This window comes from Stegostoma tigrinum, chromosome X, assembly GCF_030684315.1.
Source record: "Stegostoma tigrinum isolate sSteTig4 chromosome X, sSteTig4.hap1, whole genome shotgun sequence".
NCBI lineage: Eukaryota > Metazoa > Chordata > Chondrichthyes > Orectolobiformes > Stegostomatidae > Stegostoma > Stegostoma tigrinum.
Window position 1 is genome coordinate 13734561 of NC_081404.1, and position 69124 is coordinate 13803684.

At 48.5% G+C, this 69124-nt stretch overlaps 6 protein-coding genes across 6 annotated transcripts in view; all 6 read left to right on the forward strand.

Moving 5' to 3' along the window:
- The first annotated feature begins 3207 nt into the window (after positions 1–3207).
- On the forward strand, positions 3208–7195 carry LOC132207530 (keratin, type II cytoskeletal 8-like). Its single transcript, XM_059643422.1, has 9 exons — positions 3208–3768; positions 3892–4100; positions 4469–4529; positions 4620–4715; positions 4850–5014; positions 5103–5228; positions 5558–5778; positions 6186–6235; positions 6735–7195. Exons 1-9 carry the CDS (start codon positions 3307–3309, stop codon positions 6890–6892), a joined length of 1548 nt encoding a protein of 515 aa, XP_059499405.1. The 5' UTR covers positions 3208–3306; the 3' UTR covers positions 6893–7195.
- Positions 7196–19088: 11893 nt separating this feature from the next.
- On the forward strand, positions 19089–23420 carry LOC132207531 (keratin, type II cytoskeletal 8-like). Its single transcript, XM_059643433.1, has 9 exons — positions 19089–19910; positions 20034–20242; positions 20611–20671; positions 20762–20857; positions 20992–21156; positions 21245–21370; positions 21700–21920; positions 22328–22377; positions 22879–23420. Exons 1-9 carry the CDS (start codon positions 19104–19106, stop codon positions 23034–23036), a joined length of 1893 nt encoding a protein of 630 aa, XP_059499416.1. The 5' UTR covers positions 19089–19103; the 3' UTR covers positions 23037–23420.
- A 10935-nt stretch (positions 23421–34355) lies between these two features.
- On the forward strand, positions 34356–38350 carry LOC132207523 (keratin, type II cytoskeletal 8-like). The gene is made up of 9 exons (XM_059643406.1): positions 34356–34920; positions 35044–35252; positions 35621–35681; positions 35772–35867; positions 36002–36166; positions 36255–36380; positions 36710–36930; positions 37338–37387; positions 37890–38350. Exons 1-9 carry the CDS (start codon positions 34456–34458, stop codon positions 38045–38047), a joined length of 1551 nt encoding a protein of 516 aa, XP_059499389.1. The 5' UTR covers positions 34356–34455; the 3' UTR covers positions 38048–38350.
- Positions 38351–45081: 6731 nt separating this feature from the next.
- On the forward strand, positions 45082–49155 carry LOC132207525 (keratin, type II cytoskeletal 8-like). Its single transcript, XM_059643408.1, has 9 exons — positions 45082–45647; positions 45771–45979; positions 46348–46408; positions 46499–46594; positions 46729–46893; positions 46982–47107; positions 47437–47657; positions 48065–48114; positions 48614–49155. The coding sequence occupies exons 1-9, from the start codon at positions 45183–45185 to the stop codon at positions 48769–48771; spliced, it is 1551 nt and encodes a 516-aa protein (XP_059499391.1). The 5' UTR covers positions 45082–45182; the 3' UTR covers positions 48772–49155.
- Positions 49156–55582: 6427 nt separating this feature from the next.
- On the forward strand, positions 55583–59793 carry LOC132207522 (keratin, type II cytoskeletal 8-like). Its single transcript, XM_059643395.1, has 9 exons — positions 55583–56366; positions 56490–56698; positions 57067–57127; positions 57218–57313; positions 57448–57612; positions 57701–57826; positions 58156–58376; positions 58784–58833; positions 59333–59793. The coding sequence occupies exons 1-9, from the start codon at positions 55902–55904 to the stop codon at positions 59488–59490; spliced, it is 1551 nt and encodes a 516-aa protein (XP_059499378.1). The 5' UTR covers positions 55583–55901; the 3' UTR covers positions 59491–59793.
- A 6720-nt stretch (positions 59794–66513) lies between these two features.
- LOC125448325 (keratin, type II cytoskeletal 8-like) overlaps positions 66514–69124 on the forward strand; it is a 4226-nt gene continuing 1615 nt past the window's right edge. The window contains exons 1-7 of the mRNA XM_059643378.1: positions 66514–67079; positions 67203–67411; positions 67780–67840; positions 67931–68026; positions 68161–68325; positions 68414–68539; positions 68869–69089. Of these exons, the coding sequence (XP_059499361.1) occupies positions 66615–67079; positions 67203–67411; positions 67780–67840; positions 67931–68026; positions 68161–68325; positions 68414–68539; positions 68869–69089 (1343 nt within the window). The 5' untranslated portion in view covers positions 66514–66614. The remainder of the gene's footprint in view (positions 67080–67202; positions 67412–67779; positions 67841–67930; positions 68027–68160; positions 68326–68413; positions 68540–68868; positions 69090–69124) is intronic.

Genomic DNA, 69124 nt, shown 5'->3' on the forward strand with positions numbered 1-69124 from the left:
AGACTGTGTCGAGGCACAGAAGCAAACATGTTGGTGCTGATAACACACATCCATATCCCGACATGATGTTGCATGGTGTGCATTGAGGAAGTGCTGCACCATGAGCAGACAAACGGAAGTCGCTGCTGCATGCAATATTCACAGATCTGCTGCACAGACATTAGTTTTGCGTCACAAGGATTTTTAGGGCTCCCGTTCCGTCTTTCGTGACATGGTCAAGGTGCTTCCGCTAAGTCGTTGGTTTGCGCTCAGTGGACAGATGGCCACCGGGTCAAAGCAGGATGAGTTTGCAGCTGCATGACACCTTCACTTTCTGGCTGTGTGTATAATGCTGTTCCCTTTTGAACAGTCTCACGTTGCCGCGATACGCAGCACCCTCCCTGACATGACCCAGCACCAACGGCAGCTGCTTTGGGCCTGGCCTCAAACATTTCCATTCCCATTGAGCACTTGTGCTTTTCAGCAAAATGGAAGCTACAAATGGCAGCTCTTTCAGACGTGCGTTCTGTGTGTCTAACTGAGTCTGCACCTGCCCACTTATCCCCCGAGCTGCAAGGATATCTGGTCAATAGGTCAGCATTTCCGGGGAACCGACACTTTCCCATTCACATCCAGCCTTCCGCGGATTATCGTCTCCCCACTGATATATTCAGCTGTCCCCCAGGGCCTTTTCACTTTTCTCATCACCATTATGTTCGTAGCCCTTTTCCCGCAGCACTGGCAACCGAATACCCGCCACCTAACCCTGACTTTCTGTGGATGGACACCTCACATTGACCGTGGTGCACCACTTCAGCTGCTTCGCTGTGCAGCCCTGATCAATGAGTGACCAGAACCCTGACTGATACTTCTGCAGCTCTGCTACTCTGTTCCTGTGTCTCGCTGGACTGATTGCAATGGATCCACGCGGCTGACCAGAGCCAACTCTCCAGGCTGCACTGCTATGGGCCACCGAACCGTCAGCACTCTAAGCGCCTCACACCTTGCCCAAGCCCCTGGACTGATATCATAGACAGCCCAGAACTTTACAAATCCCAAAGGCGTTATTCATGTCGCCAGATTGCACACCTTCCAATTATACCGTTTTGGTACTGCAACGCATTCTTTGCCTTGCATCACAGCGGCATCCACTAGCTCCCTCAGGCTTCATTCTGCCTTATTTATTTACTTTTATTGTAAATAATCAACACTGCTCTTCCCGATAAGCTCATTATAACACTGTAGTGAAGTTTTCTAATATTCACGAAGCCTTACAATCCCTGAAACATCTGTTCAATTTAAACAGTGGTGAACAAAATACTCAACGTCCCCATTTGACTGGAATGTCGCCATTTATTTAACCGTGTGTTTGGGGGTTTGGTGGTTGTACAATGTGGGTGGGTGTAATGGTGCACAGCGCTCAATTCCCATGGGCTCTCTGCCCGCTCTCACGCAATCTTCCATTGCTAATTTTCATGAGACTGCCCAAGTCAGAAAAGCAGCTCGTCGCTCTCTCCAAACTCCGTCATTCACCAAATTCCAAGGTCCAGATCGTGTTGCAAGTTGCACTCAGTGACCAGCTGCCTTCCAATCTCATTGATTTCCAGAAACTGCGACGAAGATCATTCGTCGGTGGGAGCCTGAGACTTGCTTGCTGGTCTGGCCATATCCAAGATTCAGACGCGACCAGAAAAGCTGCAAACTGATCATACAACATAAAACATAGAACATTACAGCACAGTACAGGCCCTTCGGACCTCGATGTTGTGCAGACCTGTCATACCGATCTTAAGCCCATCTAACCGACACTATTCCATGTACGTCCATATGCTTGTCCAATGACGACTTAAATGTACCTAAAGTTGGCGAATCTACTGCCGTTGCAGGCAAAGCCTTCCTTTCCCTTACTATTCTCTGAGTAAAGAAACTACCTCTGACATCTGTCCCATATCTTTCACCCCTCAATTTCAAGCTATGCCCCCTCGTGCTCGCCGTCACCATCCTAGGAAAAAGGCTCTCCCTATCCACCCTATCTAACTCTCTGATTAGTTTATATGTTTGAATTAAGTCACCTCTCAACCGTCTTCTCTCTGATGAAAACAGCCTCAAGTCCCTCAGCCTTACCTCGTAAGACCTTCCCTCCATACCAGGCAACATCCTAGTAAATCTCCTCTGCACCCTTTCCAGAGCTTCCACCTCCTTCTTACAATGCGGTGACCAGGACTGTTCACAAACTGCACTGTAAAGTTCGTTGTGTATATTCAGACGCTGTGACACGACTGTGCAGCAAGTAGGACTGCAACTCAGGCCTCCTTACTCAGAGCTAGGGACATTCCCACCACATCACCAAAGCGCTGAACTTTCCATTTGATGCTGCTTGTGGAAGAGAAGGCGCTGGAGATCCTGTGAATTCACCCGTTTCACCAGTTGGTGGAGCCTCTGGAACACAGTCCTCGGGAACTGCGCGACTGTGCAAAGGGGATCGTTCCAAGCGCCTCTCACACACTTCTTGCTCGCTGCATCCTGTCACCCGCACCCCCCAACAAGCACCAAACCAACTCAGCGCTCGAACGCTGTCAGCAAGGCACTTAACAACTTCGAATCATACGTTCAACATCAGAAACACGATCCAAGAGGCAGATTTTTATGTTCAAAATGTATTCGAAGAAAGGCACGCACTATTTGGGAGGAGACAGTGGCGAATGTGCAAAGAGGGCAGAGGTGGAGGAATGCCCAGAATGTCTGAGGGTTGGAGGGAGCCCAAACAGGGAGAAAGAAAAGTGGGTTCGGGACCAGAAGGAGTGTCCGAACATGGAGGGGTGCGCGGGTCGACCGGGATTTGCGAAATCCCGGCTATGAAGTGAATGGGGAAAGCTGGATGTGGGTAATGGGTTGGCAAAGGGGTGACCATTCAGGAGAAGATGCGGTTGAAGCAGGGACTGCCCAGTTGAGAAAAGGCCTGAAACAGCTGACGATGTAAAATGGGGTGGTGGTTAGGAGGAGTGGGCGGTGTTGGAGAACCTTGGACTGATTGCAAGTGGCGAGCTAAGCAAAGAATCAGGTGTTGGCGCTCGGCAAAGGTGCAGGTCCCACCTCTCCTCCCCGGCCCAGGGGCACAGGGCGGCGGCTGGTTCCTCCCCTCTCCGGCTTGCTCCATTCTGGGCGGTTCCTTGTCAACAGACAGCCCCTTGGCCAACCCAGACTCACACGGACATAAAAGCAGCCGAGTCCGTCCTCAGCTCCACCGAGCCGTTCACGTTCTGACTGTGCTCTCTCTCTCTCTCTCTGTCTCTGCGAGTCTGTGTCTACGTCGTGAAAAACCTCGAAATGACATCGAAAATCATCAGCAGCACCACCAGCACCTCCCGCAGCAGCAGGAGCCGAGGGGGAGGCCCAATTGGCGGAGCAGCCGGGTTTTCCACTGGACTGATCCTGTCGGGAAGCGGAGGGGGTGTTCGGGGACCCAGGAGCTCCCAAAGTGTCATCCTGAGACCGACACAGTCCGTTTCAAGCGCCCGAATCTCCCGAGGCTCGGTGTTGGGCTCCAGCAGATATGGTGGCGGCGGTGGATCGAGCTTCAGCCGAATAAGTGTCGGTGCGGCTGGTTTAGGCTCAATGGGCTACCGGGGATATGGGGGAGGTATGTCTCAAGGGCTGATCCAGAGAACCGCTGCCCTGGACCTGAGCACCCCTTTGCCTCAAATCGATACCACCCAGCGGGCTATCCGAGTGGAGGAGAGCAAGCAGCTTCAGGGACTCAATAACCAGTTCGCGGACTTCGTTGGCAAGGTAATGTTCAGTGCTGTCCAGGCGGGTGGGTTTGTCAAATACGTCCTCCGTGTCGTTTTCTCTCGTGCCTTGTGGTGTCCGTCGCAACGTCTAACTATCTGTCTCTCCATCTCACCCCGCCAGGTTCGGTATTTGGAAAGGATCAATACTGAGCTGAATATCAAACTGAAACTTCTGCAGGATCAAGGCGAATACAAATCCAACATCGAGAGCATGTTCCAGGTCTACATTGACAATCTGAAGAAACAACTGGAGGCACTTGGCCAGGAGAAGCTGAGGTTCGAGGCAGACCTGGTCCAAATGCAAGCTCTGGTCGAGGACTATAAGGGCAAGTAAGTGAGCTGCAGCTGAGTTTAGTCACGGGTTGCTTCGGAGGCGGGTTCGTGTCCGAACCAAACAGAAATACCAGGGACAGAATGAGTTCGCTTTGCCAAACCGGTAGAATGACAGCTGACGGAATTGTCCGCAGCATTGCCATGTAGACCGAACCGAACTGCACAGGGCTGTGCCGCTTCTCGTCTGCGCGCTCGTTTGATTGAAGTGGGAGCACGGCTGATGCTTCCGACAACATCGTCTGACAGTGTGTGTCTTGTGTCGGAACCGAAAGGTAACGACTAGCGGAGACAGAGACAAAACAGGGACGGTGATAGGGATCAGGCTGAAAGACTGAGCATCGGTAAAACAATCTCTTTCGTTCCAGGTACGAAGATGAAATCAACAAGCGGACAGAAATGGAAAATGAGTTTGTCCTGGTCAAGAAGGTGACTTTTATAACGATGCGCGGTACAGATCCCCGTTTGCGGCGACTCTTGCTCACTTTTATCAATGCATTTCCTCCCTCTGCTCTTTAGGATGTTGATGACTCGTACATGAGCAAAGTGGAGCTGGAAGCTAAACTGGAAGGTCTGACAGATGAAATCGATTTCCTGCGGTCTATCTATGAAGAGGTAAACACGTGGCAATGCTCGGGCTGTTATCGTTTTCTGATCTGCTTTCCATTCGAGTCTCATGCAATGTAGCCCGAATGGTTTTCAATCACCTTGCAATCTTCATCCGCCTCCCCGCCCCCGCCCACATGTAGGAAATCCGGGAGCTGCAAGCCCAGATACAGAACACATGTGTCAATGTGCAATTGGAGGGCGGTCCGAAATTCGATGTCGAGGAGCTCCTCGCCAATGCCAGGAGGCAGTACGAAGCCTGCGCCCAGCAGAGCCGCGAGGAAGCGGAAACTTGGAAACAAACCAAGGTGAAGATTACGTGTCGCTGTCGCGTTCTTCTCCAGCGGGCTGCAAAGTGAACTGTGCGACTAACGTGTTCCCAATGTCTGTTTGCAGATGCAGGAACTGGCCATGGCGTCTGGACAATGTGGCGATGATCTCAATATGCTGAAGTCAGAGATTAAACAGTCGACAGATCAAATCCGGAAACTGAAAGCATCCATCGATGCCCTGAAAAAGGAGGTAGGCAAAGGTGTGAAAGCGAACAGGGTATGGGAAACGGTTGTAAATATCTGTACGTCTCTTTTACTCTCTCTGTCTTACCTCTCTGTCCGACATTATTATCGGGAAGGCAATAAGGGGATAGGATCAGCTCGGCTGGGTTCTTTTCTGACAACGTGGGGGGTCTGACTGCTGTCCTTTCCGATTGGAATCAGTGGCTGGCCAGTCACGCCGCCCTCCGCAAATCATTGCGCGGGGCGGGAGCGTTTTGCCTCGGTGTCGTTCTGAACACTGAGCTGACCCCAGTAAATACTGAAGAAACTGGCCGAATGAATATTTATGTTCCTCAGCGTCTGAAACTGGAAGATGCAATCCGAGAAGCAGAGGAACGCGGCGAGAATTCTCTGAAAGACTCTCGGATGAGGATTAGCGAACTGGAAGAGGCCATCTTGAGAGCCGGGCAAGAGCTTTCCAAACAAGCCAGGGAGTACGAACAGCTGGTGGGCATCAAGCTTGCACTGGACATTGAAATTGGGACCTACAAGAAAATGCTGGAGGGAGAGGAGGCAAGGTAAGATCAGGGCCAGTCGCTAATCGCAGCCATCACATTGAGTCCCGTGCTGGCAAATTGCAGTCCGTCCTTGCAGTTGACTGGGAGCTCTGGTCTCTGAGAATGGAATGGACTGCAGGCACTGGGAGTGACAATCACTTCATTATCTACATGTCCCGGGTAAAGGTCAGCTGTCCCGTTCCTCACGCTCCCATGGCCTGCTGGCCCCTGCTGCCTGTGACAGCAGCACCTAAAGACTGGGCACTTTGCCTGAGGCGAAGGAAGCTGACAGTGCCCTTTCAGAAGTGCATCCCAGCAGATGTCAGAGTCTCTGGGTGAGGGAGGAACTTGGGAAAACGGAGTGAAAGGGTGACTGTGATTTCCTGCAATTTCCTGCTGCGATCTGAGTGTGTTTCATTTCTCAACAGGATGGCAAGTGGGGTTAAAACCCTCAACATCCAGCAAGTACAGAGCCAAGGTAAGAGAATTTGCGGTCCAAGTGAAGTGTGATGATTCTTTCTGGTCAGGTTCTGCTCAGCTTCATTCCAATCAGCCATCATCATTTCCCACCTTCAACATCAGATGCTTGTATCATTTGGCCTTGTCAAATGATCGGTAATCACCAGCCCTTGCCAGCCTACTTCACATCCCTGATTGACATCACCCAACCAGCTTTCAGTTCATGAGGCTCCAATTCTAAGAATTCCGTCTGTCAGCATTTCCTTCATTCTCCTTCCCAGTCGCCTCCTTCAAGGGCTAGATTTTCCGCATGCTTTTTCTCATCGTCCTGATGGATTTATAGGGTTTCAAATTGTTTCTTGGAGAAAGCGGCTGCAAAACATCTAGGGCTGTCGTACTTTGCGAAAGATACAACACAAATTGAGTTACTTTATCATTTTGCAATTATACTTTCAATTGTAGCACCAAGATGACAAGAAAAGTTTTTTTTTCTCTCTCTCTCTGTGCCCCTTTGACAGGTGGTTTGCAACAAGGCTTGGGTTGGGGAGCTGGATCATCTTCCTATGAGACCTCACTGAGTTCAAGTGGCTCGTACGCGAGCAACAGAGCGACGGTGGGTGGACGAACCACGTATGAGGTGTCGAGCACAGGACTCAGTCAACAAGGGATCATTTGAAACCATCAGTGCCTCCCAGCCGTTCATTGTCAGAGGTTATACTTTCCCTCAGTACTGTTTTTAGAGCGGTGGTTGACATCTTTATATTCACTTCATGTCTGCTACTCGGAATGACTGCATTAACCTGTTCACGTTTCATACTTAAATGACATGAAGTCTACAGCGACATCTTCATCAGTTGACAAAATAAAGTAAACTTTGTGAAAGTTTGGGTTTGTGGGAAATGCAGTCAGGACGTTCACACTGTATTTGTTGGTATCTTTAAAATGGGAATTAAAGCAAAGCTTTCGCTGTTGAACTCTGTTTCACTTTGATGTGTAATTTTGTTCGTTGATTTACCTTATGGCATTGCTGTCCGGCTGAATAAACGTGTAAACTGCACAACTCGATTGCTTTTTGAGCAGCACAATGTTAAATGAATGAAAAGGACAATGCTCATCCATTGTTGTGTAATTCAAGAAGTGCCCACTCCAATATCGTTACATTTCGACAAGTATGATGACACGTAGAAAGACGTCTTTGTAGTTAGCATGTCGGCACAAATACCCCAACACTGAAAATAAGCTGTCAGCCTGAATGAAACTATTCAGTCCAACATCAGTGAAACCACTGTTGTGAATCTGACCAGATTCCCTCAAAATATTTTACCAACTTATCTAGACCTTCACTCGTTCTGATCAGAAATGTAAATATAATGTGTGTGTCCCAAATGAACTACGACTCATCAAACCACATGATGTTAAGCTCTACTTAAAATACAACCAAGGAAGGAAGCATTTGGAATAACAACTGTATTGGAAATCTTCATAGAAGAATAAATACAGTAATTATTACTTACTTCCTTATAGAGATTTATAAAATCATGAGGGGCATGGATCGGGTGAATACCCAAAGTTTTTTCCCTAGGGTGGGGGAAGTTCAAAACTTTAAGGTGAAAGGGGAAAGATATTGAAGGGGCCTCAGGGGAACGTCTTCACGCAGAGGGTGATGCGTGTTATGGAATGAGCTACCGGAAGAGGTGGTGGTGGCTGGAACAATTGCAACATTTAAAAGGCATTTGGATGGATATATGAATGAGGGGTGCTGGCAAATGGGACTAGATTAATTTAGCATATCTGGGCAGCATGCACATAGGGAAGGGGCCAAATCAAAATATGGAGCGGGAAGGGGAGATGAGGCACTCTAACCGCTGCTATGTCTACTTTTCTCTAAAGACACTAGAATATTGGTGAACACCTATCCAAGTACACCTAGGCATGAATGTAACTGCAGGCAGGAGTGATATGGACCAGTCAACAGTTGACAACGACAACAACAACGCTGGAAAAGCTCAGCAGGTCTGAAAAAGACAATGTTGACGTGAAGAATATTGAGATACAGGCTATTAGACTAGATGGGATTAAGGTTCACAAGGAGGAAGTGTTAGCAATTCTGGAATATGTGAAAATAGATAAGTCCCTGGGCCTGATGGGATGTATCCTAGGATTCTCTGGGAAGCTAGGGAGGAGATTGTAGAGCCAGAGAGATAGTAGGAACTGCCGATGTTGGAGAATCTGAGATAACACTGTGTGAAGCTGGATGAACACAGTGGACCAAGCAGCATCAGAGGAACTGGAAAGCTTGACATTTTGGGTCGGGACCCTTCTTCTGTTCACAATAATCCATACATGATCTGACCACAGCCTTATACAGCCTTAGCAAAACATCTCTGCTACTATATTCTGGCACTTGAAATGAATGCCAACATTGTATTTGCCTTCCTAACTGCCAACTGAACTTGCATGTTAACCGTTAGGGAATCCTGCACTAACACTCATAAATGACTTTATGCTTCAGATTTCCAATGCCTTTCCCCAATTTATGAAACAGTCTACTTTTATTTATTTTACCAAAGTGCATAGTATCACGTTTTCCCACATTGGATTCTATCTCCCACTTCTTTGCCCATTCTCTTAGTCTCTCCAGGACCTTTGCAGCCTGCCTTCTGCAACTGTATTCGGGTCACCTGCAAATTTAGCAACAGTGCCCTCAGCTGTTTTGTCCAAATCGTATATTGTGGATAGTTGTGATCCCTACAGGACTCCACTAGTCATCAGCTGAAAAAGATCCGTTTATCTTCACTCACTGCTTTCTGCCACTCACATTCTATCCATGCCAGTACCTTGCGCCAACACATGGGGCCTTATTTTATTTAGCAAGCTCCTGCATGGTACCTTGTCAAAAGCTTTCTGGAAATCCAAATAGATCACACCCCGGCTCTCTTTTGTCTAATTTGCTCCTCAAAGAATTCTAACAGAATTGTCAGGTGTGACTTCCCCTTAATGAAACCAAGCTGACTCAGCTGTATTTTCCCATGCACTTACAAGTACTCTGCAAACTCATCCTTAAGGGCGGCATGGTGGCTCAATGGTTCGCACTGAGCCTCGCAGCACCTGGGACCCAGGTTCAATTCCAGCCTCAGGTGACTGTCTGTGTGGAGTTTGCACGTTCTCCCCATGTCTGCATGGGTTTCTTCCGGGTGCTCTGGTTTCCTCCCACAGTCCAAAGGTGTGCAGGCTGGATGGATTGTCCATGCTAATTCCCGTAGTGTTCAGGGGTGTGTGGGTTATAGGGGGGATGGGTCTGGGTGGGATGCTTCAAGGGGCAGTGTGGACTTGTTGGGCCAAAGGGCCTGTTTCCACTCTGTAGGGAATCTAATCTAATAATGGATTCTAAAATCTTACAAATGACTGAAGTCAGGTTTTCCAGCCTGTAGTTTCCTGTCTTCTGCCTCAAAGAACAAAGAAAATTACAGGACAGGAACAGGCCCTTCAGTCTTCCAAGCCTGTGCCAATTTCCAGATCCTCCATCTAAACCTGTCACTTAATTTCCAAGAATCTGTATCCCTCTGCTCCCTGCCTCTACTAGCTCCGTTGGCAACGCATTCCAGGCACCTACCACCCTCTGAGGTAAGAACTTTCCACGCATATGTCCCTCAAACTTTTCCTCTCCCACCTTGAAATCGTGACCCTTAGTAATTGAGTCCTCCACTCTGGGAAAAAGCTTTTTCCTATCCACGCCTTGAATTGAATCTTCCAAAGTGCATCACCCCGCATTTGCCTGAATTGAACTCCATCTGCCATTTCTCCGCCCAACTCTCCAATCTATCCACATTGTGCTGCATTCTCCAACAGTCCCCTTCACTATCTGCTCCTCCACCAAACTTAATGCCGTCTGCCTCCCTCCCTTCTTAAACAGGAATGTTACATTAGCCATTTTCCAATCCTCTGGGACCCTTCCTGACTCCAGTGACCCCTGAAAAATCACCACCAATAGCTTTATAATCTCTTCAGCTGTCTCCTTCATCAGGACTCGGAGATGTAATACATTTGATCCAAGCAATTTATCCGCCTTCAGAAATTTCAACTTCTACAGCACCATTGCCTTCATGATGGCCACTACACTCACCTCTGCCCCTGATTTTCTTGAGGTTCTGGTATGCTGCTGGTATCTTCTACGGTGCAAACTGATACAAAATGGATAGAGCAGGGACAGGAACGGTTGTTGCAGGTTCCGGGATTTAGGTGTTTCAGTAAGAACAGAGAAGATGGTAAAAGGGTCGGAGGTGTGGCATTGTTGGTCAAGGGCAGTATTACAGTTGCAGAAAGGATGTTTGGGGACTCCTCAACTGAGGTAGTATGGGCTGAGGTTAGAAACAGGAAAGGAGAGGTCACCCTGTTGGAAGTTTTCTATAGGCCTCCGAATAGTTCCAGAGACGTAGAGGAAAGGATAGCAAAGATGATTCTCGATAGGAGTGAGAGAGACAGGGTAGTTGTCATGGGGGACTTCAACTTTCCAGATATTGACTGGGAACACTATAGTTCAAGTACTATAGATGGGTCAGTTTTTGTCCAGTGTGTGCAGGAGGGCTTCCTGACACAGTATGTAGATAGGCCAACAAGGGGCGAAGCCACATTAGATTTGGTACTGGGTAATGAGCCCGGCCAGGTGTTAGATTTGGAAGTAGGTGAGCACTTTGGTGATAGCGATCACAATTCTGTTATGTTTACTTTAGTGATGGAAAGGGATAGGTGTATACCACTGGACAAGAGTTATAGCTGGGGGAAAGGCAGTTACGATGCGTTTAGGCAAGATCTAGGGAGCATAGGATGGGGAAGGAAATTGCAGGGGATGGGCACATTGGAAATGTGGAGCTTCATCAAGGAAAAGCTCCTGTGTGTCCTAGGTAAGTATGTACCTGTCAGGCAGGGAGGATGCTGTAGAGTGCGGGAACTGTGGTTTACGAAGGAGGTGGAATCTCTGGTCAAGAGGAAGAAGAAGGCTTATGTTAGGATCAGATGTGAAGGCTCAGTTAGGGCACTTGAGGGCTACGAGGTAGCCAGGAAAGACCTAAAGAGAGAGCTCAGAAGAGCCAGGAGGAGACATGAGAAGTTGTTGGCAGATAGGATCAGGGTAAACCCTAAGGCTTTCTATAGGTATTTAAGGAATAAAAGAATGACGAAAGTAAGATTAGGCCCAATCAAGGATAGTAGTGGTAAGTTTTGTGTGGACTCAGATGAGATAGGGGAAGCGCTAAATGAATATTTTTCAACAGTATTCACTCTAGAAAACGACAATGTTGTCGAGGAGAATACTGAGATACAGGCTACTAGACTAGGTGGGATTGAGGTTCACAAGGAAGAGGTATTAGAATTCCTACAGAGGGTGAAGATAGATAAGTCCCCTGGGCCAGATGGGATTTATCCTCGGATCCTCTGGGAAGCCAGGGAGGAGATTGCCGAGCCTTTGGCATTGATCTTTAACTCGTCATTGTCTGCAGGAATAGTGCCAGATGACTGGAGGATAGCAAATGTGGTTCCCCAGTTCAAGAAGGGGAGTAGAGACAACCCTGGTAATTATAGACCAGTGAGCCTTACCTCAGTTGTTGGTAAAGTGTTGGAAAAGGTTATAAGGGATAGGATTTATGATCATCTAGAAAAGAATAAATTGATTAGGGATAGTCAGCACGGTTTTGTGAAGGGAAGATCGTTCCTCACAAACCTTATTGAGTTCTTTGAGAAGGTGACCAAACAGGTAGATGAAAGTAAACCAGTTCATGTGGCGTATATGGATTTCAGCAAGGTGTTCGATAAGGTTCCCCACAGTAGGCTATTGTACAAAATGCAGAGGAATGGAATTGTGGGAGATATAGCAATTTGGATCGGAAATTGGCTTGCTGAAATAAGACAGAGGGTGAGTTGATGGGAAATGTTCATCCTGGAGACCAGTTACTAGTGGTGTACCACAAGGGTCGGTGTTGGGTCCACTGCTGTTTGTCATTTTTATAAATGACCTGGATAAGGGTGTAGAAGAATGGGTTAGTAAATTTGCAGATGACACTAAGGTCGGTGGAGTTGTGGATAGTGACGAAGGATGCTGTAGGTTGCAGAGAGACATAGATAAGCTTCAGAGCTGGGCTGAGAGGTGGCAAATGGAGTTTAATGCAGACAAGTGTGAGGTGATGCACTTTGGTAGGAGTAACCAGAAGGCAAAGCACTGGGCTAATGCTAAGATTCTTAGTAGTGTAGATGAGCAGAGAGATCTCGGTGTCCATGTACACAGATCCTTGAAAGTTGCCACCCAGGTTGACAGGGCTGTTAAGGAGGCATACAGTGTTTTAGCTTTTATTAATAGAGGGATCGAGTACCGGAACCAAGAGGTTATGGTGAAGCTGTGCAAAACTCTGGTGCAGCCGCACTTGGAATATTGTGTACATTTCTGGTCACCGCATTGTAAGAAGGATGTGGAAGCTTTGGAAAGGGTGCAGAGGAGATTTACTAGGATGTTGCCTGGTATGGAGGGAAGGTCTTACGAGGATAGGCTGAGGGACTTCAGGCTGTTTTCATTAGAGAGAAGAAGGTTGAGAGGTGACTTAATTGAAACATCTAAAATAATCAGAGGGTTAGATAGGGTGGATAGGGAGAGTCTTTTTCCTCGGATGGTGATGGCGAGCACGAGGGGGCATAGCTTTAAATTGAGGGGTGAAAGATATAGGACAGATGTCAGAGGTAGTTTCTTTACTCAGAGAGTAGTAAGGGAATGGAATGCTTTGCCTGCAACAGTAGAAGATTCGCCAACTTTCGGTACATTTAAGTCGTCATTGGACAAGCATATGGACGTAAATGGAATAGTGTAGGTCAGATGGGCTTGAGATCGGTATGACAGGTCGGCACAACATCGAGGGCCGAAGGGCCTGTACTGTGCTGTAATGTTCTATGTTCCTGTGGCAATACAGAAGCATCCCATAAGCAACATCCATTGGTTAAAGGGAAAATTCAGACACAGATTCTCACACACATTTCTCCAGTCTAGGAGGGAAATATCACCCGGAGAAAATACAAAGAAAGTAGCGACCCGGAGACATTCACTCAAGCTCCCAACTCTGTTGAGACTCCAACAGCTTCTGATGCTGCATGAAAAAGTCCCGAAATCTATAGACAATAGACAATAGCTACTGGAATCGGCCATTCGGCACTTCGAGCCACCACCCCCATTCGTTATGATCACGGCTGATCATCCACAGTCAGTATCCTGTTCCTGCCTTCTCCCCATAACCCTGGATTCCACTGTCTTTAAGAGCTAATATCTATCTCTTTCTTCAAAGCATCCAGAGAGTTAGCCTCCACTGCCATCTTGGGCAGAGCATTCCATATATCCACCAGTCTCTGACTAAAGAAGTTTCTCCTCAACTCTGTTCTAAATGGCCTAGCCCTTATTTTTAAACTGTGTCCTCTGGTTCTGGACTCACCCGTCAGCGGAAACATGCTTCCTGCCTCCAAAGTCTCCAATCCCTGAATAAACTTATACGCCTCAATCAGATGCCCTCTCATCATTCTCAGCTCAAGTGTATACAAGCACAGTCGCTCCAATCTTTCAACATCCGATAGTCCCGCCATTCTGGGAATTGACCTCGTGAGCCTACACTGCACTCCCTCAATAGCAACAATGTCCTTCCTCAAATTTGGAGACCAAAACTGCACACAAAACTCCAGGTGCAGTCTCACCAGGGCCCTGTACAGCTGAAGAAGGACCTCTTTGCTCCGACACTCAATTCCTCTTGTTATGAAGGCCAGCATGTAATTAGCTTTCTTCACTGCCTGCTGTACCTGCATGCTTGCTTTCATTGGCTAATTGACAAGAACACCTAGGTCTCGTTGTACTTCCCCTTTACCGAAATTGACTCCATGGAGGTAGAAATCTGCCTTCCTGGTCTTGCCACCAAAGTGTATAACTGCACATTTATCCACATTAAACTGCATCTGCCATGCATCCGACCTCTCAACCAACTTGTCCAAGTCACCCTGTAGTCTCAAAACATCCTCCTCACATTTCACACTGCCACCCAACTTTGTGTCATCTGCAAATTTGCTAGTAATACTTTTAATGCCTTCATCTATATCATTAATATATATCGTAAACAGCTGCGGTCCCAGCACCGAATCTTGTGGTACCCAACTGGGCAATGCCTGCCATCCGAAAGGGTTGTGTTTATCACTACTCTTTGCTTCCTGTCAGCCAGCCAATTTTCAGTCCAACTCAGTATTTTGCCCCCAATACCATGTGCCCCAATTTTGTTCACCAATCTCCGATGTGGGACTTTATCAAAGGCTTTCTGAAAGTCCAGGTACACCACATCCACTGTTTCTCCCTTAACCATCTTCAGAGATAGATTCTCCAAAAAATCCAGAAGATTAGTCAAGCACGATTTCCCCTTCGTAAATCCATGCTGACTCTGACCGATTCTGTTCCTGCTATCCAAATGAATCGTAATTTCATCTTTTATAATTGACTCCAGCATCTTTCCCACCACTGATGTCAGGCTAACCGGTCTATCATTTCCTCTTTTCCCTCTCCCTCCTTTCTTGAAAAGTGCGACAACATTTGCCAGCCTCCCATTCACAGGAACTGATCCTGAATCTATAGACCCTTGGAACATAATTACCAACGAGTCCACAATTTCTGGAGCCACCTCCTGAAGTACCGTGGGATGCACACCATCAGGTCCCGGGGACTTATCGGCCTTCAGACCGAACAGTCTATCCAACACCTTTTCCTGCCTAAGAGAAATACCCTTCAGTTCGTCCATTACCCTAGGTCCTTCAGCCACTATTGCATCTGGGAGATTTCTTGTGTCTTCCCTAGTGAAGACAGATCTAAAGTACCTATTCAATTCTTCCTCCATTTCCTGGTTCCCCATGTTCAATTCACCCGTTTCTGACTTCAAGGGCCCAATTTTAGTCTGAACCATTTTTTTTTCTTTTCACATCGCTAAAAAAGCTTTTACTATCCTCCTTTATATTTTTGGCCAGTTTTCTTTCATAGCTCATTTTTTCACTGTTTATTGCCTTTTTACTTATCGGCTGTTGCTCTTTAAAAGCTTCCCAGTCCTCCCGCTTCCCACTCATCTTTGCTATGTTATACTTCTCTCTTATCTTTATGCAGTCCTTAACTTGACTCGTCAGCCATGAGCTGATCCTGCACCTTCTGCATGATATCCAGAAATACCTGCCACTGTTGTTCCACTGCCATCCGTGCGAGGGGATTGTACTATTGAACTTTGGCCAGCTCCTCCCATATAGCTGCATAGTTCCCTTCATTCAACTCAATGCTGACACATCCGGAACGGACCCCACCTCTTCAGGCTTTATTTTTTTCAAAATCCAAGACTTTATCACCTGTTTACTAAAAAGGGTCTTGATGAGCCAGCTCCAAACCTCTGCCTTACAATGTCTCCGAGAGCACACAGGACAAAATAACCTCTTCAAATGACAGCACACCATTCAGTACACCACCGCCGAAACCGCTCAGTTCACACTCACGGAAACTAATGAGTGCACCATCCTTGAAAGCACCCCGGCACCATCACTGAAACTGCGCAATACCCCAGTATTGATACATCCTGGCTGTCAATTAGCTGAGTCGGCTGGGCAGTTGTTTTGCGATGCAGATTGATGGCAGCAGCACGCGTCGAGCCCGTGCAGTGCCTGCGACCACCTTGCCGATCCTGCCTTCTCAAGCTTCCGTCTTGCCTGAGGCATGGTGACCCGCTGGTTAAGCTGACAACCAGTTTTCCCTCACTGTATTGCAGGCACTTTCCGCCCGAACTGTGTGAGCCGGCACTGCACGCACACCTAGTTTGAAGGCAAGACAGCAGAGTAACATTTCTGTCTTTTGCAATGATGTGTTCAATGATTGCAATTCTCTGGTTTTGCGAGACTGTGTCGAGGCACAGAAGCAAACATGTTGGTGCTGATAACACACATCCATATCCCGACATGATGTTGCATGGTGTGCATTGAGGAAGTGCTGCACCATGAGCAGACAAACGGAAGTCGCTGCTGCATGCAATATTCACAGATCTGCTGCACAGACATTAGTTTTGCGTCACAAGGATTTTTAGGGCTCCCGTTCCGTCTTTCGTGACATGGTCAAGGTGCTTCCGCTAAGTCGTTGGTTTGCGCTCAGTGGACAGATGGCCACCGGGTCAAAGCAGGATGAGTTTGCAGCTGCATGACACCTTCACTTTCTGGCTGTGTGTATAATGCTGTTCCCTTTTGAACAGTCTCACGTTGCCGCGATACGCAGCACCCTCCCTGACATGACCCAGCACCAACGGCAGCTGCTTTGGGCCTGGCCTCAAACATTTCCATTCCCATTGAGCACTTGTGCTTTTCAGCAAAATGGAAGCTACAAATGGCAGCTCTTTCAGACGTGCGTTCTGTGTGTCTAACTGAGTCTGCACCTGCCCACTTATCCCCCGAGCTGCAAGGATATCTGGTCAATAGGTCAGCATTTCCGGGGAACCGACACTTTCCCATTCACATCCAGCCTTCCGCGGATTATCGTCTCCCCACTGATATATTCAGCTGTCCCCCAGGGCCTTTTCACTTTTCTCATCACCATTATGTTCGTAGCCCTTTTCCCGCAGCACTGGCAACCGAATACCCGCCACCTAACCCTGACTTTCTGTGGATGGACACCTCACATTGACCGTGGTGCACCACTTCAGCTGCTTCGCTGTGCAGCCCTGATCAATGAGTGACCAGAACCCTGACTGATACTTCTGCAGCTCTGCTACTCTGTTCCTGTGTCTCGCTGGACTGATTGCAATGGATCCACGCGGCTGACCAGAGCCAACTCTCCAGGCTGCACTGCTATGGGCCACCGAACCGTCAGCACTCTGAGCGCCTCACACCTTGCCCAAGCCCCTGGACTGATATCATAGACAGCCCAGAACTTTACAAATCCCAAAGGCGTTATTCATGTCGCCAGATTGCACACCTTCCAATTATACCGTTTTGGTACTGCAACGCATTCTTTGCCTTGCATCACAGCGGCATCCACTAGCTCCCTCAGGCTTCATTCTGCCTTATTTATTTACTTTCATTGTAAATAATCAACACTGCTCTTCCCGATAAGCTCATTATAACACTGTAGTGAAGTTTTCTAATATTCACGAAGCCTTACAATCCCTGAAACATCTGTTCAATTTAAACAGTGGTGAACAAAATACTCAACGTCCCCATTTGACTGGAATGTCGCCATTTATTTAACCATGTGTTTGGGGGTTTGGTGGTTGTACAATGTGGTGGGTGTAATGGTGCACAGCGCTCAATTCCCATGGGCTCTCTGCCCGCTCTCACGCAATCTTCCATTGCTAATTTTCATGAGACTGCCCAAGTCAGAAAAGCAGCTCGTCGCTCTCTCCAAACTCCGTCATTCACCAAACTCCAAGGTCCAGATCGTGTTGCAAGTTGCACTCAGTGACCAGCTGCCTTCCAATCTCATTGATTTCCAGAAACTGCGACTAAGATCATTCGTGGGTGGGAGCCTGAGACTTGCTTGCTGGTCTGGCCATATCCAAGATTCAGACGCGACCAGAAAAGCTGCAAACTGATCATAGAACATAAAACATAGAACATTACAGCACAGTACAGGCCCTTCGGACCTCGATGTTGTGCAGACCTGTCATACCGATCTTCAGCCCATCTAACCGACACTATTCCATGTACGTCCATATGCTTGTCCAATGACGACTTAAATGTACCTAAAGTTGGCGAATCTACTGCCGTTGCCAGCAAAGCGTTCCTTTCCCTTACTACTCTCTGAGTAAACAATCTACCTCTGACATCTGTCCCATATCTTTCACCCCTCAATTTCAAGCTCTGACCCCTCGTGCTCGCCGTCACCATCCTAGGAAAAAGGCTCTCCCTATCCACCCTATCTAACTCTCTGATTAGTTTATATGTTTGAATTAAGTCACCTCTCAACCGTCTTCTCTCTGATGAAAACAGCCTCAAGTCCCTCAGCCTTACCTCGTAAGACCTTCCCTCCATACCAGGCAACATCCTAGTAAATCTCCTCTGCACCCTTTCCAGAGCTTCCACCTCCTTCTTACAATGCGGTGACCAGAACTGTTCACAAACTGCACTGTAAAGTTCGTTGTGTATATTCAGACGCTGTGACACGACTGTGCAGCAAGTAGGACTGCAACTCAGGCCTCCTTACTCAGAGCTAGGGACATTCCCACCACATCACCAAAGCGCTGAACTTTCCATTTGATGCTGCTTGTGGAAGAGAAGGCGCTGGAGATCCTGTGAATTCACCCGTTTCACCAGTTGGTGGAGCCTCTGGAACACAGTCCTCGGGAACTGCGCGACTGTGCAAAGGGGATCGTTCCAAGCGCCTCTCACACACTTCTTGCTCGCTGCATCCTGTCACCCGCACCCCCCAACAAGCACCAAACCAACTCAGCGCTCGAACGCTGTCAGCAAGGCACTTAACAACTTCGAATCATACGTTCAACATCAGAAACACGATCCAAGAGGCAGATTTTTATGTTCAAAATGTATTCGAAGAAAGGCACGCACTATTTGGGAGGAGACAGTGGCGAATGTGCAAAGAGGGCAGCGGTGGAGGAATGCCCAGAATGTCTGAGGGTTGAAGGGAGCCCAAACAGGGAGAAAGAAAAGTGGGTTCGGGACCAGAAGGAGTGTCCGAACATGGAGGGGTGCGCGGGTCGACCGGGATTTGCGAAATCCCGGCTATGAAGTGAATGGGGAAAGCTGGATGTGGGTAATGGGTTGGCAAAGGGGTGACCATTCAGGAGAAGATGCGGTTGAAGCAGGGACTGCCCAGTTGAGAAAAGGCCTGAAACAGCTGACGATGTAAAATGGGGTGGTGGTTAGGAGGAGTGGGCGGTGTTGGAGAACCTTGGACTGATTGCAAGTGGCGAGCTAAGCAAAGAATCAGGTGTTGGCGCTCGGCAAAGGTGCAGGTCCCACCTCTCCTCCCCGGCCCAGGGGCACAGGGCGGCGGCTGGTTCCTCCCCTCTCCGGCTTGCTCCATTCTGGGCGGTTCCTTGTCAACAGACAGCCCCTTGGCCAACCCAGACTCACACGGACATAAAAGCAGCCGAGTCCGTCCTCAGCTCCACCGAGCCGTTCACTTTCTGACTGTGCTCTCTCTCTCTCTCTCTCTGCGAGTCTGTGTCTACGTCGTGAAAAACCTCGAAATGACATCGAAAATCATCAGCAGCACCACCAGCAGCACCTCCCGCAGCAGCAGGAGCCGAGGGGGAGGCCCAATTGGCGGAGCAGCCGGGTTTTCCACTGGACTGATCCTGTCGGGAAGCGGAGGGGGTGTTCGGGGACCCAGGAGCTCCCAAAGTGTCATCCTGAGACCGACACAGTCCGTTTCAAGCGCCCGAATCTCCCGAGGCTCGGTGTTGGGCTCCAGCAGATATGGTGGCGGCGGTGGATCGAGCTTCAGCCGAATAAGTGTCGGTGCGGCTGGTTTAGGCTCAATGGGCTACCGGGGATATGGGGGTGGTATGTCTCAAGGGCTGATCCAGAGAACCGCTGCCCTGGACCTGAGCACCCCTTTGCCTCAAATCGATACCACCCAGCGGGCTATCCGAGTGGAGGAGAGCAAGCAGCTTCAGGGACTCAATAACCAGTTCGCGGACTTCGTTGGCAAGGTAATGTTCAGTGCTGCCCAGGCGGGTGGGTTTGTCAAATGCGTCCTCCGTGTCGTTTTCTCTCGTGCCTTGTGGTGTCCGTCGCAACGTCTAACTATCTGTCTCTCCATCTCACCCCGCCAGGTTCGGTATTTGGAAAGGATCAATACTGAGCTGAATATCAAACTGAAACTTCTGCAGGATCAAGGCGAATACAAATCCAACATCGAGAGCATGTTCCAGGTCTACATTGACAATCTGAAGAAACAACTGGAGGCACTTGGCCAGGAGAAGCTGAGGTTCGAGGCAGACCTGGTCCAAATGCAAGCTCTGGTCGAGGACTATAAGTGCAAGTAAGTGAGCTGCAGCTGAGTTTAGTCACGGGTTGCTTCGGAGGCGGGTTCGTGTCCGAACCAAACAGAAATACCAGGGACAGAATGAGTTCGCTTTGCCAAACCGGTAGAATGACAGCTGACGGAATTGTCCGCAGCATTGCCATGTAGACCGAACCGAACTGCACAGGGCTGTGCCGCTTCTCGTCTGCGCGCTCGTTTGATTGAAGTGGGAGCACGACTGATGCTTCCGACAACATCGTCTGACAGTGTGTGTCTTGTGTCGGGACGGAAAGGTAACGACGAGCGGAGACAGAGACAAAACAGGGACGGTGATAGGGATCAGGCTGAAAGACTGAGCATCGGTAAAACAATCTCTTTCGTTCCAGGTACGAAGATGAAATCAACAAGCGGACGGAAATGGAAAATGAGTTTGTCCTGGTCAAGAAGGTGACTTTTATAACGATGCGCGGTACAGATCTCCGTTTGCGGCGACTTTTGCTCACTTTCATCAATGCATTCCCTCCCTCTGCTCTTTAGGATGTTGATGACTCGTACATGAGCAAAGTGGAGCTGGAAGCTAAACTGGAAGGTCTGACAGATGAAATCGATTTCCTGCGGTCTATCTATGAAGAGGTAAACACGTGGCAATGGTCGGGCTGTTATCGTTTTCTGATCTGCTTTCCATTCGAGTCTCATGCAATGTAGCCCGAATGGTTTTCAATCACCTTGCAATCTTCATCCGCCTCCCCGCCCCCGCCCACATGTAGGAAATCCGGGAGCTGCAAGCCCAGATACAGAACACATGTGTCAATGTGCAATTGGAGGGCGGTCCGAAATTCGATGTCGAGGAGCTCCTCGCCAATGCCAGGAGGCAGTACGAAGCCTGCGCCCAGCAGAGCCGTGAGGAAGCGGAAACTTGGAAACAAACCAAGGTGAAGATTACGTGTCGCTGTCGCGTTCTTATCCAGCGGGCTGCAAAGTGAACTGTGGGACTAACGTGTTCCCAATGTCTGTTTGCAGATGCAGGAACTGGCCATGGCGTCTGGACAATGTGGCGATGATCTCAATATGCTGAAGTCAGAGATTAAACAGTCGACAGATCAAATCCGGAAACTGAAAGCATCCATCGATGCCCTGAAAAAGGAGGTAGGCAAAGGTGTGAAAGCGAACAGGGGGTGGGAAACGGTTGTAAATATCTGTACGTCTCTTTTACTCTCTCTGTCTTACCTCTCTGTCCGACATTATTATCGGGAAGGCAATAAGGGGATAGGATCAGCTCAGCTGGGTTCTTTTCTGAACGCGTGGGGGGTCTGACTGCTGTCCTTTCCGATTGGAATCAGTGGCTGGCCAGTCACGCCGCCCTCCGCAAATCATTGCGCGGGGCGGGAGCGTTTTGCCTCGGTGTCGTTCTGAACACTGAGCTGACCCCAGTAAATACTGAAGAAACTGGCCGAATGAATATTTATGTTCCTCAGCGTCTGAAACTGGAAGATGCAATCCGAGAAGCAGAGGAACGCGGCGAGAATTCTCTGAAAGACTCTCGGATGAGGATTAGCGAACTGGAAGAGGCCATCTTGAGAGCCGGGCAAGAGCTTTCCAAACAAGCCAGGGAGTACGAACAGCTGGTGGGCATCAAGCTTGCACTGGACATTGAAATTGGGACCTACAAGAAAATGCTGGAGGGAGAGGAGGCAAGGTAAGATCAGGGCCAGTCGCTAATCGCAGCCATCACATTGAGTCCCGTGCTGGCAAATTGCAGTCCGTCCTTGCAGTTGACTGGGAGCTCTGGTCTCTGAGAATGGAATGGACTGCAGGCACTGGGAGTGACAATCACTTCATTATCTACATGTCCCGGGTAAAGGTCAGCTGTCCCGTTCCTCACGCTCCCATGGCCTGCTGGCCCCTGCTGCCTGTGACAGCAGCACCTAAAGACTGGGCACTTTGCCTGAGGCGAAGGAAGCTGACAGTGCCCTTTCAGAAGTGCATCCCAGCAGATGTCAGAGTCTCTGGGTGAGGGAGGAACTTGGGAAAACGGAGTGAAAGGGTGACTGTGATTTCCTGCAATTTCCTGCTGCGATCTGAGTGTGTTTCATTTCTCAACAGGATGGCAAGTGGGGTTAAAACCCTCAACATCCAGCAAGTCCAGAGCCAAGGTAAGAGAATTTGCGGTCCAAGTGAAGTGTGATGATTCTTTCTGGTCAGGTTCTGCTCAGCTTCATTCCAATCAGCCATCATCATTTCCCACCTTCAACATCAGATGCTTGTATCATTTGGCCTTGTAAATTGATCGGTAATCACCAGCCCTTGCCAGCCTACTTCACATCCCTGATTGACATCACCCAACCAGCTTTCAGTTCATGAGGCTCCAATTCTCGGAATTCCTTCTGTCAGCATTTCCTTCATTCTCCTTCCCAGTCGCCTCCTTCAAGGGCTAGATTTTCCGCATGCTTTTTCTCATCGTCCTGATGGATTTATAGGGTTTCAAATTGTTTCTTGGAGAAAGCGGCTGCAAAACATCTTGGGCTGTCGTACTTTGCGAAAGATACAACACAAATTGAGTTACTTTATCATTTTGCAATTATACTTTCAATTGTAGCACCAAGATTACAAGAAAAGTTTTTTTTTCTCTCTCTCTCTCTGTGCCCCTTTGACAGGTGGTTTGCAACAAGGCTTGGGTTGGGGAGCTGGATCATCTTCCTATGAGACCTCACTGAGTTCAAGTGGCTCTTACGCGAGCAACAGAGCGACGGTGGGTGGACGAACCACGTATGAGGTGTCGAGCACAGGACTCAGTCAACAAGGGATCATTTGAAACCATCAGTGCCTCCCAGCCGTTCATTGTCAGAGGTTATACTTTCCCTCAGTACTGTTTTTAGAGCGGCGGTTGACATCTTTATATTCACTTCATGTCTGCTACTCGGAATGACTGCATTAACCTGTTCACGTTTCATACTTAAATGACATGAAGTCTACAGCGACATCTTCATCAGTTTACAAAATAAAGTAAACTTTGTGAAAGTTTGGGTTTGTGGGAAATGCAGTCAGGACGTTCACACTGTATTTGTTGGTATCTTTAAAATGGGAATTAAAGCAAAGCTTTCGCTGTTGAACTCTGTTTCACTTTGATGTGTAATTTTGTTCGTTGATTTACCTTATGGCATTGCTGTCCGGCTGAATAAACGTGTAAACTGCACAACTCGATTGCTTTTTGAGCAGCACAATGTTAAATGAATGAAAAGGACAATGCTCATCCATTGTTGTGTAATTCAAGAAGTGCCCACTCCAATATCGTTACATTTCGACAAGTATGATGACACGTAGAAAGACGTCTTTGTAGTTAGCATGTCGGCACAAATACCCCAACACTGAAAATAAGCTGTCAGCCATGAATGAAACTATTCAGTCCAACGTCAGTGAAACCACTGTTGTGAATCTGACCAGATTCCCTCAAAATATTTTACCAACTTATCTAGACCTTCACTCGTTCTGATCAGAAATGTAAATATAATGTGTGTGTCCCAAATGAACTACGACTCATCAAACCACATGATGTTAAGCTCTACTTAAAATACAACCAAGGAAGGAAGCATTTGGAATAACAACTGTATTGGAAATCTTCATAGAAGGATAAATACAGTAATTATTACTTACTTCCTGTGCCAATACAGAAGCATCCCATAAGCAACATCCATTGGGTAAAGGGAAAATTCAGGCACAGATTCTCACACACATTTCTCCAGTCTAGGAGGGAAATATCACCCGGAGAAAATACAAAGAAAGTAGCGATCCGGAGACATTCACCCAAGCTCCCAACTCTGTTGAGACTCCAACAGCTTCTGATGCTGCATGAAAAAGTCCCGAAATCTATAGACAATAGACAATAGCTACTGGAATCGGCCATTCGGCCCTTCGAGCCAGCACCCCCATTCGTTATGATCATGGCTGATCATCCACAGTCAGTATCCTGTTCCTGCCTTCTCCCCATAACCCTGGATTCCACTGTCTTTAAGAGCTAATATCTATCTCTTTCTTCAAAGCATCCAGAGAGTTGGCCTCCACTGCCATCTTGGGCAGAGCATTCCATATATCCACCACTCTCTGGATAAAGAAGTTTCTCCTCAACTCTGTTCTAAATGGCCTAGCCCTTATTTTTAAACTGTGTCCTCTGGTTCTGGACTCACCCGTCAGCGGAAACATGCTTCCTGCCTCCAAAGTCTCCAATCCCTGAATAAACTGATACGCCTCAATCAGATCCCCTCTCATCATTCTCAGCTCAAGTGTATACAAGCCCAGTCGCTCCAATCTTTCAACATCCGATAGTCCCGCCATTCTGGGAATTGACCTCGTGAGCCTACACTGCACTCCCTCAATAGCAACAATGTCCTTCCTCAAATTTGGAGACCAAAACTGCACACAAAACTCCAGGTGCAGTCTCACCAGGGCCCTGTACAGCTGAAGAAGGACCTCTTTGCTCCGATACTCAATTCCTCTTGTTATGAAGGCCAGCATGTAATTAGCTTTCTTCACTGCCTGCTGTACCTGCATGCTTGCTTTCATTGGCTAATTGACAAGAACACCTAGGTCTCGTTGTACTTCCCCTTTACCCAAATTGACTCCATGGAGGTAGTAATCTGCCTTCCTGTTCTTGCCACCAAAGTGTATAACTGCACATTTATCCAAATTAAACTGCATCTGCCATGCATCCGTCCACTCAACCAGCTTGTCCAAGTCACCCTGTATTCTCAAAACATCCTCCTCACATTTCACACTGCCACCCAACTTTGTGTCATCTGCAAATTTGCTAATATTACTTTTAATGCCTTCATCTATATCATTAATATATATCGTAAACAGCTGCCGTCCCAGCACCGAATCTTGTCGGTCCCCACTGGGCAATGCCTGCCATTCCGAAAGGGACCTGTTTATCACTACACTTTGCTTCCTGTCAGCCAGCCAATTTTCAGTCCAACTCAGTATTTTGCCCCCAATACCATGTGCCCTAATTTTGTTCACCAATCTCCGATGTGGGACTTTATCAAAGGCTTTCTGAAAGTCCAGGTACACCACATCCACTGTTTCTCCCTTAACCATCTTCAGAGATACATTCTCCAAAAATTGCAGAAGATTAGTCAAGCACGATTTCCCCTTCGTAAATCCATGCTGACTCTGACCTATTGTGTTCCTGCTATCCAAATGAATCGTAATTTCATCTTTTATAATTGACTCCAGCATCTATCCTACCACTGACGTCAGCCTATCCGGTCTATCATTTCCTCTTTTCCCTCTCCCTCCTTTCTTGAAAAGTGCGACAACATTTGCCAGCCTCCAATTCACAGGAACTGATCCTGAATCTATAGAACCTTGGAACATAATTACCAACGAGTCCACAATTTCTAGAGCCACCTCCTGAAGTAGCGTGGGATGCACACCATCAGGTCCCGGGGACTTATCGGCCTTTAGACCGAACAGTCTATCCAACACCTTTTCCTGCCTCTGAGAAATACCCTTCAGTTCGTCCATTACCCGAGGTCCTTCAGCCGCTATTGCATCTGGGAGATTTCTTGTGTCTTCCCTAGTGAAGACAGATCTAAAGTACCTATTCAACTCTTGCTCCATTTCCTTGTTCCCCATTATCAATTCACCCGTTTCTGACTTCAAGGGCCCACTTTTAGTCTGAACCATTTTTTTTTCTTTTCACATCGCCAAAAAAGCTTTTTCTATCCTCCTTTATATTTTTGGCCAGTTTTCTTTCATAGCTCATTTTTTCTCTGTTTATTGCCTTTTTACTTATCGGCTGTTGCTCTTTAAAAGCTTCCCAGTCCTCCCGCTTCCCACTCATCTTTGCCATGTTATACTTCTCTCTTATCTTTATGCAGTCCTTAACTTGACTCGTCAGCCATGAGCTGATCCTGCACCTTCTGCATTATATCCAGAAATACCTGCCACTGTTGTTCCACTGCCATCCGTGCGAGGGGATTGTACTATTGAACTGTGGCCAGCTCCTCCCATATAGCTGCATAGTTCCCTTCATTCAACTGCAATGCTGACACATCCGGAACGGACCCCACCTCTTCAGGCTTTATTTTTTTCAAAATCCAAGACTTTATCACCTGTTTACTAAAAAGGGTCTTGATGAGCCAGCTCCAAACCTCTGCGTTACAATGTCTCCGAGAGCCCACAGGACAAAATAACCTCTTCAAATGACAGCACACCATTCAGTACACCACCGCCGAAACCGCTCAGTTCACACTCACGGAAACTAATGAGTGCACCATCCTTGAAAGCACCCCGGCACCATCACTGAAACTGCGCAATACCCCAGTATTGAAACATCCTGGCTGTCAATTTGCTGAGTCGGTTGGGCAGTTGTTTTGCGATGCAGAGTGATGGCAGCAGCACGCGTCGAGCCCGTGCAGTGCCTGCGACCATCTTGCCGATCCTGCCTTCTCAAGCTTCCGTCTTGCCTGAGGCATGGTGACCCGCTGGTTAAGCTGACAACCAGTTTTCCCTCACTGTATTGCAGGCACTTTCCGCCCGAACTGTGTGAGCCGGCGCTACACGCAGACCCAGATTGAAGGCAAGACAGCAGAGTAACATTTTGAGGGCACATTGGCGCACACCTGTTTGTCAATATTTCTGTCTTTTGCAATTATGTGTTCAATGATTGCAATTCTCTGGTTTTGCGAGACTGTGTCGAGGCACAGAAGCAAGCATGTTGGTGCTGATAGCACACATCCATATCCCGACATGATGTTGCATGGTGTGCATTGAGGAAGTGCTGCACCATGAGCAGACAAACGGAAGTCGCTGCTGCATGCAATATTCACAGATCTGCTGCACAGACATTAGTTTTGCGTCACAAGGATTTTTAGGGCTCCCGTTCCGTCTTTCGTGACATGGTCAAGGTGCTTCCGCTAAGTCGTTGGTTTGCGCTCAGTGGACAGATGGCCACCGGGTCAAAGCTGGATGAGTTTGCAGCTGCATGACACCTTCACTTTCTGGCTGTGTGTATAATGCTGTTCCCTTTTGAACAGTCTCACGTTGCCGCGATACGCAGCACCCTCCCTGACAGGACCCAGCACCAACGGCAACAGCTTTGGGTCTGGCCTCAGACATTTCCATTCCCATTGAGCACTTGTGCTTTTCAGCAAAATGGAAGCTACAAATGGCAGCTCTTTCAGACGTGCGTTCTGTGTGTCTAACCGAGTCTGCACCTGCCCACTTATCCCCCGAGCTGCAAGGATATCAGGTCAATAGGCCAGCATTTCCGGGGAACCGACACTTTCCCATTCACTTCCAGCCTTCCGCGGTTTATCGTCTCCCCACTTATATATTCAGCTGTCCCCCAGGGCCTTTTCACTTTACTCACCACCATTGTGTTCGTCGCCCTTTTCCCGCAGCACTGGCACCCGAATACCCGCCACCTAACCTTGACTTTCTGTGGATGGACACCTCACATTGACCGTGGTGCACCACTTCAGCTGCTTCGCTGTGCAGCCCTGATCAATGAGTGACCAGAACCCTGACTGATACTTCTGCAGCTCTGCTACTCTGTTCCTGTGTCTCGCTGGACTGATTGCAATGGATCCACGCGGCTGACCAGAGCCAACTCTCCAGGCTGCACTGCTATGGGCCACCGAACCGTCAGCACTCTAAGCGTCTCACACCTTGCCCAAGTCCCTGGACTGATATCATAGACAGCCCAGAACTTTACAAATTCCAAATGTGTTATTAATGTCGCCAGATTGCACACCTTCCAATTATACCATTTTTGTACTGCAACGCATTCTTTGCCTTGCATCACAGCGGCATCCACTAGCTCCCTCAAGCTTCATCCCGTCTTATTTAGAATATAGAACATAGAACAGTACAGCACAGAACAGGCCCTTCAGCCCACAATGTTGTGCCGACCATTGATCCTCATGTATGCACCCTCAAATTTCTGTGACCATATACATGTCCAGCAGTCTCTTAAATGACCCCAATGACCTTGCTTCCACAACTGCTGCTGGCAATGCATTCCATGCTCTCACAACTCTCTGTGTAAAGAACCCACCTCTGACATCCCCTCTATACTTTCCTCCAACCAGCTTAAAACTATGACCCCTCGTGCTAGCCATTTCTGCCCTGGGAAATAGTCTCTGGCTATCAACTCTATCTATGCCTCTCATTATCTTGTATACCTCAATTAGGTCCCCTCTCCTCCTCCTTTTCTCCAATGAAAACAGACCGAGCTCAGTCAACCTCTCTTCATAAGATAAGCCCTCCAGTCCAGGCAGCATCCTGGTAAACCTCCTCTGAACCCTCTCCAAAGCATCCACATCTTTCCTATAATAGGGCGCCCAGAACTGGACGCAGTATTCCAAGTGCGGTCCAACCAAAGTTTTAAAGAGCTGCAACAAGATCTCACGACTCTTAAACTCAATCCCCCTGTTAATGAAAGCCAAAACACCATATGCTTTCTTAACAACCCTGTCCACTTGGGTGGCCATTTTAAGGGATCTATGTATCTGCACACCAAGATTCCTCTGTTACGCCACGCTGCCAAGAATCCTATCCTTAATCCTGTACTCAGCTTTCAAATTCGACCTTCCAAAATGCATCACCTCGCATTTATCCAGGTTGAACTCCATCTGCCACCTCTCAGCTCATCTCTGCATCCTGTCAATGTCCCGCTGCAGCCTACAACAGCCCTCTACACTGTCAACGACACCTCCGACCTTTGTGTCGTCTGCAAACTTGCTGACCCATCCTTCAATTCCCTTGTCCAAGTCATTAATAAAAATTACAAACAGTAGAGGCCCAAGGACAGAGCCCTGTGGAACTCCACTCACCACTGACTTCCAGGCAGAATATTTTCCTTCTACTACCACGCGCTGTCTTCTGTTGGCCAGCCAATTCTGTATCCAAGCAGCTAAGTTCCCCTGTATCCCATTCCTCCTGACCTTCTGAATGAGCCTACCATGGGGAACCTTATCAAATGCCTTGCTGAAGCCCATATACACCACATCCACAGCTCGACCCTCATCAACTTTTCTAGTCACATCCTCAAAAAACTCGATAAGGTTTGTAAGGCATGACCTACCCCTCACAAAGCCGTGTTGACTGTATTTGATCAAGCCATGCTCTTCCAGATGGTCATAAATCTTATCCCTCAGAATCCTTTCTAACACCTTGCAGACGACAGACGTGAGACTTACTGGTCTATAATTGCCGGGGATTTCCCTATTTCCTTTCTTGAAGAGAGGAATTACATTTGCCTCTCTCCAGTCCTCAGGTACGACTCCAGTGGACAGCGAGGATGCAAAGATCTTCGCAAGTGGCGAAGCAATTGCATTTCTCGCTTCCCAAAGCAGCCGAGGACAAATCTGATCCGGGCCTGGCGACTTGTCAATCTTAATGTTTGACAAAATTTTCAGCACATCAGCTTCCTCTATCTCTATCCCTTCCAGCATGCACACCTGCTCTTCAAAGGTTACATTCACTACAAAGTTCGTTTCTTTCGTAAAGACAGAAGCAAAAAACTCATTTAGGGCTTCCCCTACCTCCTCAGGCTCCACACACAAGTTCCCTATGCTATCCCTGATCGGCCCTACTCTTTCTTTGATCATTCTCTTATTCCTCACGTAAGTGTAAAATGCCTTTGTGTTTTCCCGGATTCCTTCTGCCAAGCCTTTCTCGTGCCCCCTCCTGGCTCTCCACAGACCATTTTTGAGCTCCTTCCTTGCCTGCATGTAATCCTCTCTCGCTGAGCTTGACCCTAGCTTCCTCCACCTTATGTAAGCTACCTTCTTCCTTTTCACAAGAAGCTCCACCGCTCTCGTCATCCAAGGTTCCTTAATCTTACCCCTTCTTGCCTGTCTCAGAGGGACATATTTACTCATCACTCCCAACAACTGTTCCTTAAACCGTCTCCACATGTCTATAGTTCCCTTACCATGGAACAATTGCTCCCAGTCCATGCTTCCTAACTCATGTCTAAACGCATCATAGTTTCCTCTTCCCCAATTAAATATCCTCCCATTTTGCCTAATCCTCTCCTTCTCCATAGCTATGTAGAATGTGAGGCAGTTATGGTCACTATCACCAAAATGCTCTCCCACCACAAGATCTGATACCTGCCCCGGCTCGTTTCCGAGCACCAATTCTAGAATGGCCTCTCCCCTCGTCGGCCTGTCAACGTACTGCGTTAGGAAACCCTCCTGAACACACCTTACAATAACAGCTCCATTCAAATCTTCTGCTCGAAGGAGGTTCCAATCAATATCAGGAAAGTTGAAGTCACCCATTACAACAACCCTACTAAATCCACACTTTTCCAAAATCTGTCGACCTCTGCTTTCTTCAATCTCCCTGCTGCTATTGGGGGGCCTGTAGTAAACCCCTAACGAGGTGACTACTCCTTTGCTGTTCCTAATTTCCACCCATACTGACTCAGTAGGCAGATCTTCCTCGACAAAGGAAGCTTCTGTAGCTGTGATACCCTCTCTGATTAGTAGTGCTACACCCCCTCCTCTTTTTCCCCCCTCCCTATTCTTTTTAAATGTTCTAAACCCTGGAAGATCCAGCAACCATTCCTGCCCATGAGAAACCCATGTCTCTGTTATGGCCACAACATCATAGCACCAGGTACTGATCCATGCTCTAAGTTCATCACTTTTATTCCTGATACTCCTTGCATTAAAGCAAACACACTTTAACCGATCCCTTGGTTCCTTCCCAGGAAAATCCTTCCCACTAGCTGGTCTACCTCTTGCTACTGCCTCACCTGCATCAACGCTCACCTCTGGTATACAGCTCAGGTTCCCACCCCTCTGCCATACTAGTTTAAACCCTCTCGAACTACTCGAGCGAACCTTCCACCCAGGACATTGGTCCCCTTCCAGTTCAGATGCAACCCGTCCTTCTTGTACAGGTCCCACCTTCCCCAGAAGGCATCCCAATTATCTACATATCTGAAGCCCTCCCTCCTACACCAGCTGCGTAGCCACGTGTTCAGCTGCGCCCGCTCCCTGTTCCTTGCCTCGCTATCTCGTGGCACTGGTAGTAACCTAGAGAACACTACTCTGTTCGTCCTGCTCTGCAGCTTCCATCCTAACTCCCTGAAATCACTTTTTATATCTTCAATCCTATTTCTGGCCATATCATTTGTGCCAATATGTAACACGATTTCTGGCTGTTCGCCCTCCCCTTTTAGAACCTTATACACCCGATCGGAGACGTCCCGGACCCTGGCACCGGGGAGGCAACATACCTTCCGGGAATCCCGATCTTGCCCACAAAATCTCCTGTCGATTCCCCTAACTATCGAGTCCCCTACCACGAGTACTTTTCTATTCTGCCCCCTTCCCTTCTTTGCCACACAGTGTCAGGCTCAGTGCCAGAGAACTGACGACTATGGCTTTCCTCTGGTAGGTCATCCCCCCCAGCAGTATCCAAAACGGTATACTTATTGCTGAGGGGAATGTCCACAGGGGATCTCTGCGCTGTGTGTCTGTCCCCTTTCCTCCCCCTAACTGTAACCCATCTATCCTCGTCCTGAGCCTTAGGAGTGATCAACTCCCGATAACTCCTCTCAATTACCCCCTCTGCCTCCCGATGATCCGTAGTTCATCCAGCTCCAGCTCCACTTCCCTAACACGGTTCTCAAGGAGCTGGAGTTGGGTGCACTTCCCGCAGATGTAGCCAGCGGAGACGTGTGCCACGTCTCCCAACTGCCACATTCTGCAGGAGGAGCAAGCAACTGCCCTAGCATCCATACCCCACTTATCTGAACACCCACTCAATACTAAAGAAGAAAGCTTACGTCAAATAATAATAACAAATTAATAACAAACTTATATTCAATAGAGAAAGTTTAGAATGAACCTTACCTTATTAACTAGGTTAGAGGAGGAGGGCGGGTGGGAGACTCTACAGTTGTAGAGTCTCGGGTTTAGCCGCCTCGCTGATATAGATGGTCACTGCTTTCCTTCCCGGCTGCCCCTCTGGTCCTCGTCACTTCCTCCGCTGTTCCCGCTCCTTCTCTGAAAGAGGAAAAACACCGCTGCCCGCTACCGGTAAGTAGTTTTAAAAATTTATTTACTTTTATTGTAAATAATCAACACTGCTGCTCCCAGTAAGCTCATTATAACACTGTAGGGAAGTTTTCTAATATTCACGAAGCCTTACAATCCCTGAAACATCTGTTCAATTTAAACAGTGGTGAACAAAATACTCAACGTCCCCATTTGACTGGAATGTCACCATTTATTTAACCGTGTGTTTGGGGGTTTGGTGGTTGTACAATGTGGGTGGGTGTAATGGTGCACAGCGCTCAATTCCCATGGGCTCTCTGCCCGCTCTCACGCAATCTTCCATTGCTAATTTTCATGAGACTGCCCAAGTCAGAAAAGCAGCTCGTCGCTCTCTCCAACCTCCGTCATTCACCAAACTCCAAGGTCCAGATCGTGTTGCAAGTTGCACTCAGTGACCAGCTGCCTTCCAATCTCATTGATTTCCAGAAACTGCGACTAAGATCATTCGTGGGTGGGAGCCTGAGACTTTCCTGCTGGCCTGGCCATGTCCAAGATTCAGACGCGACCAGAAAAGCTGCAAACTGAACATAGAACATAAAACATAGAACATTACAGCACAGTACAGGCCCTTCGGCCCTCGATGTTGTGCAGACCTGTCATACCGATCTTCAGCCAATCTAACCGACACTATTCCATGTACGTCCATATGCTTGTCCAATGACGACTTAAATGTACCTAAAGTTGGCGAATCTACTGCCGTTGCAGGCAAAGCGTTCCTTTCCCTTACTACTCTCTGAGTAAAGAAACTACCTCTGACATCTGTCCCATATCTTTCACCCCTCAATTTAAAGCTATGCCCCCTCGTGCTCGCCGTCACCATCCTAGGAAAAAGGCTCTCCCTATCCACCCTATCTAACTCTCTGATTATTTTATATCTTTCAATTAAGTCACCTCTCAACCGTCTTCTCTCTGATGAAAACAGCCTCAAGTCCCTCAGCCTTACCTCGTAAGACCTTCCCTCCATACCAGGTAACATCCTAGTAAATCTCCTCTGCACCCTTTCCAGAGCTTCCACCTCCTTCTTACAATGCTGTGACCAGAACTGTACACAAACTGCACTGTAAAGTTCGTTGTGTATATTCAGACGCTGTGACACGACTGTGCAGCAAGTAGGACTGCAACTCAGGCCTCCTTACTCAGAGGTAGGGACATTCCCACCACATCGCCAAAGCGCTGAACTTTCCATTTGATGCTGCTTGTGGAAGAGAAGGCGCTGGAGATCCTGTGAATTCACCCGTTTCACCAGTTGGTGGAGCCTCTGGAACACAGTCCTCGGGAACTGCGCGACTGTGCAAAGGGGATCGTTCCAAGCGCCTCTCACACACTTCTTGCTCGCTGCATCCTGTCACCCGCACCCCCCAACAAGCACCAAACCAACTCAGCGCTCGAACGCTGTCAGCAAGGCACTTAACAACTTCAAATCATACGTTCAACATCAGAAACACGATCCAAGAGGCAGATTTTTATGTTCAAAATGTATTCGAAGAAAGGCACGCACTATTTGGGCGGAGACAGTGGCGAATGTGCAAAGAGGGCAGAGGTGGAGGAATGCCCAGACTGTCTGAGGGTTGGAGGGAGCCCAAACAGGGAGAAAGAAAAGTGGGTTCGGGACCAGAAGGAGTGTCCGAACATGGAGGGGTGCGCGGGTCGACCGGGATTTGCGAAATCCCGGCTATGAAGTGAATGGGGAAAGCTGGATGTGGGTAATGGGTTGGCAAAGGGGTGACCATTCAGGAGAAGATGCGGTTGAAGCAGGGACTGCCCAGTTGAGAAAAGGCCTGAAACAGCTGACGATGTAAAATGGGGTGGTGGTTAGGAGGAGTGGGCGGTGTTGGAGAACCTTGGACTGATTGCAAGTGGCGAGCTAAGCAAAGAATCAGGTGTTGGCGCTCGGCAAAGGTGCAGGTCCCACCTCTCCTCCCCGGCCCAGGGGCACAGGGCGGCGGCTGGTTCCTCCCCTCTCCGGCTTGCTCCATTCTGGGCGGTTCCTTGTCAACAGACAGCCCCTTGGCCAACCCAGACTCACACGGACATAAAAGCAGCCGAGTCCGTCCTCAGCTCCACCGAGCCGTTCACGTTCTGACTGTGCTCTCTCTCTCTCACTCTCTCTCTCTGTCTCTGCGAGTCTGTGTCTACGTCGTGAAAAACCTCGAAATGACATCGAAAATCATCAGCAGCACCACCAGCAGCACCTCCCGCAGCAGCAGGAGCCGAGGGGGAGGCCCAATTGGCGGAGCAGCCGGGTTTTCCACTGGACTGATCCTTTCGGGAAGCGGAGGGGGTGTTCGGGGACCCAGGAGCTCCCAAAGTGTCATCCTGAGACCGACACAGTCCGTTTCAAGCGCCCGAATCTCCCGAGGCTCGGTGTTGGGCTCCAGCAGATATGGTGGCGGCGGTGGATCGAGCTTCAGCCGAATAAGTGTCGGTGCGGCTGGTTTAGGCTCAATGGGCTACCGGGGATATGGGGGAGGTATGTCTCAAGGTCTGATCCAGAGAACCGCTGCCCTGGACCTGAGCACCCCTTTGCCTCAAATCGATACCACCCAGCGGGCTATCCGAGTGGAGGAGAGCAAGCAGCTTCAGGGACTCAATAACCAGTTCGCGGACTTCGTTGGCAAGGTAATGTTCAGTGCTGCCCAGGCGGGTGGGTTTGTCAAATGCGTCCTCCGTGTCGTTTTCTCTCGTGCCTTGTGGTGTCCGTCGCAACGTCTAACTATCTGTCTCTCCATCTCACCCCGCCAGGTTCGGTATTTGGAAAGGATCAATACTGAGCTGAATATCAAACTGAAACTTCTGCAGGATCAAGGCGAATACAAATCCAACATCGAGAGCATGTTCCAGGTCTACATTGACAATCTGAAGAAACAACTGGAGGCACTTGGCCAGGAGAAGCTGAGGTTCGAGGCAGACCTGGTCCAAATGCAAGCTCTGGTCGAGGACTATAAGGGCAAGTAAGTGAGCTGCAGCTGAGTTGAGTCACGGGTTGCTTCGGAGGCGGGTTCGTGTCCGAACCAAACAGAAATACCAGGGACAGAATGAGTTCGCTTTGCCAAACCGGTAGAATGACAGCTGACGGAATTGTCCGCAGCATTGCCATGTAGACCGAACCGAACTGCACAGGGCTGTGCCGCTTCTCGTCTACGCGCTCGTTTGATTGAAGTGGGAGCACGGCTGATGCTTCCGACAACATCGTCTGACAGTGTGTGTCTTGTGTCGGGACGGAAAGGTAACGACGAGCGGAGACAGAGACAAAACAGGGACGGTGATAGGGATCAGGCTGAAAGACTGAGCATCGGTAAAACAATCTCTTTCGTTCCAGGTACGAAGATGAAATCAACAAGCGGACGGAAATGGAAAATGAGTTTGTCCTGGTCAAGAAGGTGACTTTTATAACGATGCGCGGTACAGATCTCCGTTTGCGGCGACTTTTGCTCACTTTCATCAATGCATTCCCTCCCTCTGCTCTTTAGGATGTTGATGACTCGTACATGAGCAAAGTGGAGCTGGAAGCTAAACTGGAAGGTCTGACAGATGAAATCGATTTCCTGCGGTCTATCTATGAAGAGGTAAACACGTGGCAATGGTCGGGCTGTTATCGTTTTCTGATCTGCTTTCCATTCGAGTCTCATGCAATGTAGCCCGAATGGTTTTCAATCACCTTGCAATCTTCATCCGCCTCCCCGCCCCCGCCCACATGTAGGAAATCCGGGAGCTGCAAGCCCAGATACAGAACACATGTGTCAATGTGCAATTGGAGGGCGGTCCGAAATTCGATGTCGAGGAGCTCCTCGCCAATGCCAGGAGGCAGTACGAAGCCTGCGCCCAGCAGAGCCGTGAGGAAGCGGAAACTTGGAAACAAACCAAGGTGAAGATTACGTGTCGCTGTCGCGTTCTTATCCAGCGGGCTGCAAAGTGAACTGTGGGACTAACGTGTTCCCAATGTCTGTTTGCAGATGCAGGAACTGGCCATGGCGTCTGGACAATGTGGCGATGATCTCAATATGCTGAAGTCAGAGATTAAACAGTCGACAGATCAAATCCGGAAACTGAAAGCATCCATCGATGCCCTGAAAAAGGAGGTAGGCAAAGGTGTGAAAGCGAACAGGGGGTGGGAAACGGTTGTAAATATCTGTACGTCTCTTTTACTCTCTCTGTCTTACCTCTCTGTCCGACATTATTATCGGGAAGGCAATAAGGGGATAGGATCAGCTCAGCTGGGTTCTTTTCTGAACGCGTGGGGGGTCTGACTGCTGTCCTTTCCGATTGGAATCAGTGGCTGGCCAGTCACGCCGCCCTCCCCAAATCATTGCGCGGGGCGGGAGCGTTTTGCCTCGGTGTCGTTCTGAACACTGAGCTGACCCCAGTAAATACTGAAGAAACTGGCCGAATGAATATTTATGTTCCTCAGCGTCTGAAACTGGAAGATGCAATCCGAGAAGCAGAGGAACGCGGCGAGAATTCTCTGAAAGACTCTCGGATGAGGATTAGCGAACTGGAAGAGGCCATCTTGAGAGCCGGGCAAGAGCTTTCCAAACAAGCCAGGGAGTACGAACAGCTGGTGGGCATCAAGCTTGCACTGGACATTGAAATTGGGACCTACAAGAAAATGCTGGAGGGAGAGGAGGCAAGGTAAGATCAGGGCCAGTCGCTAATCGCAGCCATCACATTGAGTCCCGTGCTGGCAAATTGCAGTCCGTCCTTGCAGTTGACTGGTAGCTCTGGTCTCTGAGAATGGAATGGACTGCAGGCACTGGGAGTGACAATCTCTTCATTATCGACATGTCCCGGGTAAAGGTCAGCTGTCCCGTTCCTCACGCTCCCATGGCCTGCTGGCCCCTGCTGCCTGTGACAGCAGCACCTAAAGACTGGGCACTTTGCCTGAGGCGAAGGAAGCTGACAGTGCCCTTTCAGAAGTGCATCCCAGCAGATGTCAGAGTCTCTGGGTGAGGGAGGAACTTGGGAAAACGGAGTGAAAGGGTGACTGTGATTTCCTGCAATTTCCTGCTCCGATCTGAGTGTGTTTCATTTCTCAACAGGATGGCAAGTGGGGTTAAAACCCTCAACATCCAGCAAGTCCAGAGCCAAGGTAAGAGAATTTGAGGTCCAAGTGAAGTGTGATGATTCTTTCTGGTCAGGTTCTGCTCAGCTTCATTCCAATCAGCCATCATCATTTCCCACCTTCAACATCAGATGCTTGTATCATTTGGCCTTGTAAAATGATCGGTAATCACCAGCCCTTGCCAGCCTACTTCACATCCCTGATTGACATCACCCAACCAGCTTTCAGTTCATGAGGCTCCAATTCTCGGAATTCCTTCTGTCAGCATTTCCTTCATTCTCCTTCCCAGTCGCCTCCTTCAAGGGCTAGATTTTCCGCATGCTTTTTCTCATCGTCCTGATGGATTTTAGGGTGTCAAATTGTTTCTTGGAGAAAGCGGCTGCAAAACATCTTGGGCTGTCGTACTTTGCGAAAGATACAACACAAATTGAGTTACTTTATCATTTTGCAATTATACTTTCAATTGTAGCACCAAGATTACAAGAAAATTTTTTTTTTCTCTCTCTCTCTCTCTCTGCCCCTTTGACAGGTGGTTTGCAGCAAGGCTTGGGTTGGGGAGCTGGATCATCTTCCTATGAGACCTCACTCAGTTCAAGTGGCTCTTACGCGAGCAACAGAGCGACGGTGGGTGGACGAACCACGTATGAGGTGTCGAGCACAGGACTCAGTCAACAAGGGATCATTTGAAACCATCAGTGCCTCCCAGCCGTTCATTGTCAGAGGTTATACTTTCCCTCAGTACTGTTTTTAGAGCGGTGGTTGACATCTTTATATTCACTTCATGTCTGCTACTCGGAATGACTGCATTAACCTGTTCACGTTTCATACTTAAATGACATGAAGTCTACAGCGACATCTTCATCAGTTGACAAAATAAAGTAAACTTTGTGAAAGTTTGGGTTTGTGGGAAATGCAGTCAGGACGTTCACACTGTATTTGTTGGTATCTTTAAAATGGGAATTAAAGCAAAGCTTTCGCTGTTGAACTCTGTTTCACTTTGATGTGTAATTTTGTTCGTTGATTTACCTTATGGCATTGCTGTCCGGCTGAATAAACGTGTAAACTGCACAACTCGATTGCTTTTTGAACAGCACAATGTTAAATGAATGAAAAGGACAATGCTCATCCATTGTTGTGTAATTCAAGAAGTGCCCACTCCAATATCGTTACATTTCCACAAGTATGATGACACGTGGAAAGACGTCTTTGTAGTTAGCATGTCGGCACAAATACCCCAACACTGAAAATAAGCTGTCAGCCGTGAATGAAACTATTCAGTCCAACATCAGTGAAACCACTGTTGTGAATCTGACCAGATTCCCTCAAAATATTTTACCAAGTTATCTAGACCTTCACTCGTTCTGATCAGAAATGTAAATATAATGTGTGTCCCAAATGAACTACGACTCATCAAACCACATGATGTTAAGCTCTACTTAAAATACAACCAAGGAAGGAAGCATTTGGAATAACAACTGTATTGGAAATCTTCATAGAAGAATAAATACAGTAATTATGACTTACTTCCTGTGCCAATACAGAAGCATCCCATAAGCAACATCCATTGGGTAAAGGGAAAATTCAGGCACAGATTCTCACACACATTTCTCCAGTCTAGGAGGGAAATATCACCCGGAGAAAATACAAAGAAAGTAGCGACCCGGAGGCATTCACTCAAGCTCCCAACTCTGTTGAGACTCCAACAGCTTCTGATGCTGCATGAAAAAGTCCCGAAATCTATAGACAATAGACAATAGCTACTGGAATCGGCCATTCGGCCCTTCGAGCCAGCACCCCCATTCGTTATGATCATGGCTGATCATCCACAGTCAGTATCCTGTTCCTGCCTTCTCCCCATAACCCTGGATTCCACTGTCTTTAAGAACTAATATCTATCTCTTTCTTCAAAGCATCCAGAGAGTTGGCCTCCACTGCCTTCTTGGGCAGAGCATTCCATATATCCACCACTCTCTGGCTAAAGAAGTTTCTCCTCAACTCTGTTCTAAATGGCCTAGCCCTTATTTTTAAACTGTGTCCTCTGGTTCTGGACTCACCCGTCAGCGGAAACATGCTTCCTGCCTCCAAAGTCTCCAATCCCTGAATAAACTTATACGCCTCAATCAGATGCCCTCTCATCATTCTCAGCTCAAGTGTATACAAGCACAGTCGCTCCAATCTTTCAACATCCGATAGTCCCGCCATTCTGGGAATTGACCTCGTGAGCCTACACTGCACTCCCTCAATAGCAACAATGTCCTTCCTCAAATTTGGAGACCAAAACTGCACACAAAACTCCAGGTGCACTCTCACCAGGGCCCTGTACAGCTGCAGAAGGACCTCTTTGCTCCGATACTCAATTCCTCTTGTTATGAAGGCCAGCATGTAATTAGCTTTCTTCACTGCCTGCTGTACCTGCATGCTTGCTTTCATTGGCTAATTGACAAGAACACCTAGGTCTCGTTGTACTTCCCCTTTACGGAAATTGACTCCATGGAGGTCGTAATCTGCCTTCCTGTTCTTGCCACCAAAGTGTATAACTGCACATTTATCCACATTAAACTGCATCTGCCATGCATCCGTCCACTCAACCAGCTTGTCCAAATCACCCTGTATTCTCAAAACATCCTCCTCACATTTCACACTGCTACCCAACTTTGTGTCATCTGCAAATTTGCTAATATTACTTTAAATGCCTTCATCTATATCATTAATATATATCGTAAACAGCTGCGGTCCCAACACCGAATCTTGTGGTACCTCACTGGTCACTGCCTGTCATTCCGAAAGGGACCTGTTTATCACTACTCTTTGCTTCCTGTCAGCCAGCCAATTTTCAGTCCAACTCAGTATTTTGCCCCCAATACCATGTGCCCTAATTTTGTTCACCAATCTCCGATGTGGGACTTTATCAAAGGCTTTCTGAAAGTACATCCACTGTTTCTCCCTTAACCATCTTCAGAGATACATTCTCCAAAAAATGCAGAAGATTAGTCAAGCACGATTTCCCCTTCGTAAATCCATGCTGACTCTGACCTATTCTGTTCCTGCTATCCAAATGAATTGTAATTTCATCTTTTATAATTGACTCCAGCATCTTTCCCACCACTGACGTCAGGCTAACCGGTCTATCATTTCCTCTTTTCCCTCTCCCTCCTTTCTTGAAAAGTGCGACAACATTTGCCAGCCTCCAATTCACAGGAACTGATCCTGAATCTATCGACCCTTGGAACATAATTACCAACGAGTCCACAATTTCTGGAGCCACCTCCTGAAGTACCGTGGGATGCACACCATCAGGTCCCGGGGACTTATCGGCCTTCAGACCGAACAGTCTATCCAACACCTTTTCCTGCCTAAGAGAAATACCCTTCAGTTCGTCCATTACCCTAGGTCCTTCAGCCACTATTGCATCTGGGAGATTTCTTGTGTCTTCCCTAGTGAAGACAGATCTAAAGTACCTATTCAATTCTTCCTCCATTTCCTTGTTCCCCGTGTTCAATTCACCCGTTTCTGACTTCAAGGGCCCAATTTTAGTCTGAACCATTTTTTTTCTTTTCACATCGCTAAAAAAGCTTTTACTATCCTCCTTTATATTTTTGGCCAGTTTTCTTTCATAGCTCATTTTTTCACTGTTTATTGCCTTTTTACTTATCGGCTGTTGCTCTTTAAAAGCTTCCCAGTCCTCCCGCTTCCCACTCATCTTAGCTATGTTATACTTCTCTCTTATCTTTATGCAGTCCTTAACTTGACTCGTCAGCCATGAGCTGATCCTGCACCTTCTGCATTATATCCAGAAATACCTGCCACTGTTGTTCCACTGCCATCCGTGCGAGGGGATTGTACTATTGAACTTTGGCCAGCTCCTCCCATATAGCTGCATAGTTCCCTTCATTCAACTCAATGCTGACACATCCGGAACGGACCCCACCTCTTCAGGCTTTATTTTTTTCAAAATCCAAGACTTTATCACCTGTTTACTAAAAAGGGTCTTGATGAGCCAGCTCCAAACCTCTGCCTTACAATGTCTCCGAGAGCACACAGGACAAAATAACCTCTTCAAATGACAGCACACCATTCAGTACACCACCGCCGAAACCGCTCAGTTCACACTCACGGAAACTAATGAGTGCACCATCCTTGAAAGCACCCCGGCACCATCACTGAAACTGCGCAATACCCCAGTATTGATACATCCTGGCTGTCAATTAGCTGAGTCGGCTGGGCAGTTGTTTTGCGATGCAGATTGATGGCAGCAGCACGCGTCGAGCCCGTGCAGTGCCTGCGACCACCTTGCCGATCCTGCCTTCTCAAGCTTCCGTCTTGCCTGAGGCATGGTGACCCGCTGGTTAAGCTGACAACCAGTTTTCCCTCACTGTATTGCAGGCACTTTCCGCCCGAACTGTGTGAGCCGGCACTGCACGCACACCTAGTTTGAAGGCAAGACAGCAGAGTAACATTTCTGTCTTTTGCAATGATGTGTTCAATGATTGCAATTCTCTGGTTTTGCGAGACTGTGTCGAGGCACAGAAGCAAACATGTTGGTGCTGATAACACACATCCATATCCCGACATGATGTTGCATGGTGTGCATTGAGGAAGTGCTGCACCATGAGCAGACAAACGGAAGTCGCTGCTGCATGCAATATTCACAGATCTGCTGCACAGACATTAGTTTTGCGTCACAAGGATTTTTAGGGCTCCCGTTCCGTCTTTCGTGACATGGTCAAGGTGCTTGCGCTAAGTCGTTGGTTTGCGCTCAGTGGACAGATGGCCACCGGGTCAAAGCAGGATGAGTTTGCAGCTGCATGACACCTTCACTTTCTGGCTGTGTGTATAATGCTGTTCCCTTTTGAACAGTCTCACGTTGCCGCGATACGCAGCACCCTCCCTGACATGACCCAGCACCAACGGCAGCTGCTTTGGGCCTGGCCTCAGACATTTCCATTCCCATTGAGCACTTGTGCTTTTCAGCAAAATGGAAGCTACAAATGGCAGCTCTTTCAGACGTGCGTTCTGTGAGTCTAACTGAGTCTGCACCTGCCCACTTATCCCCCGAGCTGCAAGGATATCTGGTCAATAGGTCAGCATTTCCGGGGAACCGACACTTTCCCATTCACATCCAGCCTTCCGCGGATTATCGTCTCCCCACTGATATATTCAGCTGTCCCCCAGGGCCTTTTCACTTTTCTCATCACCATTATGTTCGTAGCCCTTCTCCCGCAGCACTGGCAACCGAATACCCGCCACCTAACCTTGACTTTCTGTGGATGGACACCTCACATTGACCGTGGTGCACCACTTCAGCTGCTTCGCTGTGCAGCCCTGATCAATGAGTGACCAGAACCCTGACTGATACTTCTGCAGCTCTGCTACTCTGTTCCTGTGTCTCGCTGGACTGATTGCAATGGATCCACGCGGCTGACCATAGCCAACTCTCCAGGCTGCACTGCTATGGGCCACCGAACCGTCAGCACTCTAAGCGCCTCACACCTTGCCCAAGCCCCTGGACTGATATCATAGACAGCCCAGAACTTTACAAATTCCAAAGGGGTTATTAATGTCGCCAGATTGCACACATTCCAATTATACCGTTTTGATACTGCAACGCATTCTTTGCCTTGCATCACAGCGGCATCCACTAGCTCCCTCAGGCTTCATTCTGCCTTATTTATTTACTTTTATTGTAAATAATCAACACTGCTGTTCCCGATAAGCTCATTATAACACTGCAGTGAAGTTTTCTGATATTCACGAAGCCTTACAATCCCTGAAACATCTGTTCAATTTAAACAGTGGTGAACAAAATACTCAACGGCCCCATTTGACTGGAATGTCACCATTTATTTAACCGTGTGTTTGGGGGTTTGGTGGTTGTACAATGTGGGTGGGTGTAATGGTGCACAGCGCTCAATTCCCATGGGCTCTCTGCCCGCTCTCACGCAATCTTCCATTGCTAATTTTCATGAGACTGCCCAAGTCAGAAAAGCAGCTCGTCGCTCTCACCAAACTCCGTCATTCACCAAACTCCAAGGTCCAGATCGTGTTGCAAGTTGCACTCAGTGACCAGCTGCCTTCCAATCTCATTGATTTCCAGAAACTGCGACTAAGATCATTCGTGGGTGGGAGCCTGAGACTTGCTTGCTGGCCTGGCCATGTCCAAGATTCAGACGCGACCAGAAAAGCTGCAAACTGATCATAGAACATAAAACATAGAACATTACAGCACAGTACAGGCCCTTCGGACCTCGATGTTGTGCAGACCTGTCATACCGATCTTCAGCCCATCTAACCGACACTATTCCATGTACGTCCATATGCTTGTCCAATGACGACTTAAATGTACCTAAAGTTGGCGAATCTACTGCCGTTGCAGGCAAAGCGTTCCTTTCCCTAACTACTCTCTGAGTAAACAATCTACCTCTGACATCTGTCCCATATCTTTCACCCCTCAATTTCAAGCTCTGACCCCTCGTGCTCGCCGTCACCATCCTAGGAAAAAGGCTCTCCCTATCCACCCTATCTAACTCTCTGATTAGTTTATATGTTTGAATTAAGTCACCTCTCAACCGTCTTCTCTCTGATGAAAACAGCCTCAAGTCCCTCAGCCTTACCTCGTAAGACCTTCCCTCCATACCAGGCAACATCCTAGTAAATCTCCTCTGCACCCTTTCCAGAGCTTCCACCTCCTTCTTACAATGCGGTGACCAGAACTGTTCACAAACTGCACTGTAAAGTTCGTTGTGTATATTCAGACGCTGTGACACGACTGTGCAGCAAGTAGGACTGCAACTCAGGCCTCCTTACTCAGAGCTAGGGACATTCCCACCACATCACCAAAGCGCTGAACTTTCCATTTGATGCTGCTTGTGGAAGAGAAGGCGCTGGAGATCCTGTGAATTCACCCGTTTCACCAGTTGGTGGAGCCTCTGGAACACAGTCCTCGGGAACTGCGCGACTGTGCAAAGGGGATCGTTCCAAGCGCCTCTCACACACTTCTTGCTCGCTGCATCCTGTCACCCGCACCCCCCAACAAGCACCAAACCAACTCAGCGCTCGAACGCTGTCAGCAAGGCACTTAACAACTTCGAATCATACGTTCAACATCAGAAACACGATCCAAGAGGCAGATTTTTATGTTCAAAATGTATTCGAAGAAAGGCACGCACTATTTGGGCGGAGACAGTGGCGAATGTGCAAAGAGGGCAGAGGTGGAGGAATGCCCAGACTGTCTGAGGGTTGGAGGGAGCCCAAACAGGGAGAAAGAAAAGTGGGTTCGGGACCAGAAGGAGTGTCCGAACATGGAGGGGTGCGCGGGTCGACCGGGATTTGCGAAATCCCGGCTATGAAGTGAATGGGGAAAGCTGGATGTGGGTAATGGGTTGGCAAAGGGGTGACCATTCAGGAGAAGATGCGGTTGAAGCAGGGACTGCCCAGTTGAGAAAAGGCCTGAAACAGCTGACGATGTAAAATGGGGTGGTGGTTAGGAGGAGTGGGCGGTGTTGGAGAACCTTGGACTGATTGCAAGTGGCGAGCTAAGCAAAGAATCAGGTGTTGGCGCTCGGCAAAGGTGCAGGTCCCACCTCTCCTCCCCGGCCCAGGGGCACAGGGCGGCGGCTGGTTCCTCCCCTCTCCGGCTTGCTCCATTCTGGGCGGTTCCTTGTCAACAGACAGCCCCTTGGCCAACCCAGACTCACACGGACATAAAAGCAGCCGAGTCCGTCCTCAGCTCCACCGAGCCGTTCACGTTCTGACTGTGCTCTCTCTCTCTCACTCTCTCTCTCTGTCTCTGCGAGTCTGTGTCTACGTCGTGAAAAACCTCGAAATGACATCGAAAATCATCAGCAGCACCACCAGCAGCACCTCCCGCAGCAGCAGGAGCCGAGGGGGAGGCCCAATTGGCGGAGCAGCCGGGTTTTCCACTGGACTGATCCTTTCGGGAAGCGGAGGGGGTGTTCGGGGACCCAGGAGCTCCCAAAGTGTCATCCTGAGACCGACACAGTCCGTTTCAAGCGCCCGAATCTCCCGAGGCTCGGTGTTGGGCTCCAGCAGATATGGTGGCGGCGGTGGATCGAGCTTCAGCCGAATAAGTGTCGGTGCGGCTGGTTTAGGCTCAATGGGCTACCGGGGATATGGGGGAGGTATGTCTCAAGGTCTGATCCAGAGAACCGCTGCCCTGGACCTGAGCACCCCTTTGCCTCAAATCGATACCACCCAGCGGGCTATCCGAGTGGAGGAGAGCAAGCAGCTTCAGGGACTCAATAACCAGTTCGCGGACTTCGTTGGCAAGGTAATGTTCAGTGCTGCCCAGGCGGGTGGGTTTGTCAAATGCGTCCTCCGTGTCGTTTTCTCTCGTGCCTTGTGGTGTCCGTCGCAACGTCTAACTATCTGTCTCTCCATCTCACCCCGCCAGGTTCGGTATTTGGAAAGGATCAATACTGAGCTGAATATCAAACTGAAACTTCTGCAGGATCAAGGCGAATACAAATCCAACATCGAGAGCATGTTCCAGGTCTACATTGACAATCTGAAGAAACAACTGGAGGCACTTGGCCAGGAGAAGCTGAGGTTCGAGGCAGACCTGGTCCAAATGCAAGCTCTGGTCGAGGACTATAAGGGCAAGTAAGTGAGCTGCAGCTGAGTTGAGTCACGGGTTGCTTCGGAGGCGGGTTCGTGTCCGAACCAAACAGAAATACCAGGGACAGAATGAGTTCGCTTTGCCAAACCGGTAGAATGACAGCTGACGGAATTGTCCGCAGCATTGCCATGTAGACCGAACCGAACTGCACAGGGCTGTGCCGCTTCTCGTCTACGCGCTCGTTTGATTGAAGTGGGAGCACGGCTGATGCTTCCGACAACATCGTCTGACAGTGTGTGTCTTGTGTCGGGACGGAAAGGTAACGACGAGCGGAGACAGAGACAAAACAGGGACGGTGATAGGGATCAGGCTGAAAGACTGAGCATCGGTAAAACAATCTCTTTCGTTCCAGGTACGAAGATGAAATCAACAAGCGGACGGAAATGGAAAATGAGTTTGTCCTGGTCAAGAAGGTGACTTTTATAACGATGCGCGGTACAGATCTCCGTTTGCGGCGACTTTTGCTCACTTTCATCAATGCATTCCCTCCCTCTGCTCTTTAGGATGTTGATGACTCGTACATGAGCAAAGTGGAGCTGGAAGCTAAACTGGAAGGTCTGACAGATGAAATCGATTTCCTGCGGTCTATCTATGAAGAGGTAAACACGTGGCAATGGTCGGGCTGTTATCGTTTTCTGATCTGCTTTCCATTCGAGTCTCATGCAATGTAGCCCGAATGGTTTTCAATCACCTTGCAATCTTCATCCGCCTCCCCGCCCCCGCCCACATGTAGGAAATCCGGGAGCTGCAAGCCCAGATACAGAACACATGTGTCAATGTGCAATTGGAGGGCGGTCCGAAATTCGATGTCGAGGAGCTCCTCGCCAATGCCAGGAGGCAGTACGAAGCCTGCGCCCAGCAGAGCCGTGAGGAAGCGGAAACTTGGAAACAAACCAAGGTGAAGATTACGTGTCGCTGTCGCGTTCTTATCCAGCGGGCTGCAAAGTGAACTGTGGGACTAACGTGTTCCCAATGTCTGTTTGCAGATGCAGGAACTGGCCATGGCGTCTGGACAATGTGGCGATGATCTCAATATGCTGAAGTCAGAGATTAAACAGTCGACAGATCAAATCCGGAAACTGAAAGCATCCATCGATGCCCTGAAAAAGGAGGTAGGCAAAGGTGTGAAAGCGAACAGGGGGTGGGAAACGGTTGTAAATATCTGTACGTCTCTTTTACTCTCTCTGTCTTACCTCTCTGTCCGACATTATTATCGGGAAGGCAATAAGGGGATAGGATCAGCTCAGCTGGGTTCTTTTCTGAACGCGTGGGGGGTCTGACTGCTGTCCTTTCCGATTGGAATCAGTGGCTGGCCAGTCACGCCGCCCTCCCCAAATCATTGCGCGGGGCGGGAGCGTTTTGCCTCGGTGTCGTTCTGAACACTGAGCTGACCCCAGTAAATACTGAAGAAACTGGCCGAATGAATATTTATGTTCCTCAGCGTCTGAAACTGGAAGATGCAATCCGAGAAGCAGAGGAACGCGGCGAGAATTCTCTGAAAGACTCTCGGATGAGGATTAGCGAACTGGAAGAGGCCATCTTGAGAGCCGGGCAAGAGCTTTCCAAACAAGCCAGGGAGTACGAACAGCTGGTGGGCATCAAGCTTGCACTGGACATTGAAATTGGGACCTACAAGAAAATGCTGGAGGGAGAGGAGGCAAGGTAAGATCAGGGCCAGTCGCTAATCGCAGCCATCACATTGAGTCCCGTGCTGGCAAATTGCAGTCCGTCCTTGCAGTTGACTGGTAGCTCTGGTCTCTGAGAATGGAATGGACTGCAGGCACTGGGAGTGACAATCTCTTCATTATCGACATGTCCCGGGTAAAGGTCAGCTGTCCCGTTCCTCACGCTCCCATGGCCTGCTGGCCCCTGCTGCCTGTGACAGCAGCACCTAAAGACTGGGCACTTTGCCTGAGGCGAAGGAAGCTGACAGTGCCCTTTCAGAAGTGCATCCCAGCAGATGTCAGAGTCTCTGGGTGAGGGAGGAACTTGGGAAAACGGAGTGAAAGGGTGACTGTGATTTCCTGCAATTTCCTGCTCCGATCTGAGTGTGTTTCATTTCTCAACAGGATGGCAAGTGGGGTTAAAACCCTCAACATCCAGCAAGTCCAGAGCCAAGGTAAGAGAATTTGAGGTCCAAGTGAAGTGTGATGATTCTTTCTGGTCAGGTTCTGCTCAGCTTCATTCCAATCAGCCATCATCATTTCCCACCTTCAACATCAGATGCTTGTATCATTTGGCCTTGTAAAATGATCGGTAATCACCAGCCCTTGCCAGCCTACTTCACATCCCTGATTGACATCACCCAACCAGCTTTCAGTTCATGAGGCTCCAATTCTCGGAATTCCTTCTGTCAGCATTTCCTTCATTCTCCTTCCCAGTCGCCTCCTTCAAGGGCTAGATTTTCCGCATGCTTTTTCTCATCGTCCTGATGGATTTTAGGGTGTCAAATTGTTTCTTGGAGAAAGCGGCTGCAAAACATCTTGGGCTGTCGTACTTTGCGAAAGATACAACACAAATTGAGTTACTTTATCATTTTGCAATTATACTTTCAATTGTAGCACCAAGATTACAAGAAAATTTTTTTTTCTCTCTCTCTCGCTCTGCCCCTTTGACAGGTGGTTTGCAACAAGGCTTGGGTTGGGGAGCTGGATCATCTTCCTATGAGACCTCACTCAGTTCAAGTGGCTCTTACGCGAGCAACAGAGCGACGGTGGGTGGACGAACCACGTATGAGGTGTCGAGCACAGGACTCAGTCAACAAGGGATCATTTGAAACCATCAGTGCCTCCCAGCCGTTCATTGTCAGAGGTTATACTTGCCCTCAGTACTGTTTTTAGAGCGGTGGTTGACATCTTTATATTCACTTCATGTCTGCTACTCGGAATGACTGCATTAACCTGTTCACGTTTCATACTTAAATGACATGAAGTCTACAGCGACATCTTCATCAGTTGACAAAATAAAGTAAACTTTGTGAAAGTTTGGGTTTGTGGCAAATGCAGTCAGGACGTTCACACTGTATTTGTTGGTATCTTTAAAATGGGAATTAAAGCAAAGCTTTCGCTGTTGAACTCTGTTTCACTTTGATGTGTAATTTTGTTCGTTGATTTACCTTATGGCATTGCTGTCCGGCTGAATAAACGTGTAAACTGCACAACTCGATTGCTTTTTGAGCAGCACAATGTTAAATGAATGAAAAGGACAATGCTCATCCATTGTTGTGTAATTCAAGAAGTGCCCACTCCAATATCGTTACATTTCCACAAGTATGATGACACGTGGAAAGACGTCTTTGTAGTTAGCATGTCGGCACAAATACCCCAACACTGAAAATAAGCTGTCAGCCATGAATGAAACTATTCAGTCCAACATCAGTGAAACCACTGTTGTGAATCTGACCAGATTCCCTCAAAATATTTTACCAAGTTATCTAGACCTTCACTCGTTCTGATCAGAAATGTAAATATAATGTGTGTGTCCCAAATGAACTACGACTCATCAAACCACATGATGTTAAGCTCTACTTAAAATACAACCAAGGAAGGAAGCATTTGGAATAACAACTGTATTGGAAATCTTCATAGAAGAATAAATACAGTAATTATGACTTACTTCCTGTGCCAATACAGAAGCATCCCATAAGCAACATCCATTGGGTAAAGGGAAAATTCAGGCACAGATTCTCACACACATTTCTCCAGTCTAGGAGGGAAATATCACCCGGAGAAAATACAAAGAAAGTAGCGACCCGGAGGCATTCACTCAAGCTCCCAACTCTGTTGAGACTCCAACAGCTTCTGATGCTGCATGAAAAAGTCCCGAAATCTATAGACAATAGACAATAGCTACTGGAATCGGCCATTCGGCCCTTCTAGCCAGCACCCCCATTCGTTATGATCATGGCTGATCATCCACAGTCAGTATCCTGTTCCTGCCTTCTCCCCATAACCCTGGATTCCACTGTCTTTAAGAACTAATATCTATCTCTTTCTTCAAAGCATCCAGAGAGTTGGCCTCCACTGCCTTCTTGGGCAGAGCATTCCATATATCCACCACTCTCTGGCTAAAGAAGTTTCTCCTCAACTCTGTTCTAAATGGCCTAGCCCTTATTTTTAAACTGTGTCCTCTGGTTCTGGACTCACCCGTCAGCGGAAACATGCTTCCTGCCTCCAAAGTCTCCAATCCCTGAATAAACTTATACGCCTCAATCAGATGCCCTCTCATCATTCTCAGCTCAAGTGTATACAAGCACAGTCGCTCCAATCTTTCAACATCCGATAGTCCCGCCATTCTGGGAATTGACCTCGTGAGCCTACACTGCACTCCCTCAATAGCAACAATGTCCTTCCTCAAATTTGGAGACCAAAACTGCACACAAAACTCCAGGTGCACTCTCACCAGGGCCCTGTACAGCTGCAGAAGGACCTCTTTGCTCCGATACTCAATTCCTCTTGTTATGAAGGCCAGCATGTAATTAGCTTTCTTCACTGCCTGCTGTACCTGCATGCTTGCTTTCATTGGCTAATTGACAAGAACACCTAGGTCTCGTTGTACTTCCCCTTTACGGAAATTGACTCCATGGAGGTCGTAATCTGCCTTCCTGTTCTTGCCACCAAAGTGTATAACTGCACATTTATCCACATTAAACTGCATCTGCCATGCATCCGTCCACTCAACCAGCTTGTCCAAATCACCCTGTATTCTCAAAACATCCTCCTCACATTTCACACTGCTACCCAACTTTGTGTCATCTGCAAATTTGCTAATATTACTTTAAATGCCTTCATCTATATCATTAATATATATCGTAAACAGCTGCGGTCCCAACACCGAATCTTGTGGTACCTCACTGGTCACTGCCTGTCATTCCGAAAGGGACCTGTTTATCACTACTCTTTGCTTCCTGTCAGCCAGCCAATTTTCAGTCCAACTCAGTATTTTGCCCCCAATACCATGTGCCCTAATTTTGTTCACCAATCTCCGATGTGGGACTTTATCAAAGGCTTTCTGAAAGTACATCCACTGTTTCTCCCTTAACCCTCTTCAGAGATACATTCTCCAAAAAATGCAGAAGATTAGTCAAGCACGATTTCCCCTTCGTAAATCCATGCTGACTCTGACCTATTCTGTTCCTGCTATCCAAATGAATTGTAATTTCATCTTTTATAATTGACTCCAGCATCTTTCCCACCACTGACGTCAGGCTAACCGGTCTATCATTTCCTCTTTTCCCTCTCCCTCCTTTCTTGAAAAGTGCGACAACATTTGCCAGCCTCCAATTCACAGGAACTGATCCTGAATCTATAGACCCTTGGAACATAATTACCAACGAGTCCACAATTTCTGGAGCCACCTCCTGAAGTACCGTGGGATGCACACCATCAGGTCCCGGGGACTTATCGGCCTTCAGACCGAACAGTCTATCCAACACCTTTTCCTGCCTAAGAGAAATACCCTTCAGTTCGTCCATTACCCTAGGTCCTTCAGCCACTATTGCATCTGGGAGATTTCTTGTGTCTTCCCTAGTGAAGACAGATCTAAAGTACCTATTCAATTCTTCCTCCATTTCCTTGTTCCCCGTGTTCAATTCACCCGTTTCTGACTTCAAGGGCCCAATTTTAGTCTGAACCATTTTTTTTTCTTTTCACATCGCTAAAAAAGCTTTTACTATCCTCCTTTATATTTTTGGCCAGTTTTCTTTCATAGCTCATTTTTTCACTGTTTATTGCCTTTTTACTTATCGGCTGTTGCTCTTTAAAAGCTTCCCAGTCCTCCCGCTTCCCACTCATCTTAGCTATGTTATACTTCTCTCTTATCTTTATGCAGTCCTTAACTTGACTCGTCAGCCATGAGCTGATCCTGCACCTTCTGCATTATATCCAGAAATACCTGCCACTGTTGTTCCACTGCCATCCGTGCGAGGGGATTGTACTATTGAACTTTGGCCAGCTCCTCCCATATAGCTGCATAGTTCCCTTCATTCAACTCAATGCTGACACATCCGGAACGGACCCCACCTCTTCAGGCTTTATTTTTTTCAAAATCCAAGACTTTATCACCTGTTTACTAAAAAGGGTCTTGATGAGCCAGCTCCAAACCTCTGCCTTACAATGTCTCCGAGAGCACACAGGACAAAATAACCTCTTCAAATGACAGCACACCATTCAGTACACCACCGCCGAAACCGCTCAGTTCACACTCACGGAAACTAATGAGTGCACCATCCTTGAAAGCACCCCGGCACCATCACTGAAACTGCGCAATACCCCAGTATTGATACATCCTGGCTGTCAATTAGCTGAGTCGGCTGGGCAGTTGTTTTGCGATGCAGATTGATGGCAGCAGCACGCGTCGAGCCCGTGCAGTGCCTGCGACCACCTTGCCGATCCTGCCTTCTCAAGCTTCCGTCTTGCCTGAGGCATGGTGACCCGCTGGTTAAGCTGACAACCAGTTTTCCCTCACTGTATTGCAGGCACTTTCCGCCCGAACTGTGTGAGCCGGCACTGCACGCACACCTAGTTTGAAGGCAAGACAGCAGAGTAACATTTCTGTCTTTTGCAATGATGTGTTCAATGATTGCAATTCTCTGGTTTTGCGAGACTGTGTCGAGGCACAGAAGCAAACATGTTGGTGCTGATAACACACATCCATATCCCGACATGATGTTGCATGGTGTGCATTGAGGAAGTGCTGCACCATGAGCAGACAAACGGAAGTCGCTGCTGCATGCAATATTCACAGATCTGCTGCACAGACATTAGTTTTGCGTCACAAGGATTTTTAGGGCTCCCGTTCCGTCTTTCGTGACATGGTCAAGGTGCTTCCGCTAAGTCGTTGGTTTGCGCTCAGTGGACAGATGGCCACCGGGTCAAAGCAGGATGAGTTTGCAGCTGCATGACACCTTCACTTTCTGGCTGTGTGTATAATGCTGTTCCCTTTTGAACAGTCTCACGTTGCCGCGATACGCAGCACCCTCCCTGACATGACCCAGCACCAACGGCAGCTGCTTTGGGCCTGGCCTCAGACATTTCCATTCCCATTGAGCACTTGTGCTTTTCAGCAAAATGGAAGCTACAAATGGCAGCTCTTTCAGACGTGCGTTCTGTGAGTCTAACTGAGTCTGCACCTGCCCACTTATCCCCCGAGCTGCAAGGATATCTGGTCAATAGGTCAGCATTTCCGGGGAACCGACACTTTCCCATTCACATCCAGCCTTCCGCGGATTATCGTCTCCCCACTGATATATTCAGCTGTCCCCCAGGGCCTTTTCACTTTTCTCATCACCATTATGTTCGTAGCCCTTCTCCCGCAGCACTGGCAACCGAATACCCGCCACCTAACCTTGACTTTCTGTGGATGGACACCTCACATTGACCGTGGTGCACCACTTCAGCTGCTTCGCTGTGCAGCCCTGATCAATGAGTGACCAGAACCCTGACTGATACTTCTGCAGCTCTGCTACTCTGTTCCTGTGTCTCGCTGGACTGATTGCAATGGATCCACGCGGCTGACCATAGCCAACTCTCCAGGCTGCACTGCTATGGGCCACCGAACCGTCAGCACTCTAAGCGTCTCACACCTTGCCCAAGCCCCTGGACTGATATCATAGACAGCCCAGAACTTTACAAATCCCAAAGGCGTTATTCATGTCGCCAGATTGCACACATTCCAATTATACCGTTTTGGTACTGCAACGCATTCTTTGCCTTGCATCACAGCGGCATCCACTAGCTCCCTCAGGCTTCATTCTGCCTTATTTATTTACTTTTATTGTAAATAATCAACACTGCTGTTCCCGATAAGCTCATTATAACACTGCAGTGAAGTTTTCTAATATTCACGAAGCCTTACAATCCCTGAAACATCTGTTCAATTTAAACAGTGGTGAACAAAATACTCAACGTCCCCATTTGACTGGAATGTCACCATTTATTTAACCGTGTGTTTGGGGGTTTGGTGGTTGTACAATGTGGGTGGGTGTAATGGTGCACAGCGCTCAATTCCCATGGGCTCTCTGCCCGCTCTCACGCAATCTTCCATTGCTAATTTTCATGAGACTGCCCAAGTCAGAAAAGCAGCTCGTCGCTCTCACCAAACTCCGTCATTCACCAAACTCCAAGGTCCAGATCGTGTTGCAAGTTGCACTCAGTGACCAGCTGCCTTCCAATCTCATTGATTTCCAGAAACTGCGACGAAAATCATTCGTGGGTGGGAGCCTGAGACTTGCTTGCTGGCCTGGCCATGTCCAAGATTCAGACGCGACCAGAAAAGCTGCAAACTGATCATAGAACATAAAACATAGAACATTACAGCACAGTACAGGCCCTTCGGACCTCGATGTTGTGCAGACCTGTCATACCGATCTTCAGCCCATCTAACCGACACTATTCCATGTACGTCCATATGCTTGTCCAATGACGACTTAAATGTACCTAAAGTTGGCGAATCTACTGCCGTTGCAGGCAAAGCGTTCCTTTCCCTAACTACTCTCTGAGTAAACAATCTACCTCTGACATCTGTCCCATATCTTTCACCCCTCAATTTCAAGCTCTGACCCCTCGTGCTCGCCGTCACCATCCTAGGAAAAAGGCTCTCCCTATCCACCCTATCTAACTCTCTGATTAGTTGATATGTTTGAATTAAGTCACCTCTCAACCGTCTTCTCTCTGATGAAAACAGCCTCAAGTCCCTCAGCCTTACCTCGTAAGACCTTCCCTCCATACCAGGCAACATCCTAGTAAATCTCGTCTGCACCCTTTCCAGAGCTTCCACCTCCTTCTTACAATGCGGTGACCAGAACTGTTCACAAACTGCACTGTAAAGTTCGTTGTGTATATTCAGACGCTGTGACACGACTGTGCAGCAAGTAGGACTGCAACTCAGGCCTCCTTACTCAGAGCTAGGGACATTCCCACCACATCACCAAAGCGCTGAACTTTCCATTTGATGCTGCTTGTGGAAGAGAAGGCGCTGGAGATCCTGTGAATTCACCCGTTTCACCAGTTGGTGGAGCCTCTGGAACACAGTCCTCGGGAACTGCGCGACTGTGCAAAGGGGATCGTTCCAAGCGCCTCTCACACACTTCTTGCTCGCTGCATCCTGTCACCCGCACCCCCCAACAAGCACCAAACCAACTCAGCGCTCGAACGCTGTCAGCAAGGCACTTAACAACTTCGAATCATACGTTCAACATCAGAAACACGATCCAAGAGGCAGATTTTTATGTTCAAAATGTATTCGAAGAAAGGCACGCACTATTTGGGAGGAGACAATGGCGAATGTGCAAAGAGGGCAGAGGTGGAGGAATGCCCAGAATGTCTGAGGGTTGAAGGGAGCCCAAACAGGGAGAAAGAAAAGTGGGTTCGGGACCAGAAGGAGTGTCCGAACATGGAGGGGTGCGCGGGTCGACCGGGATTTGCGAAATCCCGGCTATGAAGTGAATGGGGAAAGCTGGATGTGGGTAATGGGTTGGCAAAGGGGTGACCATTCAGGAGAAGATGCGGTTGAAGCAGGGACTGCCCAGTTGAGAAAAGGCCTGAAACAGCTGACGATGTAAAATGGGGTGGTGGTTAGGAGGAGTGGGCGGTGTTGGAGAACCTTGGACTGATTGCAAGTGGCGAGCTAAGCAAAGAATCAGGTGTTGGCGCTCGGCAAAGGTGCAGGTCCCACCTCTCCTCCCCGGCCCAGGGGCACAGGGCGGCGGCTGGTTCCTCCCCTCTCCGGCTTGCTCCATTCTGGGCGGTTCCTTGTCAACAGACAGCCCCTTGGCCAACCCAGACTCACACGGACATAAAAGCAGCCGAGTCCGTCCTCAGCTCCACCGAGCCGTTCACTTTCTGTCTGTGCTCTCTCTCTCTCTCTCTCTCTCTGCGAGTCTGTGTCTACGTCGTGAAAAACCTCGAAATGACATCGAAAATCATCAGCAGCACCACCAGCAGCACCTCCCGCAGCAGCAGGAGCCGAGGGGGAGGCCCAATTGGCGGAGCAGCCGGGTTTTCCACTGGACTGATCCTGTCGGGAAGCGGAGGGGGTGTTCGGGGACCCAGGAGCTCCCAAAGTGTCATCCTGAGACCGACACAGTCCGTCTCAAGCGCCCGAATCTCCCGAGGCTCGGCGTTGGGCTCCAGCAAATATGGTGGCGGCGGTGGATCGAGCTTCAGCCGAATAAGTGTCGGTGCGGCTGGTTTAGGCTCAATGGGCTACCGGGGATATGGGGGAGGTATGTCTCAAGGTCTGATCCAGAGAACCGCTGCCCTGGACCTGAGCACCCCTTTGCCTCAAATCGATACCACCCAGCGGGCTATCCGAGTGGAGGAGAGCAAGCAGCTTCAGGGACTCAATAACCAGTTCGCGGACTTCGTTGGCAAGGTAATGTTCAGTGCTGCCCAGGCGGGTGGGTTTGTCAAATGCGTCCTCCGTGTCGTTTTCTCTCGTGCCTTGTGGTGTCCGTCGCAACGTCTAACTATCTGTCTCTCCATCTCACCCCGCCAGGTTCGGTATTTGGAAAGGATCAATACTGAGCTGAATATCAAACTGAAACTTCTGCAGGATCAAGGCGAATACAAATCCAACATCGAGAGCATGTTCCAGGTCTACATTGACAATCTGAAGAAACAACTGGAGGCACTTGGCCAGGAGAAGCTGAGGTTCGAGGCAGACCTGGTCCAAATGCAAGCTCTGGTCGAGGACTATAAGGGCAAGTAAGTGAGCTGCAGCTGAGTTTAGTCACGGGTTGCTTCGGAGGCGGGTTCGTGTCCGAACCAAACAGAAATACCAGGGACAGAATGAGTTCGCTTTGCCAAACCGGTAGAATGACAGCTGACGGAATTGTCCGCAGCATTGCCATGTAGACCGAACCGAACTGCACAGGGCTGTGCCGCTTCTCGTCTGCGCGCTCGTTTGATTGAAGTGGGAGCACGACTGATGCTTCCGACAACATCGTCTGACAGTGTGTGTCTTGTGTCGGGACGGAAAGGTAACGACGAGCGGAGACAGAGACAAAACAGGGACGGTGATAGGGATCAGGCTGAAAGACTGAGCATCGGTAAAACAATCTCTTTCGTTCCAGGTACGAAGATGAAATCAACAAGCGGACGGAAATGGAAAATGAGTTTGTCCTGGTCAAGAAGGTGACTTTTATAACGATGCGCGGTACAGATCTCCGTTTGCGGCGACTTTTGCTCACTTTCATCAATGCATTCCCTCCCTCTGCTCTTTAGGATGTTGATGACTCGTACATGAGCAAAGTGGAGCTGGAAGCTAAACTGGAAGGTCTGACAGATGAAATCGATTTCCTGCGGTCTATCTATGAAGAGGTAAACACGTGGCAATGGTCGGGCTGTTATCGTTTTCTGATCTGCTTTCCATTCGAGTCTCATGCAATGTAGCCCGAATGGTTTTCAATCACCTTGCAATCTTCATCCGCCTCCCCGCCCCCGCCCACATGTAGGAAATCCGGGAGCTGCAAGCCCAGATACAGAACACATGTGTCAATGTGCAATTGGAGGGCGGTCCGAAATTCGATGTCGAGGAGCTCCTCGCCAATGCCAGGAGGCAGTACGAAGCCTGCGCCCAGCAGAGCCGTGAGGAAGCGGAAACTTGGAAACAAACCAAGGTGAAGATTACGTGTCGCTGTCGCGTTCTTATCCAGCGGGCTGCAAAGTGAACTGTGGGACTAACGTGTTCCCAATGTCTGTTTGCAGATGCAGGAACTGGCCATGGCGTCTGGACAATGTGGCGATGATCTCAATATGCTGAAGTCAGAGATTAAACAGTCGACAGATCAAATCCGGAAACTGAAAGCATCCATCGATGCCCTGAAAAAGGAGGTAGGCAAAGGTGTGAAAGCGAACAGGGTATGGGAAACGGTTGTAAATATCTGTACGTCTCTTTTACTCTCTCTGTCTTACCTCTCTGTCCGACATTATTATCGGGAAGGCAATAAGGGGATAGGATCAGCTCAGCTGGGTTCTTTTCTGAACGCGTGGGGGGTCTGACTGCTGTCCTTTCCGATTGGAATCAGTGGCTGGCCAGTCACGCCGCCCTCCGCAAATCATTGCGCGGGGCGGGAGCGTTTTGCCTCGGTGTCGTTCTGAACACTGAGCTGACCCCAGTAAATACTGAAGAAACTGGCCGAATGAATATTTATGTTCCTCAGCGTCTGAAACTGGAAGATGCAATCCGAGAAGCAGAGGAACGCGGCGAGAATTCTCTGAAAGACTCTCGGATGAGGATTAGCGAACTGGAAGAGGCCATCTTGAGAGCCGGGCAAGAGCTTTCCAAACAAGCCAGGGAGTACGAACAGCTGGTGGGCATCAAGCTTGCACTGGACATTGAAATTGGGACCTACAAGAAAATGCTGGAGGGAGAGGAGGCAAGGTAAGATCAGGGCCAGTCGCTAATCGCAGCCATCACATTGAGTCCCGTGCTGGCAAATTGCAGTCCGTCCTTGCAGTTGACTGGTAGCTCTGGTCTCTGAGAATGGAATGGACTGCAGGCACTGGGAGTGACAATCACTTCATTATCTACATGTCCCGGGTAAAGGTCAGCTGTCCCGTTCCTCACGCTCCCATGGCCTGCTGGCCCCTGCTGCCTGTGACAGCAGCACCTAAAGATTGGGCACTTTGCCTGAGGCGAAGGAAGCTGACAGTGCCCTTTCAGAAGTGCATCCCAGCAGATGTCAGAGTCTCTGGGTGAGGGAGGAACTTGGGAAAACGGAGTGAAAGGGTGACTGTGATTTCCTGCAATTTCCTGCTCCGATCTGAGTGTGTTTCATTTCTCAACAGGATGGCAAGTGGGGTTAAAACCCTCAACATCCAGCAAGTCCAGAGCCAAGGTAAGAGAATTTGAGGTCCAAGTGAAGTGTGATGATTCTTTCTGGTCAGGTTCTGCTCAGCTTCATTCCAATCAGCCATCATCATTTCCCACCTTCAACATCAGATGCTTGTATCATTTGGCCTTGTAAAATGATCGGTAATCACCAGCCCTTGCCAGCCTACTTCACATCCCTGATTGACATCACCCAACCAGCTTTCAGTTCATGAGGCTCCAATTCTAGGAATTCCTTCTGTCAGCATTTCCTTCATTCTCCTTCCCAGTCGCCTCCTTCAAGGGCTAGATTTTCCGCATGCTTTTTCTCATCGTCCTGATGGATTTTAGGGTGTCAAATTGTTTCTTGGAGAAAGCGGCTGCAAAACATCTTGGGCTGTCGTACTTTGCGAAAGATACAACACAAATTGAGTTACTTTATCATTTTGCAATTATACTTTCAATTGTAGCAACAAGATTACAAGAAATTTTTTTTTTCTCTCTCTCTCTCTCTGCCCCTTTGACAGGTGGTTTGCAGCAAGGCTTGGGTTGGGGATCTGGATCATCTTCCTATGAGACCTCACTCAGTTCAAGTGGCTCTTACGCGAGCAACAGAGCGACGGTGGGTGGACGAACCACGTATGAGGTGTCGAGCACAGGACTCAGTCAACAAGGGATCATTTGAAACCATCAGTGCCTCCCAGCCGTTCATTGTCAGAGGTTATACTTTCCCTCAGTACTGTTTTTAGAGCGGTGGTTGACATCTTTATATTCACTTCATGTCTGCTACTCGGAATGACTGCATTAACCTGTTCACGTTTCATACTTAAATGACATGAAGTCTACAGCGACATCTTCATCAGTTGACAAAATAAAGTAAACTTTGTGAAAGTTTGGGTTTGTGGGAAATGCAGTCAGGACGTTCACACTGTATTTGTTGGTATCTTTAAAATGGGAATTAAAGCAAAGCTTTCGCTGTTGAACTCTGTTTCACTTTGATGTGTAATTTTGTTCGTTGATTTACCTTATGGCATTGCTGTCCGGCTGAATAAACGTGTAAACTGCACAACTCGATTGCTTTTTGAACAGCACAATGTTAAATGAATGAAAAGGACAATGCTCATCCATTGTTGTGTAATTCAAGAAGTGCCCACTCCAATATCGTTACATTTCCACAAGTATGATGACACGTAGAAAGACGTCTTTGTAGTTAGCATGTCGGCACAAATACCCCAACACTGAAAATAAGCTGTCAGCCGTGAATGAAACTATTCAGTCCAACATCAGTGAAACCACTGTTGTGAATCTGACCAGATTCCCTCAAAATATTTTACCAAGTTATCTAGACCTTCACTCGTTCTGATCAGAAATGTAAATATAATGTGTGTCCCAAATGAACTACGACTCATCAAACCACATGATGTTAAGCTCTACTTAAAATACAACCAAGGAAGGAAGCATTTGGAATAACAACTGTATTGGAAATCTTCATAGAAGAATAAATACAGTAATTATGACTTACTTCCTGTGCCAATACAGAAGCATCCCATAAGCAACATCCATTGGGTAAAGGGAAAATTCAGGCACAGATTCTCACACACATTTCTCCAGTCTAGGAGGGAAATATCACCCGGAGAAAATACAAAGAAAGTAGCGACCCGGAGGCATTCACTCAAGCTCCCAACTCTGTTGAGACTCCAACAGCTTCTGATGCTGCATGAAAAAGTCCCGAAATCTATAGACAATAGACAATAGCTACTGGAATCGGCCATTCGGCCCTTCGAGCCAGCACCCCCATTCGTTATGATCATGGCTGATCATCCACAGTCAGTATCCTGTTCCTGCCTTCTCCCCATAACCCTGGATTCCACTGTCTTTAAGAACTAATATCTATCTCTTTCTTGAAAGCATCCAGAGAGTTGGCCTCCACTGCCTTCTTGGGCAGAGCATTCCATATATCCACCACTCTCTGGCTAAAGAAGTTTCTCCTCAACTCTGTTCTAAATGGCCTAGCCCTTATTTTTAAACTGTGTCCTCTGGTTCTGGACTCACCCGTCAGCGGAAACATGCTTCCTGCCTCCAAAGTCTCCAATCCCTGAATAAACTTATACGCCTCAATCAGATGCCCTCTCATCATTCTCAGCTCAAGTGTATACAAGCACAGTCGCTCCAATCTTTCAACATCCGATAGTCCCGCCATTCTGGGAATTGACCTCGTGAGCCTACACTGCACTCCCTCAATAGCAACAATGTCCTTCCTCAAATTTGGAGACCAAAACTGCACACAAAACTCCAGGTGCACTCTCACCAGGGCCCTGTACAGCTGCAGAAGGACCTCTTTGCTCCGATACTCAATTCCTCTTGTTATGAAGGCCAGCATGTAATTAGCTTTCTTCACTGCCTGCTGTACCTGCATGCTTGCTTTCATTGGCTAATTGACAAGAACACCTAGGTCTCGTTGTACTTCCCCTTTACGGAAATTGACTCCATGGAGGTCGTAATCTGCCTTCCTGTTCTTGCCACCAAAGTGTATAACTGCACATTTATCCACATTAAACTGCATCTGCCATGCATCCGTCCACTCAACCAGCTTGTCCAAATCACCCTGTATTCTCAAAACATCCTCCTCACATTTCACACTGCTACCCAACTTTGTGTCATCTGCAAATTTGCTAATATTACTTTAAATGCCTTCATCTATATCATTAATATATATCGTAAACAGCTGCGGTCCCAACACCGAATCTTGTGGTACCTCACTGGTCACTGCCTGTCATTCCGAAAGGGACCTGTTTATCACTACTCTTTGCTTCCTGTCAGCCAGCCAATTTTCAGTCCAACTCAGTATTTTGCCCCCAATACCATGTGCCCTAATTTTGTTCACCAATCTCCGATGTGGGACTTTATCAAAGGCTTTCTGAAAGTACATCCACTGTTTCTCCCTTAACCCTCTTCAGAGATACATTCTCCAAAAAATCCAGAAGATTAGTCAAGCACGATTTCCCCTTCGTAAATCCATGCTGACTCTGACCTATTCTGTTCCTGCTATCCAAATGAATTGTAATTTCATCTTTTATAATTGACTCCAGCATCTTTCCCACCACTGACGTCAGGCTAACCGGTCTATCATTTCCTCTTTTCCCTCTCCCTCCTTTCTTGAAAAGTGCGACAACATTTGCCAGCCTCCAATTCACAGGAACTGATCCTGAATCTATAGACCCTTGGAACATAATTACCAACGAGTCCACAATTTCTGGAGCCACCTCCTGAAGTACCGTGGGATGCACACCATCAGGTCCCGGGAACTTATCGGCCTTCAGACCGAACAGTCTATCCAACACCTTTTCCTGCCTCTGAGAAATACCCTTCAGTTCGTCCATTACCCTAGGTCCTTCAGCCACTATTGCATCTGGGAGATTTCTTGTGTCTTCCCTAGTGAAGACAGATCTAAAGTACCTATTCAATTCTTCCTCCATTTCCTTGTTCCCCGTGTTCAATTCACCCGTTTCTGACTTCAAGGGCCCAATTTTAGTCTGAACCATTTTTTTTTCTTTTCACATCGCTAAAAAAGCTTTTACTATCCTCCTTTATATTTTTGGCCAGTTTTCTTTCATAGCTCATTTTTTCACTGTTTATTGCCTTTTTACTTATCGGCTGTTGCTCTTTAAAAGCTTCCCAGTCCTCCCGCTTCCCACTCCTCTTTGCTATGTTATACTTCTCTCTTATCTTTATGCAGTCCTTAACTTGACTCGTCAGCCATGAGCTGATCCTGCACCTTCTGCATTATATCCAGAAATACCTGCCACTGTTGTTCCACTGCCATCCGTGCGAGGGGATTGTACTATTGAACTTTGGCCAGCTCCTCCCATATAGCTGCATAGTTCCCTTCATTCAACTCAATGCTGACACATCCGGAACGGACCCCACCTCTTCAGGCTTTATTTTTTTCAAAATCCAAGACTTTATCACCTGTTTACTAAAAAGGGTCTTGATGAGGCAGCTCCAAACCTCTGCCTTACAATGTCTCCGAGAGCACACAGGACAAAATAACCTCTTCAAATGACAGCACACCATTCAGTACACCACCGCCGAAACCGCTCAGTTCACACTCACGGAAACTAATGAGTGCACCATCCTTGAAAGCACCCCGGCACCATCACTGAAACTGCGCAATACCCCAGTATTGATACATCCTGGCTGTCAATTAGCTGAGTCGGCTGGGCAGTTGTTTTGCGATGCAGATTGATGGCAGCAGCACGCGTCGAGCCCGTGCAGTGCCTGCGACCACCTTGCCGATCCTGCCTTCTCAAGCTTCCGTCTTGCCTGAGGCATGGTGACCCGCTGGTTAAGCTGACAACCAGTTTTCCCTCACTGTATTGCAGGCACTTTCCGCCCGAACTGTGTGAGCCGGCACTGCACGCACACCTAGTTTGAAGGCAAGACAGCAGAGTAACATTTCTGTCTTTTGCAATGATGTGTTCAATGATTGCAATTCTCTGGTTTTGCGAGACTGTGTCGAGGCACAGAAGCAAACATGTTGGTGCTGATAACACACATCCATATCCCGACATGATGTTGCATGGTGTGCATTGAGGAAGTGCTGCACCATGAGCAGACAAACGGAAGTCGCTGCTGCATGCAATATTCACAGATCTGCTGCACAGACATTAGTTTTGCGTCACAAGGATTTTTAGGGCTCCCGTTCCGTCTTTCGTGACATGGTCAAGGTGCTTCCGCTAAGTCGTTGGTTTGCGCTCAGTGGACAGATGGCCACCGGGTCAAAGCAGGATGAGTTTGCAGCTGCATGACACCTTCACTTTCTGGCTGTGTGTATAATGCTGTTCCCTTTTGAACAGTCTCACGTTGCCGCGATACGCAGCACCCTCCCTGACATGACCCAGCACCAACGGCAACTGCTTTGGGCCTGGCCTCAGACATTTCCATTCCCATTGAGCACTTGTGCTTTTCAGCAAAATGGAAGCTACAAATGGCACCTCTTTCAGACGTGCGTTCTGTGAGTCTAACTGAGTCTGCACCTGCCCACTTATCCCCCGAGCTGCAAGGATATCTGGTCAATAGGCCAGCATTTCCGGGGAACCGACACTTTCCCATTCACATCCAGCCTTCCACGGATTATCGTCTCCCCACTGATATATTCAGCTGTCCCCCAGGGCCTTTTCACTTTTCTCATCACCATTATGTTCGTAGCCCTTCTCCCGCAGCACTGGCAACCGAATACCCGCCACCTAACCTTGACTTTCTGTGGATGGACACCTCACATTGACCGTGGTGCACCACTTCAGCTGCTTCGCTGTGCAGCCCTGATCAATGAGTGACCAGAACCCTGACTGATACTTCTGCAGCTCTGCTACTCTGTTTCTGTGTCTCGCTGGACTGATTGCAATGGATCCACGCGGCTGACCATAGCCAACTCTCCAGGCTGCACTGCTATGGGCCACCGAACCGTCAGCACTCTAAGCGCCTCACACCTTGCCCAAGCCCCTGGACTGATATCATAGACAGCCCAGAACTTTACAAATCCCAAAGGCGTTATTCATGTCGCCAGATTGCACACCTTCCAATTATACCGTTTTGGTACTGCAACGCATTCTTTGCCTTGCATCACAGCGGCATCCACTAGCTCCCTCAGGCTTCATTCTGCCTTATTTATTTACTTTTATTGTAAATAATCAACACTGCTGTTCCCGATAAGCTCATTATAACACTAGTGAACTTTTCTAATATTCACGAAGCCTTACAATCCCTGAAACATCTGTTCAATTTAAACAGTGGTGAACAAAATACTCAACGTCCCCATTTGACTGGAATGTCACCATTTATTTAACCGTGTGTTTGGGGGTTTGGTGGTTGTACAATGTGGGTGGGTGTAATGGTGCACAGCGCTCAATTCCCATGGGCTCTCTGCCCGCTCTCACGCAATCTTCCATTGCTAATTTTCATGAGACTGCCCAAGTCAGAAAAGCAGCTCGTCGCTCTCTCCAAACTCCGTCATTCACCAAACTCCAAGGTCCAGATCGTGTTGCAAGTTGCACTCAGTGACCAGCTGCCTTCCAATCTCATTGATTTCCAGAAACTGCGACGAAGATCATTCGTGGGTGGGAGCCTGAGACTTGCTTGCTGGCCTGGCCATGTCCAAGATTCAGACGCGACCAGAAAAGCTGCAAACTGAACATAGAACATAAAACATAGAACATTACAGCGCAGTACAGGCCCTTCGGCCCTCGATGTTGTGCAGACCTGTCATACCGATCTTAAGCCCATCTAACCGACACTATTCCATGTACGTCCATATGCTTGTCCAATGACGACTTAAATGTACCTAAAGTTGGCGTATCTACTGCCGTTGCAGGCAAAGCGTTCCTTTCCCTTACTACTCTCTGAGTAAACAATCTACCTCTGACATCTGTCCCATATCTTTCACCCCTCAATTTAAAGCTATGCCCCCTCGTGCTCGCCGTCACCATCCTAGGAAAAAGACTCTCCCTATCCACCCTATCTAACTCTCTGATTAGTTTATATGTTTGAATTAAGTCACCTCTCAACCTTCTTCTCTCTAACGAAAACAGCCTCAAGTCCCTCAGCCTTACCTCGTAAGACCTTCCCTCCATACCAGGCAACATCCTAGTAAATCTCCTCTGCACCCTTTCCAGAGCTTCCACCTCCTTCTTACAATGCTGTGACCAGAACTGTACACAAACTGCACTGTAAAGTTCGTTGTGTATATTCAGACGCTGTGACACGACTGTGCAGCAAGTAGGACTGCAACTCAGGCCTCCTTACTCAGAGCTAGGGACATTCCCACCACATCACCAAAGCGCTGAACTTTCCATTTGATGCTGCTTGTGGAAGAGAAGGCGCTGGAGATCCTGTGAATTCACCCGTTTCACCAGTTGGTGGAGCCTCTGGAAAACAGTCCTCGGGAACTGCGCGACTGTGCAAAGGGGATCGTTCCAAGCGCCTCTCACACACTTCTTGCTCCCTGCATCCTGTCACCCGCACCCCCCAACAAGCACCAAACCAACTCAGCGCTCGAACGCTGTCAGCAAGGCACTTAACAACTTCGAATCATACGTTCAACATCAGAAACACGATCCAAGAGGCAGATTTTTATGTTCAAAATGTATTCGAAGAAAGGCACGCACTATTTGGGCGGAGACAGTGGCGAATGTGCAAAGAGGGCAGAGGTGGAGGAATGTCCAGAATGTCTGAGGGTTGGAGGGAGCCCAAACAGGGAGAAAGAAAAGTGGGTTCGGGACCAGAAGGAGTGTCCGAACATGGAGGGGTGCGCGGGTCGACCGGGATTTGCGAAATCCCGGCTATGAAGTGAATGGGGAAAGCTGGATGTGGGTAATGGGTTGGCAAAGGGGTGACCATTCAGGAGAAGATGCGGTTGAAGCAGGGACTGCCCAGTTGAGAAAAGGCCTGAAACAGCTGACGATGTAAAATGGGGTGGTGGTTAGGAGGAGTGGGCGGTGTTGGAGAACCTTGGACTGATTGCAAGTGGCGAGCTAAGCAAAGAATCAGGTGTTGGCGCTCGGCAAAGGTGCAGGTCCCACCTCTCCTCCCCGGCCCAGGGGCACAGGGCGGCGGCTGGTTCCTCCCCTCTCCGGCTTGCTCCATTCTGGGCGGTTCCTTGTCAACAGACAGCCCCTTGGCCAACCCAGACTCACACGGACATAAAAGCAGCCGAGTCCGTCCTCAGCTCCACCGAGCCGTTCACGTTCTGACTGTGCTCTCTCTCTCTCTCTCTCTCTGCGAGTCTGTGTCTACGTCGTGAAAAACCTCGAAATGACATCGAAAATCATCAGCAGCACCACCAGCAGCACCTCCCGCAGCAGCAGGAGCCGAGGGGGAGGCCCAATTGGCGGAGCAGCCGGGTTTTCCACTGGACTGATCCTGTCGGGAAGCGGAGGGGGTGTTCGGGGACCCAGGAGCTCCCAAAGTGTCATCCTGAGACCGACACAGTCCGTTTCAAGCGCCCGAATCTCCCGAGGCTCGGTGTTGGGCTCCAGCAGATATGGTGGCGGCGGTGGATCGAGCTTCAGCCGAATAAGTGTCGGTGCGGCTGGTTTAGGCTCAATGGGCTACCGGGGATATGGGGGAGGTATGTCTCAAGGGCTGATCCAGAGAACCGCTGCCCTGGACCTGAGCACCCCTTTGCCTCAAATCGATACCACCCAGCGGGCTATCCGAGTGGAGGAGAGCAAGCAGCTTCAGGGACTCAATAACCAGTTCGCGGACTTCGTTGGCAAGGTAATGTTCAGTGCTGCCCAGGCGGGTGGGTTTGTCAAATGCGTCCTCCGTGTCGTTTTCTCTCGTGCCTTGTGGTGTCCGTCGCAAAGTCTAACTGTCTGTCTCTCCATCTCACCCCGCCAGGTTCGGTATTTGGAAAGGATCAATACTGAGCTGAATATCAAACTGAAACTTCTGCAGGATCAAGGCGAATACAAATCCAACATCGAGAGCATGTTCCAGGTCTACATTGACAATCTGAAGAAACAACTGGAGGCACTTGGCCAGGAGAAGCTGAGGTTCGAGGCAGACCTGGTCCAAATGCAAGCTCTGGTCGAGGACTATAAGTGCAAGTAAGTGAGCTGCAGCTGAGTTTAGTCACGGGTTGCTTCGGAGGCGGGTTCGTGTCCGAACCAAACAGAAATACCAGGGACAGAATGAGTTCGCTTTGCCAAACCGGTAGAATGACAGCTGACGGAATTGTCCGCAGCATTGCCATGTAGACCGAACCGAACTGCACAGGGCTGTGCCGCTTCTCGTCTGCGCGCTCGTTTGATTGAAGTGGGAGCACGGCTGATGCTTCCGACAACATCGTCTGACAGTGTGTGTCTTGTGTCGGAACCGAAAGGTAACGACTAGCGGAGACAGAGACAAAACAGGGACGGTGATAGGGATCAGGCTGAAAGACTGAGCATCGGTAAAACAATCTCTTTCGTTCCAGGTACGAAGATGAAATCAACAAGCGGACGGAAATGGAAAATGAGTTTGTCCTGGTCAAGAAGGTGACTTTTATAACGATGCGCGGTACAGATCTCCGTTTGCGGCGACTTTTGCTCACTTTCATCAATGCATTCCCTCCCTCTGCTCTTTAGGATGTTGATGACTCGTACATGAGCAAAGTGGAGCTGGAAGCTAAACTGGAAGGTCTGACAGATGAAATCGATTTCCTGCGGTCTATCTATGAAGAGGTAAACACGTGGCAATGGTCGGGCTGTTATCGTTTTCTGATCTGCTTTCCATTCGAGTCTCATGCAATGTAGCCCGAATGGTTTTTAATCACCTTGCAATCTTCATCCGCCTCCCCGCCCCCGCCCACATGTAGGAAATCCGGGAGCTGCAAGCCCAGATACAGAACACATGTGTCAATGTGCAATTGGAGGGCGGTCCGAAATTCGATGTCGAGGAGCTCCTCGCCAATGCCAGGAGGCAGTACGAAGCCTGCGCCCAGCAGAGCCGTGAGGAAGCGGAAACTTGGAAACAAACCAAGGTGAAGATTACGTGTCGCTGTCGCGTTCTTATCCAGCGGGCTGCAAAGTGAACTGTGGGACTAACGTGTTCCCAATGTCTGTTTGCAGATGCAGGAACTGGCCATGGCGTCTGGACAATGTGGCGATGATCTCAATATGCTGAAGTCAGAGATTAAACAGTCGACAGATCAAATCCGGAAACTGAAAGCATCCATCGATGCCCTGAAAAAGGAGGTAGGCAAAGGTGTGAAAGCGAACAGGGTATGGGAAACGGTTGTAAATATCTGTACGTCTCTTTTACTCTCTCTGTCTTACCTCTCTGTCCGACATTATTATCGGGAAGGCAATAAGGGGATAGGATCAGCTCGGCTGGGTTCTTTTCTGACAACGTGGGGGGTCTGACTGCTGTCCTTTCCGAATGGAATCTGTGGCTGGCCAGTCACGCCGCCCTCCGCAAATCATTGCGCGGGGCGGGAGCGTTTTGCCTCGGTGTCGTTCTGAACACTGAGCTGACCCCAGTAAATACTGAAGAAACTGGCCGAATGAATATTTATGTTCCTCAGCGTCTGAAACTGGAAGATGCAATCCGAGAAGCAGAGGAACGCGGCGAGAATTCTCTGAAAGACTCTCGGATGAGGATTAGCGAACTGGAAGAGGCCATCTTGAGAGCCGGGCAAGAGCTTTCCAAACAAGCCAGGGAGTACGAACAGCTGGTGGGCATCAAGCTTGCACTGGACATTGAAATTGGGACCTACAAGAAAATGCTGGAGGGAGAGGAGGCAAGGTAAGATCAGGGCCAGTCGCTAATCGCAGCCATCA

Excerpts from the sequence above, each read along its gene's own strand:
- LOC132207522 (XM_059643395.1), top strand. The coding sequence starts at position 55,902 with ATGACATCGAAAATCATCAGCAGCACCACCAGCAGCACCTCCCGCAGC. Across the intron at positions 56,367-56,489 it reads TCGCGGACTTCGTTGGCAAG|GTTCGGTATTTGGAAAGGAT; the intron begins GTAATGTTCAGT and ends TCACCCCGCCAG. Across the intron at positions 56,699-57,066 it reads GTCGAGGACTATAAGGGCAA|GTACGAAGATGAAATCAACA; the intron begins GTAAGTGAGCTG and ends CTTTCGTTCCAG.
- LOC132207523 (XM_059643406.1), top strand. The coding sequence starts at position 34,456 with ATGACATCGAAAATCATCAGCAGCACCACCAGCAGCACCTCCCGCAGC. Across the intron at positions 34,921-35,043 it reads TCGCGGACTTCGTTGGCAAG|GTTCGGTATTTGGAAAGGAT; the intron begins GTAATGTTCAGT and ends TCACCCCGCCAG. Across the intron at positions 35,682-35,771 it reads AGTTTGTCCTGGTCAAGAAG|GATGTTGATGACTCGTACAT; the intron begins GTGACTTTTATA and ends TCTGCTCTTTAG.
- LOC132207531 (XM_059643433.1), top strand. The coding sequence starts at position 19,104 with ATGGGGTGGTGGTTAGGAGGAGTGGGCGGTGTTGGAGAACCTTGGACT. Across the intron at positions 19,911-20,033 it reads TCGCGGACTTCGTTGGCAAG|GTTCGGTATTTGGAAAGGAT; the intron begins GTAATGTTCAGT and ends TCACCCCGCCAG. Across the intron at positions 20,858-20,991 it reads TGCGGTCTATCTATGAAGAG|GAAATCCGGGAGCTGCAAGC; the intron begins GTAAACACGTGG and ends GCCCACATGTAG.
- LOC132207530 (XM_059643422.1), top strand. The coding sequence starts at position 3,307 with ATGACATCGAAAATCATCAGCAGCACCACCAGCACCTCCCGCAGCAGC. Across the intron at positions 4,530-4,619 it reads AGTTTGTCCTGGTCAAGAAG|GATGTTGATGACTCGTACAT; the intron begins GTGACTTTTATA and ends TCTGCTCTTTAG. Across the intron at positions 5,229-5,557 it reads TCGATGCCCTGAAAAAGGAG|CGTCTGAAACTGGAAGATGC; the intron begins GTAGGCAAAGGT and ends TATGTTCCTCAG.
- LOC132207525 (XM_059643408.1), top strand. The coding sequence starts at position 45,183 with ATGACATCGAAAATCATCAGCAGCACCACCAGCAGCACCTCCCGCAGC. Across the intron at positions 46,409-46,498 it reads AGTTTGTCCTGGTCAAGAAG|GATGTTGATGACTCGTACAT; the intron begins GTGACTTTTATA and ends TCTGCTCTTTAG. Across the intron at positions 46,595-46,728 it reads TGCGGTCTATCTATGAAGAG|GAAATCCGGGAGCTGCAAGC; the intron begins GTAAACACGTGG and ends GCCCACATGTAG.